Source organism: Martes martes (assembly GCF_963455335.1).
Source record: "Martes martes genome assembly, chromosome: 7".
NCBI lineage: Eukaryota > Metazoa > Chordata > Mammalia > Carnivora > Mustelidae > Martes > Martes martes.
Genome location: NC_137894.1, coordinates 10,834,016 through 10,904,581, shown reverse-complemented (window position 1 = coordinate 10,904,581; position 70,566 = coordinate 10,834,016). Strand labels below are relative to the sequence as shown.

The following is a 70,566-nucleotide window of genomic DNA, read 5'->3' as shown; positions in this document are numbered from 1 at the left end:
AGTCTGTGCGTATTTGCTCATTCAGTTGAGTGACATTTACTGAGCCCTCACTCTGTGCCAGGCATACTTCTGGCTGGTGAGATATAGCTATAAACAAAACAGACACGATTCCTGATTTGATGGATATTGCACTCATGTGTGTGTGCACGCGCGTGTTAAGGAGGCAGGTAAACAGACGACTGAATGGCTTTGGACGTCATTTTGAAGGAGAAGAGAAAGGGCTTGGCCATGTGGCAGTGACGAGGGGGAAGAGCCTGGGAGACCCCCAGGTTTCTGGCTCCAGGGAATCTGCAGAGACAGGGAGCTCAGGGACAGGTTTGGGGGGAAGATGAGAGCCCAGGTTTGGACATGTTTGAGCTCTATGGATTCAGAAGTTCTCAAGAGCCATCATAGGGCAAATTGAGAGTCGTTTAATCCTGGGGCCATGGTTGAGGACTCAAGGAGAGGGTGCAGAGTGGGAGGAGGTCTGGGGTGGACGCCTTGCAGACTGGACTACAGTCGGGGTGCCGGCTCCAGAGAGGGAGAGGAAGGTCACAGGGAAGATGGGAGAACTGGAGAGAAAGAGAAAGAGGTCTCGGGGGCGGGGGTCGGGGGTGGGGGGACGGATTTCCAAGACAAGAAGCCCCGGTATCTTCATGTGCCACCTAGCAGTTCAGGGAAGGAGCAGAAAGAGATATTGAGGAGCAAGGAGGGAGATGTCCAGAATTCAGGGATTTATTTTATTTTATTTTTATTTTTGGAAGGAGGAGTCTCTAGCAGGGGACTGACGATCCTGGAGAAAGTGGAGGCAGTTGGGGGAACAAAGCTTTTGAGGACATGGGGGAGACTGGATCCAGAGTTAAGGAGGAGGGGTCTTGAATGGGAGGGCACAGCCCTGAGACCCAGGGGGAGCCAGGAAAGGTGGGTAGGGATGCAGAGTAGCGTTTGCTGGGAAGCAGGTGGCAGGGTGGTTTTGGAGATAGACGGGTCCAGGGTGGGGCTAGGAGGCATCCACCGAGGGCTGAAGGTTTGGCATTCGCAGTGTGGGGGATGGGGCCATCTCAAAACTTACCATTTCCCTCTCCCAGTCCTTCAAAGAACTCTGCCTGGGAATTAAAACACAAACTTTTGCGAACATGAAACCTAATTCAGGTTTTCACTGTGAGGTCGCTGATGCCAGTTGTGGGAATCACAGTGGGACAGGCATGGAGGGGCGTCTCTGGGGAGATGGGGGGTGACCCCCCATTTGCAGGCCCTGAAGCACACAGAGACAATGGCTGGTTTGTTTCATCAAGCACGCCGGAGCCTGCCCCACAGTCGCTGTTTATTTTACAAACAGCCCCCCGGAGGGTGAGCTGCCCTTCTCCTCACTCTCTGCTTTGCTGCAGAAAGAAATCTGTAGCTGGTTTTGTTCTGCCCAGCTGGTCTTCGCCTCTCAAAATCTTCATTTTGAGAAGAAAATGCACGAATGTGACCTTGACGTGTATGAGACAAATACTGTACTACGAGAGGAGCTGGGGACAGATGGTCCAGCCCCGGCTTGGAGGTTGGGGCCCTCCCCACATCATGTACCTCAAGACTCTGTCCTACTGAAGTCCCATATAAAGTTTCTCGGTGGGTGGCACTTCCTGGGGCCGTGCGATTGGCCGGGAAGTCTCCCTCAGCCAATATTCTGTCATCACTGGTGTTGGCGGGCTCTCCTAGGGGACACTCGAGAAACTTCGACAGAACTATTTCTCTCTGGCAACGGCCCACTGTTTCCATGGTTTGGCAATACTAACCAGATGTCGGCCGGCAAAGGACAGGCCTGCCCCAGGGAGAGAAGGCCCGCACACACTTGTGTCCAACCTGGGCAAGTTAGATGGCTTCGCTAGGCTTCTGTTCTCTAATCTTTGAAAAGGAATAACCCCGTGAGCCCACTTACCTTCCGGTGTTGTGAGAATGCATATTTACAGAACTTCATAAAATTTTGAGGTTTTTTTTTTTTTTTTTAAGATTTTATTTATTTATCTGAGAGAGAGAGAGAGCGCAGAGAGGAGAGGGAGAGGCAGGCTCTCTGCCGAGCAGGGAGCCCAATGCGGGGCTTGATCATGAGGCCTGAGGAACCCGAATCATGACCTAAGCTGAAGGCAGATGCCTAACCAACTGAGCCACCCAGGTGCCCCTAAAATTTGAGTTCTTAAGGTGAATAATAGTAAAGTCCTTTGGCCTATATATTTTAGGAACTGATGAAATCATAAGCAAAGCAGAGCTTAAAACGTAATGATGTTAATTTTGCCTGAGTCTCATACACTCTCGTTTGCCATTCTTGGAGATCTGCTCGTTTAAGTAAACAGCCCTTGCACCTGATTATTAACAGAACATTTAAAAAAATACTACTAAAACATTTTTTAAAAAAATCACATGTCATGATAGCTCAGACTGCTGTGTGGGAAAATTGGATACAACATAACCATTGGTTCATTAATTTATTTCCATAATATTTATTTCTTTTTATTTTTTTAAAGATTTTATTTATTTATTTGACAGAGAGAGAGAGAGAAATCACAAGCAGGCAGAGCAGCAGGCAGAGAGAGAGAGGAAGGGAAGCAGCCTCCCTGCTGAGCAGAGAGCCCGATGCGGGACTCGATCCCAGGACCCTGAGATCATGACCTGAGCCGAAGGCAGAGGCTTTAACCCACTGGGCCACCCAGGTGCCCCTCCATAATATTTAATATATCCAGGTTCTCTTCTGTTTTCTTAACAAAAGTGGGGTCAAAACATACATGTTTTATAATCTGCTTTTAGCATATTTATTATTTAATGTGTCATTTAATGTATCAGGAACATATTTCAGGATAAAAGATTCTTCTATAGCATCACCTCAGGCTCCCGGCTGGCCCAGTCAGTCGAGCATGCGACTCTTGATCTCAGGGTTGTGAGTTCGAGCCCCACATTGGGGGTAGAGATTACTGAAAACATAAAAATCTTTAAAATTGTTACATTTTAGGGGTGCCTGGCTGGCTCAGTTGCTTAAGTGTTAGACTCTTGATTTCGGCTCAGGTCATGATCTTGGGGTTGTGAGATCGAGCCCCACGTCTGGTTCCACACTGGGAGCAGAGCCTGCTTAAGATTCTCTCTCTCCCTTGCACTCTGTCCTCCTCCCCTCCCGCTCATGCACCAGGCTTTCTCTTGCTCTTAAAAAAAAACAAAAACAATTGTTACATAGTATTCTACTGTCCGGGTAGCAACCTGCTGCTGTCAGATATTTATGTCGTTTCTGTCTGTTTACAATCACTAACAACATTGCGGTGGATGTTTGGGTTGCTAAATGTCTGTGCTTGTTTTTATTTCCTTATCACAAATTCCAAGAGGTGAAATGATGTAACATGTGAATGTTTCACCTGGGGTCAGATTAGAAATGATGGCTTTGGTAGGTGTCTCCCAGCTCAGCTGTTTTTTGTGGTATTGGGTTTTAGTCCTACCTAGTTGTGTAGATTAAACTTGATCAAAGGGGCATGTACCATGGGCTGGAGCTCAGTGGTTTCCACTCCTGTGGCCAGGTGAGGTATCATCTTGACCTTGCCGTACAACACAACACAGCATGGTGGATTAGTTCTCGACAGAGAGCTTAACTTACCTTTTTTGAACAGGTAATAAACTCACAAGGGTTGGTATTCCAAACACGTGGAAGGGTATAGTCACCATTTTCTCCCCCACCCCTGTCCCAGTAATCCAGAGTCCCTTGGTGTAGGTAGGGTGACAAGGTGGTTCTGCTTTGCCTGGGACTTTCTGGTTTAGGACTGAGAGTCCCTAGCAAACTGGTTGGTCATCCTATGTCATGGGCAACCAGCATCATGAGTCTTTGTGTGTTCTTCTGGAGATAATAGGGCAAGAGTGATCTTAGTATTTTATTCTATTTAAAAAAATTTATTCATTTGAGGGAGAGAGAGAGTGAGAGAGAGGGCGGAGGGAGAGGGAGAAAGAATCTGAAGCAGACTCCGCACCGAGCAAAGAGCCTGATGTGGGGCTCGATCCCACAACCTCAGGATCATGACCTGAGCCGAAACCAAGAGTCAGACACTTAACCGACTGAGCCACACAGGCGCCCTGCATTTGTATTTTGAAGATCATCACAGGTGACAAAAGAAAGACCTTGTTAAAAACGATTGCATGACTTCCAGGGGAAGGGAGAACCCATTATAACCTAGAGGCCCAAGTCTTACTGTCTAGCAGTTGTTTCTAAGCGGTTTTCCAGCTCTGGAATTGCGATCCCTCTGCAAAAGAAATCTCCCTGTGTGCCTTGGGAAAAAGACTCACGTAAACATAATCGTCTGTGGCCCCATTTTCCATAGCTGTGGTTGACCTAGACTCCATTATCCTTTTGTTTGTAAATTTTTTTGTGTGTGTGGAGTTAAGAAAGCATGTGTGTACTAGGGGTTTGGATTTTATAAATATGCTATTTGCCAAGTTATCTTTTAGATTTCCCTCTGTGAATGTAACTGATTCGGGAAAGCCCACATTCAGAGAAAGCATAACACTGTCCTTATCAAGTGTGAACTGAGAAAGACATCGGAAGGCCTTTTCCAGGCTAAAAATAGACCCAGAACTTGGTGTATTTTAGCTTCGGGACTTTTCACAAACTGTCTGGCAAACCAGCACATGATTATTTTATGAATAAGGCACCAACGTTCCTTTTAAATGTTCTAGCTTCAGGCTGTTTTACTTTTCATGCAAAAAAAAAAAAGATGAATTATTTATCAAAATAGGCATGAATATCATGCAATAATACTCTCATTTCTAGCGGGGAGTGAAACGAGCTGCAGCTGGTGCTGTGTCAGCTCCCCAGGAGAGGGGGTGGGGAGCAAGAGGAGGACGGGGCTGCAGCCTTCGGGAGGGACGTCCCACGTTCTGTGGGACAATGGTCAGGTCTCCCTCATCATGCATGTTCTCTCTCTTCCTTCCTTCCCTCCCTCTCTTCTTCCTTCCCTTCCTTCTGTCCTAACTTCCTTCCTTCCTCTTTGACCTCCTCCCGCCCTCCCTCCGTCACTCTGGCAAACTTCAGAAAGCGGAGTGTGGAGCCCCTTTCTGAACTTGAACGTGGCCAGAAGCTGTTTTATGGAGCTATTTGTATACACCTCATCTACCTGACTAAGCCTCAGTTTCTCCATCGGGGACAGGAGGCGATCCTTGTAGCTCCTCCCAAGGCCCGTGGCCGGGATGAGATGAGACAACTGGTAAGTGCCTGACCCCGAGGAAGCAGTGATGACAGCGTTAGCTGTTACCAAAGCCCGCCCACTGGGGACCACGCGGAGTGAGGCAGGCACGTGGCTGGGGAGGACAGGAGCAGCAGGGGAGTTGAGCGTGGGGAGGTCGGGTCAGGTGACCAACTTTCCTTGGTTTGTCTGGGACTAACCGGACTTTATTTTTTTAGATTTTTTTTTTCTTTCTTTATTTGACAGATGGAGATCACAAGCAGGCAGAGAAGCAGGCAGAGAGAGAGGGGGAAGCAGGCTCCCTGCTGAGCAGAGAGCCCGATGCGGGGCTCGATCCCAGGACCCTGGGATCATGACCGGAGCCGAAGGCAGAGGCTTTAACCCACTGAGCCACCCAGGCGCCCCTGGACTTTATTTTTTAAAATTTTAATTCCTTCCTTCCCTTCCTCCCTCTGTCGCTTCCTTCCTTCCTTCCTTCCTTTCCTCCCCCTCTCCCTCCCCTCCTTCCTTCCTTCACTCTTTCTTTCTTTCTCCTTCCTTCCATGAGAGAGAGAGAGAGAAGCAGGGGAAGGGCAGAGGGAGAGGAAGGGAGAGAATCGAGCAGGCTCCATGCCCAGCGCAGAGCCCAATGAGGGGCTCGATCTCATAGCCCTGAGACCATGACCTGAGCCAAAATCAAGAGTCGAATACTCAATGGACTGAGCCACCCAGGCACCCCTAGATTGACTTTGAAATGCAAAGTCGTGCGTGCTGGGAACCCTTTCACAGGCAGGCGCATGGGAGAGCTGCTTGCCCTCCTGAGTTAGGTTGGGTGCCCACTTTTATTCTCCTGTCTTCTCGCCTGGGGACTGTGACCAGGCTGGAGCTGCAGCACGCATGCGTTATCTGTTCTCCTGGTGTCCTGCCCTCCCAGTTTCGAGGACAGTAACTGACTTGCCCTACAGCAGGGAAGGGGAGTGCCGCCTTATGGCCACTGGGTGGTGGGGTACTGTGACACCGTGGCTGTGAAGCCAGTCCCCTCCCCCCCGGCCCCTAGCAGGGTTACTGCAAGCTTCCAGCCCACCCAGGAGAAGGGGGAGAAACCTAGGCAAGGGTGTCACAGCGAGAGAAGTATGATTCCTTTGACTACATGGGTGACAGAAACGTGTATACAAGAGCCCATTGTCAAATATGATTTGAACATGACATCTACATGACATCTGTGTCTACATGACATCTAGCATTCCAGGAGCATGTTTGATACCAGTGACTGAGGCCTGTGCAGAAGGCATTTCGAACAGGGTTCCAGAAGCTTCTCCCACTAAGCCGGCATTGCTCTCTTCAGGCACTCAGATATTCACGGCGCCAGGGAGGCTCACGGGACATTTCTAAACGAGTAGCCCACAACCTGGAGAGAGTGTCAGCCGTGATTAGGAGTGAAGATCATCACAGGTGACAAAAGAGGGTGGGAGTCGGGCTCTGCCCCTTGGTGCCAGCTGGTGTCACTTCAGTCACCGGACCTCTCAGGGCTTCGTGCCCCAGGGAGACCGCAGACCACAGAGGGGGAGGACGGAAAGAGACCGTGTGTGAGACGAGTCTGGAACACAGTGGGCGCTCAATAAATATTAGTTTCCTGTCCAAACTTCTCTAGTCACGATTGTCTAGCATGCTTGAAGCCTATTATCCTCTCTCCCTGACCCCTTTCTCTTAGGTCTGGAAACTTTATTCACTAGTGATTAGATTAGTGGCCAATAGGTCTTGTCTGCAAATCAGAAAGGCTTTCATTGAGGCCAAAGGCCACGAGTCACAGGCTTCCTCCCTCCCTGCTGTGCCCAGCTCCTCGCAGGAGTGCGCACATGGAATCCGCGGCTGTGGAAAGAAGCCTGCCAGATGACATGAGCCCTGCCGACAGAATGGGGAGAAATGGAAGACTGGCCGGGCCGGCGTGAGTGGCTCCCCTGGGTTTCCGGCGAGTTGCCTTGGGCCTCCTGCAGTGCACACCCTTCGGGAAGATGGCTGGCCAGCTGCTTCTCCAAATGGGAGCAGACCTCTCTCCCCAAGGCCTGCAGGGGACCCCTCCCCAGGCCAGACCTTTCTCCCCCTGCCCAGGCACACGGGTTCCTCTCAAGTCCCTAAATTGAGAAACTGAGCGGAACCCCAGCTTCACCATCTGCAAAACAGGACAACAGATGCTTATTTACCCCAGGGGTTGGAAAGCGAGGGGTGGTCATGCGTGTAAAGCTCAATGAACAGTGGCCATCGTCTTGAACCTCTTTCCCCTCGTTAAGTCTTTCCTTAAAAATTATTTTCACTAAAGAGCCTTGGCGGAAAAAAAAAAAAAAAAAAAAAAAAAAAAAAGAGCCTTGGCGGGCGGGGTGGGAGGGAGAGCTGGAAGGGGTTCAGCCGTGAGGTTCCGGAGCCCGCTTTTCACATTTTCCTTACCCACGCTCTGAGGTTCGATCTCTGGTCACCTGTGTAAGCAGCTTCCCAAAGTGACATGGAAAAGAAGGATTGTCGTCATCAGTTTAGGCAACAAATGAGTTAAAATATATACTATGTATTTTATATGTGATAAGTAATCTACGTCTACATATATATACATATATACACACATATTCATAATGATATCTTATTACACGTAAAAGGACAAAATTAATACATATTTTTTTTAGAGACCAGAAAATTCTCGTTAGGAGAAGAAGAAGACAGAAATGCCCCATGAGCGCATGCATAGGGGTCGTTACTGTTAATATGTTGGGATATTTTTCTTCCAGTCTATTTTCTCTCCTGCTCCTAGAAGAAGAAGTTAGCTGTTCTCAGCTAGAGAACGGAGACTGTCTTCTGAAGGGTTAGGTGACTTGCCTGAGACCCACTTGCTGTGGGCTGATGGGTAAATAGGGGAGACATGTTCAAAAGTTGTTTCTGCTCTGAATTCGAAGGTGGTATACATGTTTATTAACTAAGGTAACTAGTTGTTACTTCTCAGCTCCTGCCCCTGGAGGTGTCCCCAGGAGGGAATCAGAAACTCTCCCCCTTGACCATTGGTGTGCCTTGAAGGTTGGGAAAAAAATTGACAGTTAAATATTTTCTACCACGTCAATGTTCCTTCTTCAATGCTGTAATATTAATAATTAACATTTCTCAGATATTATGCTAAACACGAATACTTTAGTCCTTGCAATACGCTCATGAGGTAGGTTTTCTTATTATCCCTGTAGTACAGGTAGCAAACAGAGGCTTGGCAGTTTTAAGCAAGGTCACACAGCTAGTAAACGGTGTACTGGAATTAAATGACCTCTCTTGGGTTGCTATGAATAAATAAATAAGTATAGGCATGCATGTATATATAAATTATGTGTACATAAAAGTCTCTATCATCTATCTTGGATCTGAGTTTTTTTTTTTTTTTTAAGATTTTATTTATTTGAGAGAGAGAGAATGTGTGCACATGAGCAGGGAACCTGATGTGGGATTCGATCCCAGGACCCCGGGATCATGACCTGAGCCACAGATAGATGCTTAACCGACTGAGCCATCCAGGCACCCTTGATCTGAGTGGTTTCTGAAGAATTTCCACGTCCTAAGGGAGCATTTGTCGTTTTAGGCCACCCTGCATCCAGATGTCCTTATTTTGGAGGGAGGGCGCCCCCAGCGCTTGTGAGTCATGGTGGGAGAGGACCCCACCTCCCCCGTGGAAGCTGAAGGGGATGGGCTATGCCCTCTCCAGCTCTGGGCACAGCTAGGACAATGGCATGTGGCTCAGGTAAATCAGTCAGATGCTCCAGCCCATGGCTTGGAACGTCCAAGCAAGTGATACAACTCGAGGGCAGTTTTGAAGTCACTTTTGCAGCAGTGGTAATGGCAGTGGCATCTCCGGTCCAGGGACAAAGGAGACAGCAGTTGTGGCAGCCCTGGCAGAGCATCTGCTGCTGAGTAGTTTGCTACCTGGATCCTTCCTGGGGTCTGACTTTGACTTCCGCATTAGCAGCCCCGCCGGACTCAACTTCTCTCTTCCCTGCCCTGTTGGAATTAGAGTCGCAGCCTCTGCAGCATCCACTTCGTCCCTTCCTCCTTTCTTAAGAACCTTCCCTCTCCTTTAATTTTTCTTGGGGGGCTTGCCCCAACCTCAGCTCCAAGGGAGCTCTAGCCAGCCAGTGCACGGCATCCCCCGGTGGGTGCTAAGTCACGATGGACCAGTCAGACCGAGAGGACGGTTTGTACGGCATGGGTGGAAGAAGGTTTTCTTCTTTCTTCTCTGCTGTACGTGGACAAGTGAACATGCCACCTGGATCGCCACTGGAGCGATCTTGTGACCAGAAGACCCCCTTCCTGGGGTTGAAGCCGAAGCTGTGGGCAGCAGAGCAGGTGGGATGGAAAGGTCCAGGGTCCTTGAGGTCATGTAGCTGCTGAATCCGTGAACCCTGGAGCATCCCCTCCTGGGACTTCCTTTATGTGAGAGAAGAGACTTCCTTTTCATTTAAATCAGTTCAAACGGAGTTTTCTGTTTAGCCTAGCTGAAAGTATCCTAACCAGTTTGGTGCGGCTGCTTTTTTTTCCAGATGTGATTCTCTAAGCTCAGCCTTTCTCAGACAACTTCTTAATGTCAGAATGTTTTGGTTTCTTCTTGATTTCCAGTCTTAATAAAATTGAAGGACCTCAAAGAGCTTTTGTTATGTAGGTTATACTTATTGATATTTACTGGGTTAGAAATTAAAAAAATGTTTTAAATTTATTTGATGTTAAGTAATCTCTACCCCCCAAGGTGGGGCTCAAACTCATGGCTCTGAAATCAAGAGTCATCTGCTCTACTGACTGAGCCAGCTGGGTGCCGCATTAGAACTTTAAAATGGAGATAACTGGGGTGTCTGGGTGGCTTAGTCAGTTAAGCATCTGACTCTTGGCTTTGGCTCAGGTCGTGATCTCAGAGTCATGAGATCGAGCCCGGCACCGGGCTGTGGGCTCGTCCACGAGCTGGCTTGATATTTACTCCCTCTCCTTCTGCCCCTCCCCCCCTAAAATAAATGAATCTTAAAAAAATTAAATGAAGAAGACTTAAAAATACTATTAATTCATTTAAAAACAAAATTACAAATACATTAACATGTTAATGTCAGTAACATTGTTATGAAAAATAACTTTTTTCATATGGCATTGTTTCACTTTTTACTTGCAAATCTCTTTAATGTCTGGCTTAATAGAAGATAGCTGGATTTTCATATTTGCTTTTGCTTTCAATCTGTTGCAATTTGTTGTTTTGGTTGAAGAATCTGAAGAAAATCCAGCCTCACTCAGATATGTGGTCAGAAAGGGGTGGAGAATTTTAACAGTCTTTTCATTCAATAGGGACATTCTTCTTTGATATAACAGTAAAACTTGCAACTAGTAGTTACTTTTTTGAGAGACAGAGAGAGAATAAGTGAGCAGGAGCAGGGGAAGGGGCAGAGGGAGAGGGAGAGAGAGACTCGTAAGCAGGCTCCATGCTGAGCGTGGAACCCAACATGGGGCTGATCTCATGACCTTGAGATCAGGACCTGAGCCCAAACTGAGTCAGATGCTTAACTGACTGAGTCACCCAGGCACCTGACAACTAGTAGCTTCTTCAGCTGCAACTGTGAAATCTAAAACCATGACAATGAACTTCACTTTGTTTCATCCAAATTCATTTGTTTACCTTGCACTTTGAATGGATTTGTTACCCCAACATGATTTTGTAACATTGCACATTGGCCATTTATTTATTTACTTATTTAATTTTTTAAAAAAGATTTTTAAATTTATTTGACACAGAGAGACACAACGAGAGAGGGAACATAAGCAGTGGGAGAGGGAGAGGGAGAAGCAGGCTTCCTGCTGAGCAGGGAGCCTGATGTGGGGCTCGATCCCAGGACCCTGGGATCATGACCTGAGCCGCAGGCAGACGCTTAACAGGACTGAGCCACCCAGGCGCCCCTTACACATTGGCCATTTAGAAAAATTGGTGTGTTGATTTATGCAGATCTTCTAAAGGCTGACATATTTCATTATATAATACCTAAATCAGAAAGCTAATCAGAAAAGTCTTGAAGGATTGGGAAGCAGTCTAGCTCGCTGCAGAAGGCACCCTAATTGACAAGTTTCCTTGGAATTCAAATTTTCACTGGAAGGTTTGAATTTTATCGTTGGCTATAATACTGTCGGTTGTTATCCTTGAAGTGACAGGTTCATCTTGTTCCTTTTTGAGAAAATGCCTGCCCGAGACCAGGTCTGAAGTTTGTCAAGCCCTCTGTTGATTGAAAATGGTATTCCGTGAAAAAAAAAAGTGACTTTTTCAGTTTGCAACTCTCAGAACTGCACGTGTGCTTTTCCTTAAGACAATCATCATGATTCGGTGTGAAGTGATTTATTCATACTTCCCATTTCCCCACATGGAATATTAAAATGTTCTGTCCTCAAGGGTCAAGATTTAATACTTTCACGGCTATATCAAGGATATTCTAAAGTGAAACTGACTCTCTCTCTCTCTTTTTTTAAGGGCTTGGGCAGGTTGTGAAGAATACAATTACGGTGAGTATAGTTTGTCATGGTACATGATGAGACACCATCAGTTTTCTCTTAAGCATTTATTTTGATTTTAGTTAGATGACACAGTGTTATAGGAATTTCAGGTGTACAATACAGTGTTTCAACACTTCCCTGCATCACCCGTGCTCATCACCACAAGTGCCCTCCTTCATCCCCATCATCTGTTCTACCCCTCCCCCCACTCCTCTCCCCTCTGGTCACCATCAGTTTGTTCTCTATGGTTAAGGGTCTGTTTCTTGACTTATTTCTCTCTCTTTCTCTTCCCTTTGTTTTGTTTCTTCAATTTCACACGAGTGAAATCACATAGTATTTGTATTTCTTGCCTGGCTTATTTTGGTTAGCACAATACACCCTAGCTCCATCCATGTCCCTGAAAATGGCAAGATTTCACTCTTCTTTATGGCCAAATAACATTCCATTATATATCTATATCTATATCTATATCTATCTATATATATATATATACCATATTTTCTTTATCCATTCATCAGTTGATGGACACTTGGATTGCTTCCGTGTCTTGGCTACTATAGATAATGCTGCTATAAGCATTGGGGTGCATGTGTCCCTTTGAATTAGTGTTTCTGTATTCTTTGGGTAACTACACAATGGTGTGACTGTTGGACTGTAAGGTGGTTCTATTGTTAACTTTCTGAGGGACTTCCACACTGTTTTCCATGGGCTGCACCTGTTTGCATTCCCACTAGCAGTGCCTAAGGGTTCCTTTTTCTCCACAGCCTCACCGACACCTGTCATTTCTTGTGTTGTTGATTTTAGCCATTCTGACAGGTGTGAGGTGATCTCTCTTATAGTTTTGATCTGCTTTTCCCTGGTAAGTGATGATGAGCATCTTTTCATGTGTCTGTTGGCCATCTGGATGTCCTCTTTGGAGAAATAAGACGCCATCAGTTTCCATCATCATTGCTTTGCACCATTAGTGCAAATGTTCACTCAGTGAAAAAGTCAGATAACATTTCAGTATTATAATGGCATTAGTTTTCATTTCAAAAATTCCTTGGAAGGTTCTCAGAGACGCTAGGAGTCCACACACCACACTTTTAGAATGTCTGCTGTAGCTTACAGTTGATTCGAGAAGCAACCCAACATGCTTCCAATAAACTCCCTTTATCTGAAATCAGCCAGAGTTGGTTTCTGTTGATGTCACAAGTGTTCCATGTTAAAAACGTCACTGTTTATGGATAGTTGAATCTAAATGTGTAAGGAACTCTTAGTTTAGAGCAATTTATAAATAAGTCCCTTGTTATGATGACTTGCACAGCAAATAATCAGGGAGAATGAAAGATTCTAAAGTTTTACTTTACTAAAAAAATCTAACATTTGTGCTTTTTGCATTCTTGGTGTTGAGTCAGTGTTGAATAATCCAGTCTACTTAGGTCCAGGAATTGTGGCAGAAGAAGTATAAGGGTATTAATACTCTCTCCTTTCATATGAGTGCTTCAAATGACCTTACTGAGCTAAGTATTATTGTTCTTATTTTAGACATTAAAAAGAACTGGGATTTAATGGTTAAGTACCTTGCCCAAGGCCACTCAGTGGTCAAACCTCTCATCCCGGCTGAGAGACTCCAAAGCCCAGAACCTCTTTGCTCTACCACACAGGAATTTCTGATAAGGATGCAAATATGAGCCTGTGACGTCTGAGCTTTATGCCTTTGAAGGCAGTGTTGCAAAGTCATGGGCGTCCGAGGTAGTTCTTTAGGGAACTTCTTTTATAAGTTCTATCATGGTGATATGATAATACTGGCTTTCTACCAAAGCAACATTTCTGACATACCATAAAGTGACATTTTAGAGTTGGAAGAGACTCTGTCCAAATTTATCACCACTGGGGCATGCTGGAATACTCAACACACATTTTTAAATAGCATTCCCTGGGTGATAACCTGATTATTGTTCATCCCATGGAATCAAAATGAATCACATACAGTGGCAGGCATCTTCTTGGATGGCCCGAATAATCTCTGCTTCCTCATATTCATACCCTTGTGTATGTAATCCCCCCCGCCCCTGAGTGTGGACAAGATCTATAACTTGCCTCTAACCAATAGAATATAGCAGAGGTGTTGGGATGTCACTTCTATGATAAGTTTCATAAGATAATGACTTCTGCCCCGCTAGCAGACTCTTTGTCAGTTTCCACGCTTGTACATTTTAATGACGTAAGCTGCCATATTGGAAGGGTCCCCGTGGTAGGGAACTGATGGCAGCCTCTGGCCATCAGTCAGTGTGGAACCGAGGCTGTCAGTCCAATGGCCTGTGAAGAGTTGAATCTGGCCAACAACCATGATTGAACTTGGAAGCAGGTCCTTCCCCGGTTGAACCTTCAGATAAGCCCCCAGCACCTGCTAACACCTGAGTATACACGTGTGAGAGATCCTAAAACAGCAGACTCAGCTAAGCTATGCCCGATTCCGGACCCACACAAACTGTGAGATAATATACGTGTGCGGTTTCGAGGTAATTTGTTAGGCAGCAACAGCGATCGGTTACACGGTAGTATCTTTATCTGTCTCTATCTCTAGCACGATCAGGAGAGAGCTGTTTAAGGTCAGTGAGTTCTTGTCATGTGTCTTTACCTGTTCAACCACCACTGGAGAGTTTCCTGCCAGGATAATCTTCAGAGTGAAAGGAGGAGGGTCCTCAGTGTAGTTCCTAATGCTCCAGGAAAGCCCTCTGTGCTCCCCATCAGTTCCCACCTTTGGGCCTCCCACTGGAACCCTCCACAATTGTGTTTCTCCACTTAAGCATCATTTAGCTTACACACCAGAGGCAGCAAGTCAATTACTTCTGGAGTCTGAAAGTTCAGCCTGGGAGGGAGTTTATTAATCCCTCCATTGACTCGTTCCACAGCAAAGAATGAATGCAGAAATGCACTTCCCAATCCAGTTCATAAGCAGAGGTGCAAAATGTCTGGAAATTGACCTCCTTTGAGAGAAAGAGGGGAATTGGGGGAGATGCTAAAATATAATGCAATGCATAGGCATGAGGCAGCCTCTTCACTCTGGAGGCTTGTTTCCTCATCTGTAAAATGGGTGTTGACCTCCAGGTCCCATAGACTTTGGTTCTTAGTCTGTCATAATCTGGGTTGCCGTGGGCTGGCTCTCTGGGTCCAAAAAAAAAAAAAAAAAAGATTCAGAGAGAATGAAGACATACCTGTCTCCTAAAGGGGTTTTAGATTAAACGAAATAAAGAAAACGTCAACCCCGAAGCACAGAGCTTGCACAATAGTGAGCCTGACCGTGATTGCTTCCACGCAGGGGTTCCAGCCCCCGGCAGGGGGAGGGAGGCTGGGGCAGCCGGGGAGCGGGGCACTGCCCGCACCCGGGCCCGGTGGCCTGCCCCGCCCACGTGGGGCCGCGGCCCGTCGAATGACTCGGTGTAACGTGTTGGTGGCAGCGGCGGCGGCTGCGGCTCTTCCGGGCGCCGCAGCTTCCTGCCGAGCACCGCGCAGCCGCCTCCGCCGCGGAAGCCCCGGGTGCAGGCCTCGGCGCCGGTGCGCGACCCGGGCTCAGCCGCGCGCGCCCCGCGGGGCCCCGGCCGTCCGACCGCACGATGCGCGCCGCGCCGCCGCCCGCGCCGCTCCTGCCGCTGCTGCTGCTGCTCGCGCTCCTGGCCGCGCCCGCCGCCCGCGCCCGCAGAGCCGAGTCCGCCCCGGCGCCGCCGCCCGAGCCCGAGCGCCGACCGCGGCCGTCGCCCGGCCCCGGGCCCGGGAACGCCACCCGGACGGGGTCCGGGGCGCCGGCGGGCGGCGGCGGCGGCTCCAACAGCAGCGGCGACGCCCTGGTGACCCGCATCTCCAGCCTGCTCCGCGACCTGCCCACCCTGAAGGCGGCCGTGGTAGTGGCGTGCGCCTTCACCGCGCTGCTCATCGCCTGCCTGCTGCTGCGCGTCTTCAGGTGGGTCCGGCCGCCCCCGTCCTTCCCCCGCGGGCCGACCCGCCCCGCCAGCCTGCGGTCGCCGCGCGCCCGCCACACCTGCGCGCACCGACGCTCCGGGCCCTGTCCTGCAGGAGCGCGCTCGGGCCGGTTTCTCCCCGGACGCGTTTCAGAAACGTTCGCCGCCTCCAACCGCAGCTGTCACGGATACTGGCTGCCTTTGAACTCTCGGCGAATGTTTAACGCTAACAGGAGCGCTGAGGATTCTGATAATGTCGCGTTTGTTTTTTACACGGAATTTATTTTTATACCCATTTCACAGATGGGGGGAAAGTCTCCAGAGAGGCAGGGTGGTTTATCCGAGCAGACTCAGTGGTGGCGGTAGAATGTGAGCCCAGGCCCCGTCTGCCTTTAACCGTACCCACCTTTATGTCCTTCCCTCCTTTGCTTCCCAGGCTCCTTAATGCCCCACCTGCCTTTCCCCCTTTCCTTCATTGTGCTACCCCAAAAAGCAGTGTCTAGGGCTCAGGGATGTGCCCAGGATATGTGCCGGAGGTGTGCTTTGCACCGGGGATCGGAGCTGGACTCTAGGGTGCATGGCGACCTTGGTGGTCTCAGGGACTTTCTGTTGGGGCATGTAAATGTCTCTCCTGTGCTCCTGCCGGACAGAGCTTGCCCCAGTGAAGACTCACAGGGCCATGAGGGGTCCTGAAGAGGCTTTTGTCAGCCGCTCAAGTTCAGGGAGAGAGTGTCTGGGAAATGGGGAAGGCAGACCTGGGTCCCTGGAGTAGAGATGGAAAAAGCTACCTGGAATACAAGGAGGTCATTTCCCCCAAATGCCTGGAAAATCCTGCTTTTGCAGGAAATGAACCAAATAAATGTGTCCTGTTGCTTTGGAGGGCGGCTGGGAAATCTGGGTGTGTGTGTCCGTTATTCACTGCCCACCGGCCAGTTCCAAGTGTACACAGTGTGCTTTACTGTTTGATCAGCTGTTGGAGGTTTGGGGCCAGGGTCTGGCTCTCCCCGGGGGAGCCTTTTCAGCACAGGAGCGGAAACCTGACCTGGAAAGGCAAGGTCGGGAGTGATCTGTTGAGGTTTGCTGTTGCCGTGTGACTCTGAGTCAAGGTGTTTCCTTGTGGGTCTGTAGGATTAAATGCCAGAGATCCTGAGAAAATGGAGAAGGGGGGGCATGTTTTCACATCCACCTCCCCCATCCTCTGCCCTGGCACAGCCCACGTTGTTCTTCACCATGCTGATGCCCTTGATGTACTGGGGCATTGACTTCCTCCCCCCCCCCACCCCCCCCCCCGCCCCATCCTTTCCACTGCCCTCACTTTCTCTGCTTTCAAATGTCACTGGTTCCCTGTGTAGCTGTTACCTGGGCGTGGCATTCAAGGCTCTTACAAACTAGCCCCAGCCCATTTGGTGGCCATCAGCCAGCCCTCCTGAGCCTCCTCTCTGTCACTTGCTTGTTTCCTTATGCTCCATGGTGTTGGTCTGTGCTTTCCCAGCCCTGGGCCAGTTTCTGCTGCACACCTGCCATGACGGCCCCAAGGCCCAGCTCCCAGGCTCCCTCCTCTGTGTGGTTTTCTGGACATCCGAGTGAGGCCCTCACTTCCTTTTCTGGCCCACCGCAGCCCTAGCCTTGCGCATCTTCCGTACGACCCTTCTCACGCCATGCTGGGTGGCTGGGTTTAGTGCCAAACTCCTATACTCAGTGCACAAGCCTGGCAGCAGGGATGTTCCGTCCCTCCTGGGGTCTCAGTGTCCCTCGCCGGCCTGGCATTCAGTGGGGGCACCTTAGTCCTTTACTGACTTCCCGATTGTTCAGCTGGAGTGAGCCTTGATGCCTAGAGCAGCTCTGAGCATGGAGGTTTGAAACATTTTGCTCAAAATAGGCCTCTAAGCCTACAAGGCAGTGTACTTTTTTTTTTTTTTTTTTTTTAAAGATTTTATTTATTTGACAGACAGATCACAAGTAGGCAGAGAGGCAGGCAGAGAGAAAGGAAGGCAAGCAGGCTCCCTGCTGAGCAGAGAGCCCGATGCGGGGCTCGATCCCAGGACCCTGGGATCATGACCCGAGCCGAAGGCAGAGGCTTTAACCCACTGAGCCACCCAGGCGCCCCAGGCAGTGTACTTTTTAAGAAGGCATTTGAACTATTTTGCTGGTCTGCTCCTTATTACCCAGGGGTGGGGAAGAAAAGCAAGCAGCATGGGGCCAGATGTGAGCTGCGTGTTGGGGCGGGAGGAGAGCGGATACTGAGGCCTCGTTGGAGGGTTTGCGCAGTGTCGGAAGAAGTTTCTGGTTTCATAGAAGCTGGTCGTGTGTGTGATCTGCTGCTTCTTCCAGGGCCGGTGTCCTCGCTGGGCTTTGCAGGTGGGCCGTGGCCACCCTGGTCTCTGAGGCAGACGGGAACTTACAGCATTTGACAGCTGGGAAGGGCTTGATGGTACGCAGTCCCCATGGCTCCTTTGCAGAGGAGAAAGTTACATTCCAGGGAGCAGAGTGAGTTATCCACCAGATTCTCGAACATGCTATAAATCCGTGGCTGAGGCAGGGCGGGTGGCCCATCTTGCTGGTGGTCTGTACCGTGGCCTTCCCCCTGCCCCCTCCCCGGCCCCAGTCCTCAGCAGGCTCAGCCCATCAGGCCCCCCAAACACCTGCTGCTGTGGCTGGGTGTCCCGCTTCCGTGTAGTCACTGAGTCCTGGCCATTCCACGCTGCGAGTGACGCTGAGGCTGTCCTGCCTGTGCCCACGTCCCTCCCCCATGGGAGCCCCCTCACCTGCCGGAGCTGCTGCTCGGCTGACTCCCTACTAAGTCTTAGCAACGTCCTTCATGTCCGCCGCCGTTCCTGCTGCCAGGCTCGTCCCTGCCCCTGTCCATCCTCCCTCTCTGGTCTTGTCCTTCCTCTGCCCACCTGTGTCCCCACGCACGAGCTCGTCGGTGTGCGGATGATGCTGGCTCTTCGTACAGGGCCCCCGCCTCCCTCTTGAACCCCTGTGTCGGCTTCTGCCTAGTGCTCCCTCCTCGCTGGGCTCCCAGAGGTTCTCCAGAGGGGTCCTGGGGCCTGGGACCTGCGTGCCCTGCCCCACTCTGACCCTCTGCCTGGAGTCCCCTCTGCCATCATGACTCCACGGCTGCCTCCTCACTCTTTGCTCTCCTCTGCTCCCTCTGAGAAGCCTCCCCAGCCGGGGTCCTCCAGGGCTCCCAGAGCACGCTGGGGTTTTCAAGTTCCCGCATGGCCTCGAGACAGGAGACAGTCACTGAACGTGTCCCTCTGCTTTCCAGCCTGGGGAGCTCCCAAGAGCAGAGCTGAATCTTGGTCATGTGTGTCTCTCTAGCACCGGGTAGCCTCCAAGCCCATGCTGGCATCTAATGAAGATATTTTTTTAGCAAAGGAGTATGGAATGCCTACGTATTTTATGCTACTGATACTCCTCAATAAGCCCTCTGTGACTCGATGCATGGCTGTTGCCGGAAGCCTGCGAAGTAGGAATTCATTTGGATGGTGACCCTCTGTGTCCTTAGCAACACAGACCAGGGAGAAAGAGCTTAGTCGGGTTACTGCTTATAAAGCAGCAACCCTAGCCCATTTGTCTATTTTCCCTAGAGCCACCTTGCAAGACAACAGAAAAAGTGTGGCTTCAAGGAAACTGTTAAAACTAAAAACATGGAGGGGTGCCCGGGTGGCTCAGTGGGGTAAGCCTCTGCTTTTGGCTCCGGTCATGGTCCTCAGGGTCCTGGGATCGAGCCCCGCATCGGGCTCTCTGCTCAGCAGGGAGCCTGCTTCCTCCTCTCTCTCTGCCTGCCTCTCTGCCTACTTGTGATCTCTGTCAAATAAATAAAATAAATAAATAAAAATAAATAAATAAAATAAATAAATAAATAAATAAAATAAATAAAATAAATAAATAAAAATCTTAAAAAAAAAAAACCTAAAAACATGGAAATTTTGCGCAGTGGCAGCATTGTAGCCAATGAGGGTTATCCAAGGGGCGATTAGTGCTCATTGAAAACTAAAAACACGGAATATATGCAGTCGTGAAAAATATGTATACCTTTGACGAAGCAATTCCATCCCCAAGGTACACACATTTTTCACTGTGATACATCTTCCTTCTTCCAATTTTATTAATTAGAAGAGGACGCAAAGGTGCATGGGCAGCAAAGTTCAGAGCAGTTCTGTTTGGTAGTGAAAATATTTAAATAACCTAAGTATCTAACATTTGGGTCTTGGTTAATAATTTATGGGAAGTATGGAATACTGTTGAACTGTTAAAATGATGATGCTGGGGGCGCCTGGGTGGCTCAGTCTGTTGGATGTCTGACTCTTGATCTCAGCTCAGGTCTTGATCTCAGGGTTGGGAATTCAAGCCCTGCACTGGGCTCCACGCTGGGCATGGTCTGCTTAAAAAAAAAATGACAACACTGATCTAATACTATATTTTATTGAGTGGAATGGGTTACACAGCAGCATGCTAGTATGATTTCATTTAAATAACAAATTACACATATAACGAATATGCAAAGAAGTCCATGCCTGTGTGCACGTTTGTGGGTGAGGGTGATTATTATTTTTCAGATGATGTTTTTACATGATCTGAATTTCTTGGCAGTGGACACTGCTGCTCTCCCTGTCTGTACAGTCAGCCCCTGGCTGTGTCTTTGGCTCTGTCTTCCTGAGGACCTGTATGAGTGTCTGGGGTATGCACCTACAAGTGGGAATTTTGGAACCCAGAGCGACCGATACTTGATTTTCTTGAGTCTGTACCAGTTCTCCCTCCCGCCTGTAGTGCCTGAGGGTCCCCCCTCAGAGATGGGGGATCCTGGGTACCACCTGACTTTCTCACTGTTCCGGGCAGATGGGTGTAATTTGGTCACTCATTGGTTTGTTTGGCATTTTCCCAGTTTCTGCTGAGATGGGAGCATCCCCCCCTTCCATATTTATCAATCAAGTAGATCTCTCCGTCTGCAGAATCATTGATACCTTTTTTATGAATCTGAATCATTAAGGAACACTGTTTTGGGACCGGAGACAAATTTGGAAGGAGGGAAAGGCGGTTTGTGCGCCAAGCACCCTCTGTGTGTGCATGCGCATTTGTGCGTGCTCACGTGTGCGTGTGCATGTGTACGTGCGTGTGCATGTGCACACGTTTCTGCACAGCTAACAGTGGGGCTGTTCCCCCGGGTCTGTTACCTGGTATGTTTCTGAAAGCTGGAAGGGAATCGACAAGGACGCTGTGTCTAGGAAGCAGAAAACTGTGGTTCCTCCAATTTTTTGATGTTTAGAGCTATCTGGTGGGTTGCGTGGCATCAGAGACTCTGAGGTCTCACCTTGCTCTTCGAGATCTGGGAGGAGTCTGACCTCACTCTCCAGGGTCCTCTGAACAGGGTGGAGACCAGGCAGGGAACCCATCACCTCCACCATGACACTCCTTCCCCCGTGGAGTCTCCACTGCCGAGGCCACATTTCTCCCAGGTCTCTGCTGGCGGCTTTCCCAGCCACTTCTTATTTCAAAAGCTTTGTACAGTCCTCTTATGTGGAGGGAGGGTTGTGGTGCTTCCTGGGGCATGGGGAGAAAATATGAGCTCTAGGTGGTCTGACACTGCCCAGCGGTCACACTTGCATCCATGGTAGAGGTGCGCACCCCTGTGACTTGAGGACGTTAGGACCCCAGCAGCTCAGTCACCTTCCTAAGCCAGCTCTTTGCAGAGGAACGAAGACTTTCCTGCTTACCCTGGATTCCCCAAATTTCCCATCATCTGTGTGTTTACATTTATAATAAGAACAAATGTTAATTTAAGAGAAAACATTGACACTTTCGGGATTTGGGGGAGACTTCCCATTCTGACATGGTTTTAGTTATTGCTCGTTAGTAGGGGAATATTTTTTGTAATAATCTGGAGCCTTAGGCAGAGCGAGGTTAGCAAGGGAAGTCCCTTTTTACTAGTTTGAGAGAGACTGGGGAGCTTGTTAGTATCAGGTCATTTTTTCATGGTTTGACCAAAGTTTTGAATTGGGTGAAAAGGTATAGAAGTGAAGCATATTTATCCTAATTTTTAATTTTTTAGTGGATTTTCTGTTTTCTTTCTTTTTCGGTTTCACTGAGACAAAGCAGGCGTACAGCACTGTGCATGTAGCGGGCGGACAGCTTCATGGTTCGACTTACATTTATTGTGAAATGATGAGCACGATAAGTTTAGTGAACTTGTCACCTTGCAGACATACCCAACAGAAAAAGGGAAAAAAACTTTTTTTCTTTATGATGAGAACTTTTGGGATCTACCGGTTTAAGCAGCTCCTGGGTATACCGTCCAGCAGCGTGTGCTGTGGTCGTCATGTTTCAACGCGCTCCCCATATGTATTTGTCTTACAATGGCCATTTTGTACCTTTTGGCCACTTTCATACGGTCAGCCCCCCGCCAACCTTTAATTTTATATATGACATTGAAGAAAGAGTGTTAGATAAATCTAAGACAGTAAAAATGCAGATTTTTTTTTTTTAAACGAGGGTAGAGTTTATGTTTGATTCCGTATTCCACGAAGTTAAAAAAACAGTCACAGCACATGGGAAACATAAGTTCCCTCAAGTTGTTCTCCTCCAGGGAGGATTTTTGCTCCCTTGGGGTCATTTGGCAAGTGTCTGGATATGTAATTTTTTTAAAAAAGATTTTATTCTTATTAGAGAGAGAGGGAGAGCGAGAACAAGTGGGAGTGGGGAGGGGCAGAGGGAGAGGGAGAAGCAGGCTCCCTCTGAGCAGGGAGCCCCATGTGGGGCTCGATCCCAGGGCCCTGGGATCATGGCCTGAGCCGAAGGCAGATGCCACCCAGGCACCCCCGGAGATATTTTTGATTGTCATGACTAGCGGAGAGGAATGCTGTTGGCATCCAGAATTTAGAACCCAAGGATGCTGCGGCCTGCCCAGCACACAGGACAGCCCCTTAACAAAGAACAGTGAGCCCGAGACGTCAGTAGTGCCGGTGCCTCCTGGGAGTCTGGGCTGCAAGGCTGTTGGTCGTCTGAAGTGAGCAGTTTACTGAGCCTTTCTGGGCCTTCAGTGCCCAGCACTAATTGCCGTATACGCCGCCTGTGGGAATGTTTAGGATGACGTGGAGTCAACCGAGCCCCTGGTTCCCCTTTAAATAGCTAAGTGTCTTATTGTATTTCAAAATATGGTTCTGAAAACAGGTGTAATTTGTACCCAATGTTTTGGCCTTGCTTCTGCCTGTAAATGAGCATACAGCCATATGGCCAAAATAGTAGGGCAGGTGCATCTGCCTCTGGGCTGCCCTCAAAGGTAATTGGTGACTTTTTAACCTGTGTGAGCCTCCCTGGACACGTAGGACCCCGAGTGGAGGAGGTGCCCCATGGCTGCACTTATTAACGTGCCTGGGAGGACCCAGCATCTGCCACTGGTTTCTTCTATCAGATTGGGAAGGCAGAAAAATCCCTCTTTAATTTAACCCTGAGCCCTCTGCCTTACATGGCTTTACCTGTAAACTCGCATGCCTGTGAATGCCTTGGTTTCGGGGGTTTTACAAACGCAGATCCTTCTTGGCACACAAGGGGTGGGGGTCCCCAGTGTTAGTGTCTACACAGCATGCTCCCAGATTTAAGCAGAGAAGGTTCAGGGGTTGTGCTGGTATTTTAGTCTTATGGCTGATGCTTTGGTTCTAACTCTTTGCAGAGGGAATTTCTGGGACGGTGAATTTAGAAGCATGTTGTCATGGTTTCACTTAAAAAAATGTGTGCTTAATCTAAGGGTGATCTGCCAGGAACCCGGACCTGGTATTTGTTTTCCCAGGGGGCGCAGGAGGGGAGGAAATCCATGCTCTTTCGCAAGTTCGGGGCAGAGGAGAGGCCATGGCACAGAGAGCTCCCCTGACCTCCCTCCCTCTACCCCATTGTACAGATGAAGAAACTGAGGCCCAGGAGAAGGGAGCGTTTATTAAGGTCATCCAGTGAGTTTGTAGGAAAAGCAGAACTTAAGCACAGTTGTCCTTTTTTTTTTTTTTTAAAGGATTTTTATTTATTTATTATTTGACAGAGAGACAGTGAGAGAGGGAACATAAGCAGGGGGATTGGGAGAGGGAGAAGCAGGCTCCCTGCCATCAGGGAGACCAATGTGGGGCTCGATCCCAGGACCCCGGAATCATGACCTGAGCCAAAGGCAGACACTGAGCCACCCAGGCTCCCCAAGCACAGGTGTTCTGATGCTCAGCTCGGTCCTTTCTGGGCCTCCAAGCGGCGGTGGGCTGGGTTTTGGTCTGTTCCAGCTGGGTCTCCCCAGCAATCAATCAAGGACCCTGGAGAAAACGTGGTTGACAGGCTCGAGCTTTCTTCCCAGTGTATTTCCTGAGACCCACTGTGAGCATAGGGGGGAACTGTGCTGTGGGGAACACACCAGAGCCTAAGGAGCTTTCCGTTCAATCTGGGAGACGGGATAGTGCCCTTGGGTGACTCTACTGGGTAGAGAAGAAAGACTCCAATTCAGCTGGGGAATGATGGATCAAAAGTAACACTTGCACACAAAAGCGTAAATTGCAAAAGCGTGGCCCGGGGGCTTTGGTGGGGGACAGAACAGTCTGGGAAGGAAAATGGGGAGGAGGAGGATTAGGGCTTGGTGTGGGGTGGGATGAAGAGGCCCTTCCAGGACCAAATGGCCGAGCAGGGTTTGCTGTGGGGAGAGTTGGAGCAAGGGAATCACTTGGAAATCGTGATGATGATAATAGCAGCCACTGATATTAATTAAACCCTAATGTGCACCATGCTCTGTACTAAACGTCTTCTATGTGTTTCCTCATTCCTATGATCGGTGTGCTGCCGGAGTCCCCACTTTACAGATGAGTAAATCAAGGCACGTGCAGCTGGGGAAAGGCCGGAATCTGACTTCGGAGCCAGCATTCCCCTCCCTTCCGTTGTTGCAGGTGGATTTTGGAAGACACGGGTTCTAGCTGGAGGGTATGGGGAATTGTGGTGGGTCAGAGGAGTGGAGGAGGGAATCACAGTGCTGCTTAGGACTGCCGGCCCTGCTAGGGGTTTAATAATAATTTGCTGAGTGAGTGGGTGAGTCGTGATGTGGCTATCGTGGGGACTCAGGATGGCTGAGGAGGCCTGTGGAAGGTGCTGGAAGGACAGGTAGGGAGGCCTGGAGGCCTGAGTGGATGAAGAGGAGGAGGGAGAGGAGAGTGTCAGGGGGCACCGAAGGGCCTGGAGAAGGGCGGCAGGGGGACGGGAGTGGTCAGGCATGGGGAGAGTGGGAGGAAGAAGGTGGTGTCCAGTGAAACTCGCTCACAGAAATTCCAGCCACACATCTGGACATCTGGGCTTGGGGTGGAGAGGTTGGGAGCCTCTGTGGGAAGGGACTGTCCCTGAGTTGGGGATGTTGGCAGTGAGGAGCGACATTCCCAGGCCTCCTCTACCATGTGGCAGGGGCAGGTGGATGCCGAAAAGGCTATTCATGACATGTGTCCCAAGGCACGGTGACCTCAGAGTTTCTGAGCTGTAGTTGGGTCCACTGGGTCCATCAGAAGTGTCCCTCTTGGTCGTCTTGCCACTGCCCTTGAACCAAGGGAGCTGCCCCTGGAGGCTGCCTTCCTTGCCTTAGGCTCCGCTTGCCTCCCCCCGGCACTTCGTAGGAAAACGAGGAGGGCCCAGCCCTTGGCAAACACAGCAGGGGAGCTGGAGGAACGGGTCTTGGTGTATTTGCCGTCGCCATACTGCGAGCGACTCCTCCGACAGGTTAAAGCTGGAGTGTGCTTATGCTGTCTCGGAAGAATGAAAGTCAGATCTGTCCCTCAGGGGTTGACGGAGCGGGAGAGAAACAAGTGTGGGGAGCACAGGCAGGCCAGAAGCTGCAGCGCGAGGAAGAGCCCTGAGCCTTGTAACTGAGCTCTCTGGGGTTATGCGTATTCAGGTGAACTGTGAGCACCCCCCAGGGTATGGTGTGCCTGTGTGCTGGATGCGGGCATTGGGCTCGGTCAGAAATGACGGCACTCTGTCAACCCCACGGGGAGAGTGCCCAAGAAGGGAGGGCGCAGCCGGGTTGTCTAAGCAGTGACTGGTACCCCTCCATCAAATGAGCTGCTGGCGAGCGGGTGTGAGGAAGTGTACCGGTTGAACATGCCCATCACTTCATCCGTCTGGGCTCCTGAGTTTTGGTTGGGTCGTTTGCTGCCCCTCAGGCTAAGCATCACATTCATGGCCACGGCCAGGAGACGGTTAGGGGGTTGCAAACTGGTCGTCCCTGGATGCGTGTTTTGTTTTGTGTTGCTCGGACGTGCACAGTGTTTTTAACAACGGAGAGGGTTGAGAACACTTAAAAATTGGAAGTCTCCGCATCAAAAATGTAGGTCTGCTTTTCTGGACGGATGGGACTACCTGGAGACCCAGGGCCCATGTTTGTGTGACAGGCACGGGCAGGCATCCGCCTCGGCTAGGGCGGCGAGCACCAGTCCTCGTGTGTCTGGCTCGAAGACAGAACATTGGTCACCATCTGCCATCCTGTTTGTTCTTATATTTCTATCATCCCAGACCTTCACTGGTTTCCTCTGCCTGGGCTGGGAACTCGGGGGCACTGGAGTTTAATACCTGGTGCCTTGAGTCACGGTGCGTGACCGGGAGCTGGGGGCTGGGACGATGGAGGAGCCCCGCATGGTGGGGAGGGTGTGGCACGAGGACAGGGGTGAGGTGTGGAGGGGCTTCCGGTGCCTCTGGAAGGCTCTCGCTGTGTTCAGGAGGGCTGGACGGGAGCTGTGTTGGAGCGGGGCCCCTGGAGGCCTTGAAGCTCGTGCTGCACGGGAGGAAAAGCTGTGTCTCCAGGAGCCTGTCGGGAGCAGCTCGAGGTCAGGTTCATACGGCTGTTTCCCTCTTTCGGGGGCTTGTTTGAACTGCTGTAAAAGGAAGGTGTTGGGTGGAGCCCGAGGCAGGGCCCAAGGCAGGGCAGGAAGGAAGGCTGTCCTGGGGAATTGTATCCTGGCTGCCTGCCTCGGTGGGAGGCAGTGGTGGCCTCGCTGCTCGAGCTCGGGGCTAAGTCCAAGTCGTTGCCCATTCTCCAGGGACCGCCCCGTTGTCCCTGCCTCTCCCGTTCCAGCTCCCCTGCAGGGACACCGGGAGGTGGGTTTTGGGATTGAGTTCCTTCTTTCTCCAAGTTTACTTAGTTTTCTAGGGAACGCTCACTTATTATGTCTTAGGCTCTGAGAATGCAGGTGCAGGTTCAAGGTCAGAGTGGGAAGGGCCTCTTGACCCCAGAGCAGAAGCCCCACCAGGCATTAAGGCCGTGAGGCATCTCAGCCACCTGCTGGCAGCTGCTTGATTTGGTCTCCTCCTCCTTTTGTTCTCATTTGCTTTATGAATTTTTCTAAATGTCAAAGGTGACACGTCATCTTTGTGACAAGTAGTGTGGTTTTGGGCGCCTGGGTGGCTCAGTTAAGCCGCTGCCTTTGGCTCGGGTCAGTTCGTGATCCCCAGGTCCCACATCGGGCTCCTTGCTCAGCAGGGAGCCGGCTTCTCCCTGTGCCTCTCTGTCTGCTTCTCTGCGTGCTTGTGTGCGCTCGCTCGCTCTTTCTCTGACAAATAAATAAATAAATAAAATGGAAAAAAACCCCAAAAAACAAAAAACCCCCCAAACCAAAAAAAGCCAAGTAGTATGGTTTCGGCAGCATGCTGGTCCTTGAGCTATGGAACCACTTTATTTTTTATTATTTTACTTTTTTACAAATAGACATATATTTTTCATTTTTATTTATTTTTTAAAGACCATTTGACAGAGACAGAGAGTGGGAGTGCACAAGCAGAGGGAGTGGGAGAAGCAGACTCCCCGCAGAGGAGGGAGCCGGATGCGGGGCTCGATCCTAGGACTCCAGGATCATGACCTGAGCGGAAGACAGATGCTTCACCGACTGAGCCACCCAGGTGCCCCCCAAGGAACTACTTTAAAGGGATTAAAAATGAAATCAGCTAGGCTGGGGGGGAAGTCCAGCTGCTGGATTTGGCTCCCAAAGTCACCGGATGCCTGCGGGGGCGACCGTGCTGGCTCTGGGCGGGGCAGAGGGGCCCCTGGGCCAGCTCCAGGAAAGAGCCGGCCTGACACGCGCCTGCTGCATTTAAAAATGTTATCTTAATTACTGCCTTCGAATCTTACTTCCTTGTTTGTTCGTTTTAAAAATAGGTTGTATATTCACATGGTTCGGAATTCCTGAGGAGCCAAAGGGTATGTTGAGAATAATATCGCCTCTCGTCCCCTCGGCCACCGCACCTCCTTTTCTGGGTGCTGTCGGCTTCCTGCGACTCTGTGCAGAGATTTTAACAGTGTAGAAATGAACGTGACGTAGGCACACGCACATATAAATATATACATAGCTTTCCTTATTTTTAATAACAACTTTGTAAGATAGAATTCCCACGTCATACAATTCACCCATTTAAAGTGTCCGATTCATGGTTTTTAGCGTTTGTGGAGTTGTGCACAATCACTTCCTTCCATTTTATTTTATTTTATTATTTTAAAAAAATTTTTAAAAAGATTTTTACTTATTTGACAGAGGGAGAGAGCAAATAAGCAGAGGGAGCCACACGCAAAGGGAGAAGCAGGCTCCCCATTGAGCAGGGAACCCAACATGGGACCCAATCCCAGGACCCCGGGATCATGACCTGAGCTGAAGGCAGCTGCTTAACCAACTGAGCCACACAGGCACCCCCTCCCCAGTCGATTTTAGAAGGTTTTCATCACCTCAGAAAGAAACTCTAAGCCCATCAGCAGAACCCCATTTCCCTCCCAACCCCCAGGCTTGGGTAAACACTCAGTTAGGATCCATTTCCTTTCATACTCCTCTTTTCCAGAATTTTCCTGGCTATTCTTGTTACCCTTTTAAAAAATTTTCCTTCTCTGAGCTTTGGAATCAACTCGTCTAGATTCCCCCACAAAAAATCTGCCAGTATTTTATTGGATTTAATTAAACTGGTAGATTCATTTGGGAGCGTTGACATCAGTATGGAGGTTGAACTTTTCTTGTCGGAAGCACGGCGTGCCTTCTTTTCGTTGACGCAGCCTTCCGTTGGTTGCTTTTTGTGGTGGCAGGAGACAGGTGACCACCAAGAGCCCTTGCAGCTGGACTTCTAGCTGCCTGAGAGTGCCCACTTTGAGGGTGTGGGGACACCGGGTGTTGTCCCAGCTGAGTCTCCTGCTCTCTTGTTGGAGGTTCTGGAATGTGCTAGACCTAGATTTGTAGGTCAGGTCACTCAGTGCTTCTGGCTTTCGTTTCTTTGACTCCATGATGCCTCGCTGGCTGGAGGCTCCAGTAAGACCATGGGTGTGATGCCTGGCACTGAGCGTGCCCATCATGGTGGCTGCCATCACTGTCACCCCAGTGGAGCGATGATGCAAGAGGGCCACATGGGTTTGAGAGTCGCATGTAGATGGCGCCCTGTGGTGGGGGCAGTGCCCATGAATGGAGACCACAGGAGAAGAAAGGGGGACACCTGACTTGGGTGTCCTGGGAAGGCTCATTGGGGAAATGGGAAAGCTGTGGCCCCATGGGGTGGTTGGGGGAGGGAGGCACCCTGGGGATCCGTCACCGGAACCCCAACTGAACCAGGCAAGTGGTAGAAATGGATATGCCTAGAGGCACATAAGGAAGGAATTGCAGAGCTGAGGTCCGAACCCCATGTCTGGACGTCTGGACGCCACCTCAGTTTGTGGATCTGAGCGCTGCACCCCCCAACCCTTAAGGGTTGGTTTGGTTGTGTTCCTCTTGGTGGGGGAGGGCTAGGGCGGAAGGCCCCCCCCATCCCCCCCACCCCCCCACAAAGCTGGCCTGCTTAGCTCCAAAGCTCTGCTCCTGTCCCTTGTGTTTGCACAGGCGGAGCTCATTGGGAAACCCGCTTCTGACCAGCTGCTGAAAGGGCCTTTGAGTAAACAAATCCTCTGGCTTTAGGATTACATTTCAGAGCACAGGAATCTTGAACGTCTCCTCTGTCCTGTTAGAAATGTGTGTTTTGGCTCCCGTGGAAGGATCCTTTGTCTTTCAGAACTTCTCTGGTCTTGCCTGTTCCCGTGAAGCACAATGCAAACTTTTACTTAAAACCACCATTTGCCGTCCCTTCGTTGAGGCCACTTGCTTTAAAGGGACCTTGTTTCGGGACGGAGAAACCGTGTCAGGGGCCATGCTGAGGGCCAGGCTTCTTTCATTCCTGAATCTCCTTCTTTAGACGGAAGCTCCATGCCCCACAGTTTTGGGGAGCTACTCTCCTGCCCAGTGCCCTCCCCCCCCCACTTCCAGCCCCGCATATGTCCGGGTTATGAACTCAGGTCTGACTCTACACCTGGGCTCTAGAACCAGAGATTTGCCTTCTCAACTACGGAGAAGCTGTGTGTCCTTTTTATAAATAGCTTAGTTGGCGCCAGCAAGAGCTCAACTGTTACGAACTAGTATTCATTTAAAAAGATGGGTTAGAGTGTCCACACTCAGAGAGGACAGATCAAGACTGGGCGAGGTGATTTAGACTAGAGAGATGTCCATTTTCTGTTCTCTGGGGCAGGGCGGCCCTGTTCCCCAGCCCTAGGACCGTTCTAGTCTGCGGGAAAGGCTCACAGGCTGTGCAGACTTTCCCCACTGCTGAGCTGTACGCGACTGCAGAAGGAGGGGTCGCCTTCTTCTCTGCTGAGGGCAGCGCGTTGTCCCATGTCCCACAGTGACCGCCCACCCACCTGCTCGCCTGTGAGGCCGCTCGTCCGGGGAGGCCTTTGCCAATGAGTCTGAGTCTCTTCACCTTCTCTCGGGTCCCCGTTTCCCTGTTAACACGTCCGACAGTGGACAGTGACATGGCTCCTGTTTGTGAAGAGTTTTTGTGTCTCAAGGGAGTTGATCATTTGAAATGTAATTTCTTCAGCTCATTAGGTCAAAACTGGCATTTAAAGCATGTATGAGGCCTTGCTAATGGCCTTTCACACTAGTCAGGGTTCTCGAGTGAAACAGGACCAAGAAGATAGAAAGATAGATGGAGACACACACACACACACACACACACACACACACACACACACATATACACGGAATGTATGTCGATATATAACCCGTGAATTATGTTATTACTACATTAATTAAATTAATCATTTGCATTAATCTAATCAATAGATTAATAAATGCTTTTTGAGGAATTGGCTCATGAGATGATGGAGGCTGACAGGTTCCAGGATCTGCCGGGTGAATGTGCAATCTAGAGGCCCAAGAACTTCTGATGGCGTAAGTTCCCATCCCAATGCTGGCAGGCCTGAGACCCAAGAACAGCTAATGTTTCGGTTTAAGTCTGAAGGTAGGGAAGAAACAAAAAGCAATGTCCCAGCTCAAAGGCAGTCAGGCAGGAGGAAGTCTCTTACTCGTGGGACGATCAGTCTTTATTTTCTGGGCAGGACTTCAGCTGATTGGACGAGGCCCACCACACTGAGGAGGGCAGTCTGCTTTACTTAGTCCGCCAATTTGAATGTTAGTCTCATCCAGAATTACCCTCACAGACACACCCAGAAATAACGCTGATGAAATGTCTAGACACCCCATGGCCTAGTCAAGTTGACATATTATTACATATATGCAATTAACCGTCATACCTCTGATGTAATCTTGGGGTATAAAATTCTTTTCTGAGATCATGTGGTTGGAATGGTTGGCATTAAAGCAAGTAGACACGACGTTCTAGAGGCTGGCGGTGTTTCCCAGCCTCTCCCTTGGGTAACTGTTTAAGGGACCTATTTTAAATTAAGCAGGTTAATTTTCTCATGACAAGACTCTATAAACAATCAGGAAGAAGGGAGGTGATTTTATGGGTGATAACGATCCACTCCCATGAAGGAGAGCTAAAATCAGAGCTTCTGGAACCTTCTTCCAGGGCTCTGCTCTAGGGCCAATGACTAACCTGGGTTTTAAGTTCCAAGGGCACGACGAGGTTTTCAAATCAGATTTTGCATTTCTAGGCTTCGCGATACCTGAGAAACAGTTACCAACAACCCTGCGACTCCTTAGCCTGAAACCATCTCGGGGTGTCTTTTTGGGCATCCACATGGGGCTTCCTCAAGCCCTCAGGTTCATGGGACGCCTCCTTTTCTACCAGAGAACACTGAGGAGCAGGTATTATGGATTACCGAAGGTGCTTTGTGCCAAAGATACAGATACACACGCAGATAAATATATGTATTTTATCATGTAAAGGACACTTTTCATGCTTTTGGTAAAACATACTAGGTAAGACAATGACAATTTGCTGTAGTGGAGAAATTACGAGAAACCTGAAATGAGCCTCTCATTTCATCATTGTACAAACTGACCGAAGATTTTCTGTGCGCTGGGGACCGAGAGATCGTGTGTGTGTCTTGGACGTGGTCCCCACCTGGGAGCAGCTTACCGTCTGCAGGAACATAGGATTCTTCAGGGCCCCATTGATGATTTTTTGGGGGGGATAGGAGGGGCTTGGTTTCTCATAGTATCAGCTATACTCAAAAAGGAGGAGGGACAGCATAGATTACGAGGCATTTGGGAAAACGTTCAAGATCGTGGAGAAATAAATGCAAAGAGCGTCGGTAGTCATGATAATGGTATTATTCCCAGCGGCGTCATAAACTTTCAGCCAGGCCCAGATGAATATTGTTTCCTTCGTGCAGTGTGACTAATGCTGGAGACTGAAGGCCTTGTCTTAGCACTTTCCCTGTGGCCCACAGTGACCCTTTACCATCCCCGAGGTAAACGCTTAGTGTTATAACTCACTATCCTCATAAATCCTCATGGTGGAAACAGTATCGACTTGTTTTTACAAGTTCTTGTCATCCGAGAGAGGCTGTGGCACTTCTCTTTATTATTATTACTAACAATAATTTTTGCCGAGAGCCTCCTGTGTATAGGTTCCTTACACACACCGTCTCATTTAATCCTCTCTTGCCTGGGAGGGACAAATACAGTCCTTATCCTGTTGTATTTAGGAGGACATGGAGGCTTTGGGATCGCTGGCTTGCCTGTGATCACACAGGTTGACGGTGCCCGAGCCCCACCCCGATCCCACCTGGGTGGCCCATGGGTGCTGCTCTCAATGCCACCTGTGCTGGGAGCAGTGATGCATGGATACAGCAGGGCCAGGTTAGGGGTGAGGGAGCAAGGGGGCGAGGGGACAGGTGTGTCACGCCCATGCAGACGCTGCGCTGGATCCTGTCTTCCGTGAGCGTTTTGATCTTCTGCTCATCACAGATGTTCTTTGCATTAGTTTTGCCCTTTTAAAAAATACTGCACTGGGGTCTTATTTATCTCGATGACTGGGCTTTGCAGTGCTCAGGGCAGGCATGATCCTCTCCAGTTTGTGGCTGAGGACCGGGAGGGCTAGCGTTGTCAGCAGTCTGTAGAGGTCCCATGGCCGAAAGGGACGGGGCGGGGATGTTCGCCGGGGCTTCTGGGAGCCGGGCTGGAGGTGGCAGCGTGACTTACCTGTCGGGGTCCTAGCCTTCTCAGGAACGTGCCTGTCTTCTTCCAGGTCAGGAAAGAGGTTGAAGAAGACCCGCAAGTATGACATCATCACTACTCCCGCCGAGCGCGTGGAGATGGCCCCGCTGAACGAGGAGGACGACGAGGATGAGGACTCCACAGTATTTGACATCAAATACAGGTATGGGGTGGGGACAGCAGCTCCCTCCCGGGCTCTCGGGGGTTGGGGTGGCAGGGCGGTTCACCTTGGAAAACAACGCGAGGCCAGGTGTGGTGTCCACGTGTCCTTGTTCTTTGGTGGCGTGTCTGACTTTGGGACGTTCTGCTTACGGAGGGAACTGCTTGGATCCCTTCCGAGAATGCACAACCCCCAGAAAGCCAGCAGAGAGAGGACTGCAGAGCAGCGGTTACTCCCACATTCCCCCGATGCAGACGCAGGAGAAGTGTGGTCTGCGTGAAGGGCTGAATGTCAGACAGCGGGGTTGTCCCTCGCTGCCGGGGCGGGGGGCCGGGTCCGAGCAGCCGCAGACGCCACACGGGGTGCACACAAAAGGACACTTCTCTTTCAGCCTCACTAACACTCCTGGCTGAGAGCATGAGGTGGGGTGGGGGTTACTCCTTGGGTGGAATTTGCCCATGAGCTCCAGAGGCGGGGGTGTGACCTGAAGGCGGCCCGTTGGAAAGTCAGAAGGCCTTTGTGACTTCAGGGCTTTAGTTTGGTTTTTGGATCCTTTTGGAGGGTCCTTTGGATCACTGTAAGGCTGGGGGGAGCGTAGTTTAGAGATGAGCGCTCAAAGCCTCAGGGAAGAGGAAGCTGTTTGCCCAATGTTCCTGTTATTACCAGCAAAGGGGAACCACAGATCTGGGCTGGGCCCCACCCTGAGCCCTCCCTGCCAGAGTTCTTCAGAGAAACAGAACCAACAGAAAGATTGATTTTCAAGGTCTAAGTCTGACGGTCTAAGAACCAGGAGAGTCAGTGGTGTACATCCCAGTCCAGGTGTAGGAGAAGACCAGCGTCCCAGCTTGAAAACGGTCAGCGAGGAGAGTGAATTCCCTCCTACCCCACCCCCATCAGAGAGGGCAATCTGCTTCACTCCGCCTACTGCTAAAATTGTCACTCACCCCCAGAAACGCCTTCACAGACACACCCAGAACAGCGTTTGACCAAATATCTGGGCACGCTGTGACTCGGTCAAGGTGACACGTTTAAGCTTCTCCATCCTTGAGAAGGCAAGTCTCCCCCACGTCTCCTGACTAGTTCTTTACCAGCACAGCCTTGGCCATTCTTAGCCCTTCTGTATAAATCAGTTGTCAGAATCAACAAAACCAAGTTTGGGATTTTGACTCCATGTATCAGCTTAAGGGGAATCAACCCCTTTATGAGAACCCTTCCAATCTATGAATGTGGGTTGACTTTCCATTTATTTAGCTATTTAAAAAAATGTCTTTCACTACTTTCAAAAATTTCTCCATAGGTGTTCTATAAGTTTTTGTTAGTTATATTCCCAGATATATTAGATATATCCCCAAATATATATATTTATTATATATCTGCAAGTGTAAATTTATATGTGTATATTTTTAACCTAAAAATACCGTTTTAGCATCATGTCTGAAAAAATGGCTGCATGATCACGTTTATATACATTCTACTATTAGAGTTTGTTAATGAATCACACCTCGATCTTATTAAGAACACGTAAACGTTAAAACATGGATTGCTTATTGTAGATAGCTGAGCAAACCATTAGCTATAATTTGCATGTTAGGTAAGTAGCCCCCTTGGAATAGAATCAGAACAATCGATGATATTCATCCATACGATGACATAACACACACATGAGAAAGTTAGTGATTGTGCTGGTTTTATTGCTTAGCCATTTTATGTGTCTCACATCGAATGCACAGAAATAAAACATAATGTGAAGAAAACTATGTCCTCATTATGAGTCACCATGAAAAGTGTCTGCTGCGTCCTGCAGGCTGGGGAGTGTTTTACCATGGGGAGCCCTCGAGAATCTTACGTGGGTCAATGTACTGTTTTGATTCCAAGACACTAAATAAAATCCCATCCGTATTTAGTGACTGAACCCACGGTGGAAGCCATAGACCTCATGAGACAGGAAAAGACCGTAACAGAGAAATACAACAGTCAGCCTGTCCAGATGTCCTATCTTTAGACTCGTACTTTGGCGGGAGGTGGAGAAGGGGGCCCTTTCGGGGTACGCGGATACACGTGTTATTGTGGTCCGAAGACCGCTGGGTTGACATTGTGTCTGGTATCATTGGAAAGAAGGTACATATTGAAACCACTGTCAGATTAAGAAAATTCCACAGCTCGTCTTCGTTCTTCGGACACTGGAGCGGGCACCCTCCCTGGGCTGACAGTTTGTGCTATACGGACGCTGGTACTCTGGTAGAAATTTTCACATACGCTGTGTAAGGCGGCATAAGCTGTCACACCATCATTCGGTCTCCGGTACTCATTCATTTCTTAACTGGAAGTTTGTAACTTTGGGCTGTCTTCACCCAAGTCCCCCACCACCAACCCTCTGCCTCGGGTATCTACCAATCTGACCTTTTTCTGTGAGTTTGGTTGTTTTTTTTTTTTTTGAGATTCTACATATGAGTCAAGTCTTTCACTGTCTGGCTTATTTCACTTAGTGTAATGGCGTCAAGGTCCATCCCTAATATTGCAGATGGCAGGATTGCCTTCTGTTTTATGCCCAGTAATATTCCATTGTGTGTGTTTACCACATTTTCTTGCTCTGTTCATCTGCCGACGGACACTTTGGTGGTTTCCATGTCTTGGCCATTGTTGAGCCATAATGCCGTGGTGAAGGCAGGGAGGCGGTGATCTCTTCAACCTAGTGATTTTGTTTCTAGAAGCCAGTGATTACATTGAACCACCTGTCGGTGTTCCGCAGGTGAGTGGGCGCTCCTCCTCTGTCTCGCACCGCGGTAGCGCGGAGCCCCTCAACGCACGGTAATTTTTATTTTTATTTTTATTTATTTGTTTATTTATTTTAAAGATTTTATTTATCCATTTGAGAGAGGGAGGGAGCATGAGCAGGGGCAGAGGCAGAGGGAGAAGCAGACGGCCCGCCGAGCAGGGAGCCCAACGCGGGGCTCCATCTCGGGACCCCGGGATCATGACCCGAGCGGAAGACAGATGCTTAACCGACTGAGCCACCCAGGGACCCCGCGTGGTGGTTTTTCATACAGGCATTACCTTAAGCCCCCCAGGCACGCTGATGTCTCCAGAGGTTTTAGCAGCAGTGCAAACAGCGATGGGCTGTTGCTGAGAGCTGAGAGCGGAGCAGCTGAGAGCTGTTCGAGACCAGGAAGGGCGGGGGGAGACGAACTTGGCGACATGTCCCTTTCCAGGGCTAAGGGATGGCAGGAGAGCTGCTCCCCGTGCGGAGAAGCAGAGGGGTCTGGGGGCTCTGCCTCCCGTCCTTAAGCTTCCTTTGGGTGTGTTTCCAATGTCTTCCATCGAGGATTTTAGAAAATCGAGTATTTAGCTCTTATTTTCAGCATACCTTTCTGGTGTCAGCCTTTCGGCTGCCCACCACAGGCTTTCCTTACCGCTGGGCGCCCCCGGCCTCCCTGTCTGTTCAACTTCAAGTAGCTCCTGGCGGACTTTTCCGTTGTTTGTGGGTTGAAATGCTCTCAGGATGCGAGTGAACTTGGAGTCGGGTCACGAGATACAAGACTGCTCCAGTCCTCAGGCCCAAAGGCGACTGACTATTTAGGAAGACGGAACAACAGCTCTCTCGAGTACAAGTGTAATGTATGCTGTGGACAGTACAGCTAAGAGAAACGAAAAATAAAATTGCCTGTAATCTCACTGCTTAACGGTAACCACTAGAGTGTGTGTGAGTACGTTCTGTGAATATTCTTATCTTTTCTTTCTTGCTTTTTTTTTTTTTTCCTCAATAGAAGTAGGACTGTGTAACACATGCTGTTTTGGAATCGTTTTCCACCTAAACGACGCAGTACGAACAACTTTATAGGTCAATAAGTTTGAAAGAATGAGAATTTTAAGACCCGTTTTATGTTCAGTTTAGTGTTTTTGGGAACTTCCTTGTCCGCACCTGATAATCCGCTCCCGGGCACTTGTCTTTCCTCTTTAGATGTCGCTCAGCTAAATATCGGGGTTCCCTCTGGGGAACGATGCGGCTGAATTGGGACCTTGGGTCGCGCTATGAGTGGATGCAGAGAGGAAAGCTCTGTTCTGGGCGCCGGGGCAGCGAGGCAGTAACTCGCTCGGTTCATACCGTCGCGAGGGCATTTCTTTGGTAACACTTTGTGACTTAGAGCCTGGACGCATCAGCCAGGCAGGAAACGGGGGGAAGGTGGGCAGGGCAAGGTTTCTGTGCAGAGTCCCCTTTTTAGGGCTCTGATGCAGCTGGGGTGCTCTAATCCGTGAGGTAAGACCTCCGCGCTTTAGGGCCTGATGCGGTAGGGGCTGGGGGGCGGGCAACAGAGTCTGTAGAAATGAATTTCTAGCTCTGTCCTTAAAAAGGCTAATTAGAGGAAAACAATGGTGACTTCGCAGATTACAGGGAACCCTGGGGTTTTGGAACGATTCTGTATTTCACAAAGCTTTTTGAGTTCCGGGTGTTTGTGCTTTGAGCTCAGCTGGCCCAGCGTGCGGCTGTGGTTGGTGTTTGGGTCTCTGTGCACACCCACTTTATTACAGGAGACTTCTGTGCATTTCCCCCCACATGAGGCCCGTGTCCGTCCGTGGGCAGTACCGGGGGCTGTCACACCTGCAGCCCGAAGATAGGCTGCTGGGAGCCCGGGAGCCACGATGCTCCTCCCTACTGTGCGTCCGGGCCCTGTCCCTCTGCCTCTCAGGTTTGGACAGGGTGCGGCCTGTGGGAATATACAGTCATGCATTCTAGAAATGCCTGCCTCCCACCCTCTCCGGGGTAGAGCTTCCTGTGGGACTCTCATGAGAGCTGCCTGGCCTCTTGTCTTTGGAACAAGGGCGTTGGATGGCTGTTTGCAGCAGGAGGTGAGAAAACAGATTGACTCGCTTGTCCTAGATGCGGCCCGGGGCTCAGAGTCCCCAGGGACACCCTGTGGCGGCTGCTGAGTGCACTGGGCGCAGCGACTTCTGAAAGGCTGGGCTCAGAAGGCCCTTCTGTCTGTCCCGTGCTTCCTCGTCTTCTGGAACAAAGGTTCTAGAGTGAGGAACGAAGCTGTTAGGAGCACCAACCTGTGGACAGCCACGGAGGTATTATGAGCTTCTGAGGTCCGGAAGGAATCATTGACCCACAGGCCCCCCCTCCCCGGAGATGCCCGAGTAGCCCACGTGCCCCTGAAACAGCAGCAGGGTCCTCCCCGGAGCCCTGGAACTGAAGCCCTGCCCACCGCCCTCCTCCTTACAGGGTGCCGAGCTTGTGTGTGTGAAATGGGCGTGTCGTGAGACCTTTTTATTTCCCTGAGAAGCAGTATCGGCCATGCTGGGTCCATTCTTGGCAAGGGATTGTGCACCTTAAAACTCTCTGAGTTTCGTGTCCATGAGGGGAAAACCTACACAGACGGGAATTTGCGTGGGAATGAAAATTTACCACTGAGTGAATGCGACTTACTCAGTTTCCCGCCTACACACACACACACACACACACACACACACACACACACACAGTTTATAGAGCTACAGAATAATCAGGCAAAAAGGAAAGAAAACCCAAAAAACAAAACCCAGCACAAATAATCATAGCAACGCTTTTGTAAAAGCTAGCCATGTCACCCCGCGCTTGCTTTGTGTTCCGTGTCCTGGGATGAAGGCCACAGGAGTGCTGACAGGTGGTGGCAATGTCTCACACGCACTCCCAGACAGGGCCTCGCTTCCTCTCTCCCTCCCTCGGCTTCTGTGTTCTTTATTCCTGGGGCCCGCGTGCCCTTTTCCCGAGGCGTCCTTCACCACTGCACGGAGAGGTCAGCTGCCAGGCCGCGGGACAGGTGCGGGGACAGGTGCTTCTGTGGCTTTGTGCTGACAGACAAAGCATGGGGCAGGGACGGGTTGGGACACGTCCCTCTCCTTCTCTGCGATGGTTATGACCCAACATTGCTGGATAGGACACTTGGAAATTTGAAAGGAATAAGCATGGAGTGTGGCACCTAAATGTGTCTTCTCTTCTCAGGGAACTTCCAAGGGGGGAGACGGGGAAGGCTCAGTATGGAGACAATTTCAGGTTTATCTTCATGACAACAGGAGTGTCATTAGCAGTTTGGCTATTTTGTTGGGGTTGGGGGGGGGGAGAACGAGGCTCGAGAGTCCTTTCAGAAATCTCTGCCCATGCCCCGCTCTGTGGCCAGCTGTCACCGAGTGCGAGTGTGGAGGGCTGAGCCTGGCCCGCCTCCCGGAGCTCGTGTGGAGACGGGGAGACGGCCAGGAGCACGGACACTTACCAGGCAGCCTGAGAACCGCAGGGGAGGAAAGTGGGGTGCTGTGGACAGCCAGGGGGGGTGCCCTTCCTGGGCAGGAAGCTCTTTCCAAAGGAGGGGAAGCCCATGGCTGGTTTGAAAGGAAGCGCCCCAAAGCCGGTGAAGGGGCAGGGAGGAGTGAGGGCGTTGTCGGGGGAGTGGATGGCTTGTGCGAGTTTGAGTGATTGGAGGGAGAACCAGGTGGGCTGTGGCTGGGAGCCTCTGCCCACCCCCCAGAGCCCTTCTGAGGAGAACCCCAAAGCTGCGTGAGCTTGGGGAGGCGGCAAGAGGAAATGAGGAGACCTAGGGTCCGTGTCCATGGTCCCCTGAAACTTCCTGAGTCATAGTGTCACCGGAGGGTCTGAAGCCAGCCCTACTGCTCAGACTTGCCATGGGGCTCCCCCTCCTCTAGAGAGGCGGAAGGAGCTGGTGACCCCCGGGGGTGATTGCACGAGCCCAGAGCCCAGATTGTTTGCCCCCCCCGCCACCCCGTTGAGCAGTGCAGAAGCTTGGTTTTCCCTGTTCTGGCCGCTGCCCTGCAGGATTAGCTCCGCTCTGGAGGAACTGAGGAATTGTGCCGAGCATGGTGATTCATGGGGGTCCCCCGTGTCTGCCCTGTTCCACGCCACCCTTCGTGTGTGTGTATTCTGTAGAAGCACAGGGGTGTGCACAGCTGCCTGGGGGGGATGGGCGCCGTAGGGGTCCCGGCGGAGGACCCTGGGACATGTTCCTGTAGCATCACCAAGTGGTGCTGCCACTAGATCAGCAATGTCCCCAGGCCCCCCGCCCACCGTCCTCAACAGGGAGCCTGCCGTGGATGCAGCCGGACTGGTGGGGGTGGGGGGTGGGCAGGCCAGGTCTGAAACACTTGAGGTCTGGCAGTCTGCATCTGTAGAGTGGGGGGGAGTGCCTGGGCTCCGTGGAGGTCAGTCGGCGGGGGTGAGCCCCCCACTCCCCAGCCCGGGGGAAGGGGCACATGGGAAAGCCACCCCACACAGGACACGGCTGCGGTGGTTGTCTTTCTCGTCCTCTAGTCTTTTGAGGAGGACACCGTAGCGGCCAATAGGAGGATGCCCCTATGTATTTGGGTTTTTTCCTTGAAAGGAGTTTTTATTTGGATGTCATTTCAAACTTAAAAGAAGTTACAAAAACAAAAATAGCACACTCTTCACCCAGATTTTCCTGGTTTAACATTTTGCCTCATTTGCGTGATGGCCCTGTGTTTGTGCCTACGGATTGTTTTTGTTTTCTGAACTCTTTGAGGGTAAGCTACATATATCATGTCCCTTTCCAGCAAATACTTTGGTGTATATTTCCTAAAAATAGAATGTTCGTGTCTTTTAGAAAGTAGTTGCCCGATGATAATATTTGTATTTGGGGGTCATGTAACATTTTGAAAAGAAGTTCATTATTTTATAACTCTGTTAAATCCTGTTTTTACATGTGTGATTTTGTGATGCCCGTGATCAAAGATGAAGAGAGGACAGTGATGGCTCTGACCTCGCAGATTTTCTCTCCTTTCCTGAATCTCTTTGGATGATGTCTTGAATGGATTTAGTTTTCAAACTTTCTTGCACTCACTGCACAAATGTTCCTTGTACCCCCTACGTAACCTGGTACCATGTGCTTGGTGCTGGGGATTCAAAGATGGGTGAGCTCAGACAAGGGTTTTGCCTTCAAGGAGCTCCCAGCCTAAGCAAGAGCCAGACATGAACCAGATAATGACATAAACCCGGGACCTGCAAACTCTGGTCCGTGGGTCAAATCTGGCTGTTGGCCTGTTTTTGTATGGCCAAGAGTGATTTTCACATTTTTAGTGGTTGCCCTGGTGTAGGAAGCAGGGATACAAAGCCAATAGAAGCTGTGTACTAGGGAGTCTGCATGGGGACCTGGGATCCTGAGATCCTGGATCCTGAGATCCTGGGACCTGAAAGGAAAGGAGGAGTTACTTTCCAGACAGTATGTTCAAAGGTCCTGTGGTTGGCGAATGTGGCCTGCAGGATGGATCAGAATCGATGCAGGGTTCTGCCGAGGGCACTGACTGGCTCTCCCTTTTCTTTCAGGTAAAATCTGTTTGCAGCATGTTGGCATCCCGTGGAACAGTCAGCTGCGGCCTGGGGTGTGAAGGATCCGGAAACTGTCTCTTCTGAGGTGTTGAGACCAAAACAAACATTGTTGATGAAACTCTGGCACCGCTGCGTGTGTCCAGCGTCAGTTCAGAATGTCACCGCAGGAGAGTCGCCTCCACTGCCCTCTGGACGCCCCTTTAAAATGTCATCCTTTCCTCCTCAAGAGGGCTTTTGCCTTGCTAAGGGGCAGGCGTAGAAACATTTTGACTTAAAAAAATAATTTTAAGGTAACTGTTGACAAAAGTAAAGAGTAAAGATCAGAAATTAACAGGAACCCGAAAACACAAAAGCCTGAAGGATATTCAGCTTATAATCTCTGACATTCTGCTCTCCTGGATCTACAACATTCTAGACGTCTGCCCTTTTGGTGGTCTTTTGGGCTTGGTCAGATCCTGGCCTGCTTTTGGTGATGGCTGTGCAAAAATTCAGAGTTGAAATGTTGAGAGCTAGGCAGCCCTAGCAGAAGTACAACTGGTGTTTCTGGCTCCTTTTCTTCCGCCTTTTTTTTTTTTTTTTTAAAGGGGTTTAGTGGAATCAGGCATACCTAATTCGCAAAGAATTTTGAATATTAGGAAAAACCTGCACATATGCACGAATACGGGTGTGTGTGTGGGCGTGTGTGTGCGTGTGTGTGTGTGTGCACGGAGAACCATTTCTCCTTTTCGGGCGGTGGTGGGGGGGAGACGCAGTACAAGGCAGCCTTTGGTTAGGAACGTCCTCTGTGTGTTTCTCTGCCCTGTTCTACACTGTTGCTCTTGGAAATGGAATTTTAAAAAATCACTGTGGTGATTCAGATGAACGGGGATTGGGTTGGCTTGAAAAGGCACAGGGTCCGGGATGGATTTGGGGTCCGGGCCAGATGGAGTGGGAAGCCTGCGGAACCTAGCAGGTTGCCTCAGCAGGGGCCCTCCCGAAGGTGTGGGTTGGGGGTTGTGCGGGGCGGGGGCGGGAGGCTGGGGTGGGGGGGAGGCTTGTTTCTGAGCTTGCGTGCCCAGATGTCTGCTGGCTTCCAGAAGCGGGGCTGACTTCTCGGGCTGAGGGGGACGTCACCTTTTGCTCTTTCCTGGAGGTCGAGATGATCTGCTACAACCAGGCAGCTTCTGCTAAACCTCTGTTGGCAGTGACCTTCAAGACCTGGGGCTCTGTTCTTTCTGGAGACGGGTTTTTCTTTTCTTTCTTTTTTAATCCCCTCTTTTCTGACTTTCTGCAAGGTTTCTGCATTTGCCTGCAGATGCGTGCACCGTGGGCTTTGGAGGGAAACTCCACAGCCTTTTCTGACTCACCTGTTCTCCGATTCGTCAGTTTCCTAGAAGGGCAGTCAGTGGTGCAGAGTCCGCGGGGTCCCCAGGTGCCCAAGGCCCTGCCTGTTGGGAAGACACGCTGGCCTCTGCAGGAAAGCGGGGTGTTCCCCTGGGAGACGGCTCTGAGAGGGATGCGGTGCAGAGCTGGCCTGTATGAGCACCTGTCCCTCTGCTCCCTCCCGGCTCGGCTCACGGGTTGGGTCGTTTTCCCTTCTGCCCCCCTCCACCCTGTTTGCCCGAGGGGCGGGCCTGCTTTACCTCTCCCCTCTACCGGGTGCTCGTGGGCCAGAACAGTGACTCAGCGGGACCGGCCGCCTAGGGGCTGGGTGCCCTCTGAACCTTGGAACAGGAACTCTGTGTGGAAAAGCCCGGTGCTTCCTCCTTACACAGCAGCATCCGACGCACCTGCCATGTGCTTTCCTCTGGGCCTGGCAGATGTGGCTGCCGCCAAGAGTGACCTTCCAAATCCCGGGGATTCAGCCCGAGGGCTCTTAAACCCTTTGGGTGTGACCCGTGTGTGCCTGGGTTGGGTTGTCCTGAGGAGGCACCAGCAAGGCGCCGTTCCGTGGTCAGGGGTGCGGGCGCACGGCGGGGAGGAGAGCAGGCGTGGGGGCCCGGGGACGGGGCTTGGCCCTGGTGGTTCAGAGGACAGTTTAGGAATGCGGTGGGGCTGGCAGAGAGGAGGGCGAGGGGTGGCCGTTTCCCTAGGCTCGTGTGGGTGCACCTGGCTGTTTCCTGGAGGCTGCCACGTGGGCCAGGAAGTACTGAGCCTTCATCGTGCTTGGAGCATCTTGGGGTGTCTCCAGGGGAGAGAGAACCAGTGGTGTCCTAAAGCTGCCTTCTGGTTGCCTCCTACCTCCCCGGGTTGGCGTCAGCTTGTGAGGAGCAGGGACAGGTGGAGTAGGGAGCTGGGCTGGCTCGCCAGCTGGGGCGGGAATGCCAGGAAGGAAAGCTCGTTCGCTTCCGTTCTAACGTGCTGTCCTTGGAAGTTATGGAGGAGGCATGCTCTGCTTTCCTCTTCCCAGAGCAGCAGCTCCGGCTGCTGGGGTTGTCTCGCATCTGGGATTGTCAGGGCTGGGGTGGCGGAGGGGGGAAGCCAGCCCCCAGGGGAAGGTCCCGTCAGCTAGGGTCTCCTGTGGGGCAGGGTCCTTCGGACACCCAGGGAGGAGTCCGCCTGGTGGGGGAGAGGAAGCATGTTCCGGAGTCAGCGGGGGTCCTCAGGGGTTGGCCCATACTGCACCTTGCCTTTTATTTGGGGGGATGCCTTTGGGGATCAACCCCCACCCTGCCCCCCGCAACACAGAGAAAACCTGTCTTTCCTGGTGTAGGACCAGGTAGGACCTAGGAGAGCTTGAAGGGAAGGGCGATTCCTAGCATCAAAGCCCTTCCCGCTGCTGCGACCCACACAAAAGGGATTTTCATAAGGCATTGGCCACAGTCCCGGAAAGTATTGTCTTCCCTCTGTGCCCCCTTCCGTGGGAGTCCTGTGTCTGGATACCATTTAAGTGGAGGCAGAGGGAGATGACCCAGAGGAGCACGGTCCGAGAGATGGGATGTAGCAGTGGCCCAGGCCTGCCAGCGAGACGGCGGCAACCACTCCAGCTGATTCGAGAGGCGCCTTTCCTGGAGAGGGAAGAGAAGGGAGGGAAGGAGAGGGGAGGGGAAGGGTGGGGTAGGGGAGGGTTCAGAGGGGAGAAGGGGAGGGAAGAAAATCAGCACAGGAGGATGCTAGTATGGGGCGGTGTGAGGACTCCTTGCTGCCTCCCTACAGGGTCCCCTGCCCCCCTCTTCCCAGAGCAGAGTCTTGAATTTGCAGGACCTGGTATTGCTTGCATTTCTCACTGTTAATGGTCTCCTGGGTCTTCTGAGGGTATTGGGGTTAGGTCTTGTCTTCGACAATTAAGTGGTTCCATGCTTTTGAGGGCGAGGGGTGAGTGGGCTCCGGGGTCGGGGAGGGGTCTGCTGCAACCTGCCAGTGTAGAGAAAGGGTCTGCCCCAGCAAGTCTCCCGGATGGCCCCCGCGGAGACAGGTAGGCGCCAGGGCTGGCCTTGGGCCTGGCAGTGCTGGCGACTTGAAACGTTCTCGTGGTTTGTATTTATGAATGGAACCCAGAACGTGTGGAGTCGAGTGCACACAGCACACAGCTTGCGAAAACGGTTGATTTTGTGTTCTTTATTTTTTTTTTGTTTTTGTTTTTTTTAGGGGGTAGAGGGGTAGAGAGAGAGAGAGAGAGAGAGAGAGAATCTTAAGCCCAGTGCGGAGCCTGATGCAAGTCCTGATCTCACGACCCTGAGATCATGACTGAGCCGAAATCAAGAGTCAGACATTTAACCGACTGAGCCACACAGGCACGCCTATTTGCGTTGTTTTTGGGAACCAGACAGAACGTTCCTGAGGTGGTCGTGAGCCACACCCTGGATCACTGCCTGACTCTTCGGTCCCCCAAGCACCTGGGCGTGCGTCTGCTTGGAAAGTGCACTCAGAAGGTGCTGAGGCCAGAGAGACTGTGTGTGGGGTTGGTTGGCTTATCAACGAGCTCAGTTCTCCCGGGGATGGGTTTTCCAGGAGCTATATGGGCATGATGGGAATGCAGGGAGCTCTAGTGTGTTGGCAAAGCAGGGGGCCCGGATCCTGGGCTGGAACATCTGACCGTGAACCTGTGCTGTCCTGGGAGCTGCGGGCAGGTAGGAGTGTGGGGACTTGGCCTCCGCGTCTGTGGGAAAACCAGCCGGGGTGCCAAGCCCCGCGGGAAGGAGAATCTGGGGGCAGCCGGATGCACGTGGGGTTCCTGGCCTGGCTGCCGACAAGCTGTGTGAGGCTGGCCCCACACCTCCCACGGCCGGATGGGAGCAAGCAGACATCTTCCATTATCATGATCCTTAAAAGGGATAATCCAGCAAAGCACACGCTGCGTGGGCCTGGCACAGAGGCACTTGGGAAATTGTCACCGCTGCACCCCCATGACTGGGGAGGCTTCAGTCCCTCCTGTGGGCCGAGAGTGTTTGCCTCCAGGCTCTGGTTCGGCCCCTTGGGAGAGCCCTTTCTGTGGACGGCAGTCCTGGAGCCGCCTCGGGGTTCGGCTGTCATTTCCACGGGCCCTGGGCTGTCCGCATCCAGAGCCGCACCTCCTCCCTGACTCCCCGTAGGAAGACTGTGGGCCCAGCCCTTTCACAGCTGCGAGTCCCACCAACCATGTGGGGAGGCTGGGGATGGTCTTCTTGCTCTCCTTGGAGGCACGGGACCGGGATGGTTTTGTCGCTGTGCAGGGTCAGCTGGTTGAAAGGGGCAAGTCTTGGGCCTCGAGTCTCCTGCCCTCTCCAGCACTTCCCCCTAAAGGAAGGAGGCAGGGGGCGTCTCTTCGGACACCATAGCAGCTTACTCGAGGGATGGCATAAGACATCTGAGCTCTGGGTCAAGGACAGTGAAGGTCATGTGTCCCCCCTGGCACCCCACCCGCTAGGGGACCCCATTCTGACTGTGGCCTCCTCAAGGGATCCGTGCCCTTCCCTCTCCAGATCTCACGCTAGAATTCTCTGCCTCAATGTCCCTGGCTTCTGGGACATCCTGCCAAGGGCCACTTGCATGCCCACACCATGGTCAAAGAGTGGCCAGGGGTGCCTGGGATGGGGGTGTGCGGGCTGGGGTGTCCACAGGCAGGTGTGGGGCCCCTCGCAGTGCAGACCGGGTGGGGGCAGCAGGAGCAGGGGGACAGGCTGCCCGGCAGGGGCCTCGGCTGGAATCCTGACCTGGGCTCAGCTCAAGCCGCAGTCGAGGAATTTTGGCTGTGTGTTGGGGAAAATAGTGCGTTTGGCTCCCATTCTCCGTCTGATCTCCTCAGCACCACTCCAGGGAGCTTCTGTTACCATTTCTGCTCTACGAGCTACGAAAACAGGCTATGGTAATGGACTTGCCCAGGTCCGAAGCCCTGGGTGCTGTGCCCAGTGCTGCATCGCTGCCCGGTGCTGGGTCTCAGTCCGAGTTCAGGAAGCCGGGTCCTGCCCGGCGTCCCCCCTGCCCCCCCCGCCCCCCACAGCCTGGAGGCCCTGCTGGGAGCTATGTGGTGTCAGAGGCACAGAGAGGGTGCTCTCCGGGGGCTGCTCTCCTTCCCGGGGTAAGGTGTCTGGGCAACAGGTGCTTGGTGCATAGGAGAGCGGGGTCCACAGATGTAGCCCCTGGGCAGAGAGGAGGAGGGAGGGCGGGCTGGGGACAGGAGGCTGCCGAAGGGCCTTTCTTTACCTTTCTTTATCCAGCTCCTCCTCTGGGATGACAAGATTTATTTCCTAAAAGCAGGAGGAGCGTTGGGGAAGCCAAGTCAGGTTGGAAAGAAGCTCAGACCTGTGTAGGGTGTGTTTCTCCTTTATGTCTCCTTCTTCCCATCCTTGCTTGGGTCTTCCAAAGGGGCTAACCTCAGGGTGAACCGGGCCCGCTGTCCCAAGGGATCCCACACCCTCAACATTCCTGCCTCTTCCTTAGATGGGGGGGTCCTGCCCAGATTGGCCGGGCACCCTGATTGCAGCTACTCAGGTCCTTGTCTTTTATGAGCATTTGGGAACTTGTGGGGTCCCGTGTCCCAGTACTGGCTCTGGAAGATATGACCACCACTGAGACATCACCTAGTTCAGTCTCTTCTAGAGTCACCTAAAACAGGCCTTGGAAGCTACGAGAAAACATTTCAGACTGATCTAAATAGAATTTTGGGTAAAAAGCGGATTATAAAAGGGATTTTTTTTTAATTGGTGAAATTTTGGAAGACCAATAACTAGAAAGAAGATAAAATGAGTTACCCAGAGAATAACAACCCTCCACATTTTGGTGTGTTTCCTTCTGAACTCACCCCTCCCTCCTCTTCCTCCCTCCCTCCCTCCCTCCCTCCCTCCTTCCTTCCTTCCTTCCTTCCATCAATTATCCACTCATTATTTGCAGACATTTACTGAATGCCCACTTAGGCCAGGCCCTGTGTTAGTTGAGAGCTTCGAAAAAGACCGGACAGGGATGACAGAGGAGAAAGGGCCGTGACAGGCGCTGTGGGTTAGGGTGGGGGTTCAGAAGCCCTGACCGGGGAGGGACCAGCCCTGCTTGGATGATGAGTGATTTCTGGCTTTCTATGGGGGTGACTTTTACAGTCTTCTTTACAAAACTGGGTCACAGTGCTGATTTTTTCGCTTAATACTATGAGCATTTCCAGTGTTACTATTATGAGCATTTCTGACATCCATAAGTATTTGAAGCAATTCTTTGAATGAGGGGCTTAGAATTGTATTTTGTAGGATCGCCGCCGAGTGACCTGGTCTCTAACCTATATTGGCAGAAGCTACGGAGGCCAGGGGCCCCGTGGCCAAGGGCAAGGAGTGAGGTCTCGGGGTGTGACGTGGCCCCCGAGGAGAGCTCAGATAACGGTTAGGTTCCTTTCCTCCCCTCTTCCCTCCCCTTTGTGCCCCTTTCATTGTTTCAGTGTGGCGCCTGGAGGAGGGTGAAGCCTGGGTGAGTGCAGAGCTGGGCCCACCACGGTCCATCACTACCTCTGCGCGACCAGCGCTGGGCCGTGTGCTGTCCTGACCCTCTGCTGTCCTTCCGCTGGCACAGAGCCGCTTAGTGACCCCCTGTGCAACACGGACCTGAGCTCGTAAAGGGCCGCGGCTGCCCAGGGAGGGCTCAGTGGGCAGAATGAGCTCCTGGAGCTCCACCCCCCTCTGTCCCATCCCCAGAGGGATGGCCCCGCTGAGAGCCCCCAGTGCTTCTGATGTGCAGACGGGGTTCGGAACTGCTGAGGCCTCTGCTTGGCCCGGAAACAGCCGTCGTGTGAGGTTTGGACTCAGTCTTATTGGCTCTTCTGTTGTCCCTACACCATGGACTCGAGACGCCCCCTCTGTGCTATGCTGAGCTCTGTAGCCAAGTTTCCTGTTTAAAGCTCTTGCATCTCAGCTCTGCGTCCGTGGGACTAGGTTCCTAGGGCCTGGAAAGGTCCAACCCGAAGTCTGTACCAGAGGCTTGAGCACTGCCCCGCAGGACGACACGGGGGATTGGTCGCGTGGGTATTCAGGCCGGAGGGACTCTGGGGGTGTTACTGTGTCCAGTGTCCTCGTGCTACACTTCAGGAAATGGGGGCTCACAGAATTTATGGGAATTCCAACTGTTTCCTCCACAGGAGGGTAAGCTCCCTGTGGGCCCCAGCCTCCTGCACGCAGAGCCCGAAGCAAGACTCAGCAGGTGGCCACTGGCCTCCTCTTTCTCCAGGTCTTCTTTGTACACCTGTGGCTCGTGGTTTTCCCACCCTGTCTAGGGGAGGGTGCTGGCAGGGGAGCCGGCCAGGTGGGCACAGTCCAGTCCGGGAAGGGTGGGGTGACAGTGCTTGGGGCAGAGAGTGGATTTGGACCCATCTATAAAAAACCCCAGATTCACAACGTGGAGCTCCCAAAGGAAGGTACCAGAAGGTGTTTCCTAAAAGCAGCTCAGCGACCAAGGGACCCAAGAGTCTGAAAGCCTGGAACTTCACCCCGAGGGGGGCCAGGAAGTACTGTGGAGAGCAGTGCCCCCGCCTCACGGGCTGCAGCAATGCCCGGGGGCCGCTGCTGGGGCTCGGGGGCCCATTTCCCTGCCTGGAGGCCCCGCCAGCACAGGAAACGGTGCTGGGGTGGGGTGTTCTGTGTGGGGGTGCCGGAGCCCCTGGAGCTGGGAGGTGATGGCCGGGCCCTGGACGGACAACGGCCGGCCTCGCAGGCTGCACAGGACGCCCACTTGGAGACCCACAGTGGGGTCTGTTGAGGCCAAGGCCACACGGCATTGAAGATGCAGGAGCCCAGGTCGGCTCGGCAAGCCTGGGGCCCGAGGCTCTGCATTTCCAACAAGCTCCCCCGAGAGGCCAGTGATGCCGGCGCAGGGAGACAGGTCCTGAGCAGCCATGGTTTCAGTTGCTTTCTTCCTGTACCCTGCCTCATGGTCACTCCAAGGTCACCCCTTTCTAAGGTCACCAAGGTCACCCGTGACCCACCCCCCCCGCCAAGAGTCCCCAGATACCGTGAAGCCTGCTATATTAGAATCACACGAGGTCCTGGCCAGATGGTCCCACGTGCCAACCCCACAGACCATCCCCGAGACCCCAGGCCAGAAGGCCAGGAGTGGGCTGTCCCCGGTGCCCTGGAGGAGAGCGGTGAGCGGGCACTGAGTGGGGTGACAGTTTCCTTCCCGTGCCCAGGAGGGCCACCTTGTCCGGAGGAACAGATTTTCCGGGATGGCCGGTGAAAAGAAAAGAAAAGGCTTAAAAAAAAAAAATACTCGTTTCCTTTTTTTCTCAGCAACCCATGAGTGAAAAAAAGCCTCTCCCATTCGGGAGCCTGCAGCCCCTGATCGTCAAAGAGGCGATCTCGCCTTGGCGTCTCAACACGGGCCTAGTGCCTTCCGAGCGTGACGCGGGCGGGTCTCAGGCAAAATGGGCCATGGCTGGGACCGGCAGTCGTCGCCCTGGCAAGGACAGATCAGCTCTTCAAAAAAGGTGCGAGAGTTCACTTTGCAGGGGGAGAGGTGGGATGCAGCGTCCCTTCCCACCGTCCAGGGAAGTGGTGAGCACGGAGAGGAAGGATAGAGCAAAGTATCCGGGCGCTGGCTGAGCAGCGGCGCAGAGTGGCACGAGGAAGACATAGATGCAGAGGAGAGAAAGAGAAAGGGCCCCGGAAACTTCAGCCGCGATCCATAAAAAGCTACGACCTCAAACTTCGCAAGTAGAGGTAAAGGATCATGCAACTGGCACCAGAGGGTGGCAACCTTGTAGTTGGGGAGATTTTCAACATTTTCAGCTTGGCAGGGAATTTCAGACATCTGCATTGACCCGCTCCGCCGCCGCCAGGCCGCCCCGGATACATGCAGGGCTTCCCTTGCTCATGGGCAAAAGAGAAGAGGCAAATGGGCAGCTGGGGAGTGAGTGGGGTAGGGAGGACAGCAGGGTGCTGGGCCCCTGGCCTGACCCCCAGCAGAAGGGAGCGACTGGACGGGCCAGGGGAGGCTGCCTCGCCCACCCGTTAGTGCTGTAGGCTGGGGTGTGTGCATGGCGCCCAGTGGGCATTTTGGGGTGCCGCGCATCTCCATCCAGTGAGACGTGGATGCCTTTCCTGGGGCAAGGCCAGACGGCACGAAGCCTCTGTGCACTTGAGAAGACAGAGGGTCAGAATGAGAGGGGTTCGCATTTGAGAAAAGCAGTGCGAGTCAAGGTGTCCCTACCTCCCACCCTCCCAGCGTGCTCACCCAGCGCAGGTCCCTCCTGGCGCTCCCTGAGCCCCACGTGCCTCTCCCCAGGGTCCCCTGAGCTTCCAGACCTCTCCCAGGCTTCAAGGTCAAGGTCGTCCACACCATCTTGGATTCAATGTCTACCCTCCTCCCCCATCTCCCCTCCCTGCCTCCAACCAGCTGCTCACTGTGGGTTCTTGTCACTTCCTTGCCTGCCCTGCTGTCGTCAGCCTTGTTCCCCACCCTCTTCCCCTCCAGACCCTTCTTCTCCCAGTCTGAGCTCCTGCAGAGTCTCCTAACTGCTCTCTGGGCTGCAGCGCCCCCTAGCTCTGCCTCCAGGCTCTCTCCAACACCGCCCTTGGGGGTGGTCTCAAGCACTCTCTGACCCAGGTGCTTCTGCGGTCAATAAACCTTCACTGGCTCCCCATTGCCAACAGATTAAAAGTCCAAACTCTTTAACTTAGCTCAGGAGGCGATCTGCGGCCCGCTCTGCCTTCTACCTTCCACCCCCCAAGCCTCCAAGTCTTCACACAGCCCTTGTCCTCAACGGTTCCTGGACACCCACGTGCCCCCTTCTGGTCAAGATCCAGTGCCAGCCACGCTTTTATGTGGTGCTGTGGCCCACCGACGCGTGGCCCTATCTCCTGAGAGCTTTGTTCTCCAAGGTGGCCGGGCCCCGGTGAGATTTGAGATCTAGGGAGCTCAGACACAGCGCTACCGCTGTGGGCTTGCTTTGGTGGCCCTGGGGGGCTTGTGACCGTGGGGTCATCTTTGCCTCCTGCTTTCTGCCTTCTGTACATCTGCGCTCTCTTTACCAGATCATCCTGGGTGTCAGGTGCCGTCAAAACTCAATCACATAGAAGACTTAGGGACACTGTTTCGATGTTGTGGAGGACCTGCAGACGTTCCCGAGGGGCCCGACTTTGTGCACCGCAAACACATGCACACACTTTTACAAGGGTGCCTTGGACAGTCCTGCCCATACGCATTCTTTCTGCCTCCCTGCCACTGGGAAGCCGTGGGCTCACCCTCCTCCCTGTGCTGTCTAGCTCTGGGACCTCCCCTGCGGCCACAAGCACTGACCAAGCCCTCCTCCATCCCCACCCCGTGCAAATAGCCTGCCTTCTCTAGGAGGGGCCCTTGTCGAGGCACCTGCAACATCATCAGAGCAGCAGCTGGCCCCGCCTTCCCCGGCTTCCGCGGCTTCCGCTCGGACCCTGGACGGTCAGTTCTCTTTGTGCGCAGTCTGGGGTCTGGCACGCGGACAGCGAGGCCGTGGCTGTTTTTGATAGTGACAATGACGGTAGTATGAGAACACTGCTGGTAAATGGATTTGGGAGTGTTTTTGAAATGGAAACGAGCCGACCAGCACTTTAAGAGTTCTCTAAAAGCCCCCCTGTGAGCCAGGCACCTGAGACCCCCAGTGTTCCTGGAGGAGGAGGAAGTCCGTCCCTGGAGCAAAGGCAGGGTAGCTCGCTGCCCGGAGTCCCTGGGCTTCATAGGAAATGCTGTGATTCATTCATTCACTCGGAAAAAAAAAAGAGCCGCTGAGCCCTACTCTGTGCCAGGCACTGTTCTAGGAACTGGGAACACCCTCAGGGACAAAACAGAGTTGGCTCGGGTGTCTTTGGGATTTGGACTAAGCAAAAGACAGGCATCAAGCGAATAAAAGTCCCTCGTGGGGGTGAGAGCTCTAAGGGATGAAGGCGGTGGTCTGCCCTGAATGGGATTGGCAGGGAAGGGACCAGGGAGACCCCCCAGGAGTGAGGCTCAGGAGAAACGGCCCAGAGGTGACATGTGTCCTGAGCCCATCGGAGGGATAACTTTCTTATCAAAGAGCCTGGAGCCCATTTCCGGGAATCAGACACCCTCCCCAGGCAGGGACCCCCGATTCCTAAGCTATCCTTATGACTCCTTGCAAAGACAACTACCGGAGAAGACAGTCATGGGTTTTCATTTTTTAAGTTTTTAAATTCCTCTCATCGAGAAGAGGCCTCCAGCGTGGACACAGCTGATTTCACAGAGAACGTGCATCTGGGTCCAGCTTCATCCCAGAAAAGGGGGAGGGGAGGGGTCAGGTTTGTTTCCGCCCCATGGGACAGACGCTCCAGGGTCCTGATGAGGTGACCTCCATGTCCTTTTAGGAAGCTGGCCTGCCGGAGTGCCTGGTGAGGGGGCACTTCCAGCATGGCTCTTTCTTTATAGGAACAATTTGAGGCCTAGGATGATGTTACTTTCTTCCAGAGAAGACTTTCCTCTGCTGCTGCCTAACACCCGCCCGGTCAGCCAGAGGACGGGAGCCGTGCTGCTACGCCATGGAGGTCTGGCAAGGCTCCGGGTTTCCTTTGCTCTGGAGGTGTAACCCTTTGGGGATCAGTGTAAAGGAGGTGGCGGTCCCCATCCGGGCCCCAGGCTGCGTGGTGGGTGCCAGGCTGTGACTTTTGTCCCTGAGCCTATTGGAAGCCCCGCTCCGTTTCTAAGCATCACCCTCAAGGCAAAAGCAGCTTCGAGAGCTGGGTTTACTGTTCTGGGTTCTCTTCTCTTCGGCTCTGCGCGATCATTCACTATTTTGTCATCTCTTTGATGCCTTTAAAAAGAGTCTTCCTTTTATAATACCTGCCTCTTTTTGTTTTGTTTTTAAATAATTGTTTTTCTGGGGCTAGTTTCGGTGGCCAAGGGGGCCATTTCCAGAAACCGAGGTCTTAGTTACTTCCCTAGGTTCCTCCTGGCCATGGGCTTCTTCTCTTCAGTTCCAGAGATGACTCCCCACCCCCTGCTGGGGACAACGGAGCCCTGCAGAGCTCGGGGAGGGATGGGGAAGGGCAGAGGAGGGCTGGCTGGGCCCTGGGGCGGGGGCCCAGCCTGGGGCATCTGGGCCTTCCGTGCAGGGAGAGCTCAGAGGAACAGCCTCCAGTCCAAACCCCCCAGAAGGGCTTGGAGGGTCTGGTATCTGGGCCACCCAAGAGAGCCCCCAGAACCGGCCTCCTCGCTCACCAGCTGGCGAGTCCGTATTTCTCCAAGGGGGTTTGGGGACAGAGACAGCCCACACGGAGGGAGGAGTCAAGAGCACTGGAGGCGCCTGCGGACCTTAGAGGATCAGGGAGGAGGGATCAAATATAAAGATGTAAAGATGTGCAGATACGAAGAGCCGGCTTATTTCTAGGGGACTTCTACCTAGGCCTGGAGGTAGGGTATTCTGGGTTTTTCTCAACTTAGGCATTGGTATAGAAAAAGAGGCCCAAGTGGAAATCAAATTACGTTTACATTTCTTCAAATTCACCTCTCAATTCTTTTCTCATGTATTTATGTATTTTTCATATACAAAAGGATATATACGTGTGTTGTGCCTTCGGACTGTGGCCTCTGCCGTATTTTGTGGGTGCCTGTACCAGTGACCCCTCCCCCCAAATTTGGCACGGGACGCATCGTATGTAGACTTCTCTTTTCCTAAATATCCAATAAGGAAGAAGAGAGTCCGTCCGTAGGGGATGCTGAGGCCAGAGGGTCTCGCCCACAGCCGGGGGCCTGGGAGGCTGGGGGTGAACCTAGGGAGCCATGAGGACAAAAACTGAGTACAGAAATTTTTTTTTTTTTTTTCCTGTTTGGAGGGAAATCAATGCTCTCCAAGCTGCTAGGTAAGTCATCTCTGCAAACCCCTTCACCTCCTGCAAACTGAGAAAATCCTTTGCAGGCACGGCCGCGTTACATCCAGAGGTCCCTGCCATCCCTTGGGCACGGGTGGGTTTCCTGAGGACCATACTCTGATTTACCCCTTCTCTCCCGGACCTTCGTGTAGCTTCAAGCTTCTCATCATTATAATTAATGCTGTGGGAAACATCCTTCGGCAGGTGTGTCACGACTGCCTTCGCTCATCACTTCTAACCAAAGTTTCCTAGAAGTGGGACGACGGAGGGCAAAGATTCTTGGCACATAGCATCATGGCTTTTGCTTTTTCTAGAGAGTTCCTACCAGTTTGCATCCAAGAAGCCACATACGATGATATAATTCCTGCCCAAGCGCTCCCCCGTTAGTGTGCCTTGTCGCAATTCCGCACTTAGCAGCCCTAAGGTAAATTCTAGACGTGTCCTGGAGACGGCCCAGGAGGGGAGGAGAAGTCCGAGGTGATGGAGGGACCTACAGACTCAGAGGATCAGAGAGGAGGGGGCAGATACTAGGGAGGTGTGCCTGCAGGACGTGCTCATATCCCCTGGGACAGAAGCTTTTCTCTCTTTTTTTTCTAATGATTACCCTTGGCCTTGGAGTTTATCAGGTTTGGGTACCCAGGAAGCCAGGCGTCTGAGCTTGCAGAGGCTGGGTGGAGGTCCTCTGTCCTCCTCTCATCTTCCCAGGGCCTCTAGGGGGAAGCACGCCCTTTGGTGGTGAGCCAGCTGGCCTTTTTGGTATCCACCTTGGGGAGCCTAACTGGCATGGACGCTTTTCAACATCATAATTCCGCACGTCTACTTTGAGTTGGTAAGGGACCCATCTTGATCGATTCATTCATTCATTCATTTCACAAATATTTACTGAGCACCTACTATGTGCCAAGTCCAATGTTGGGCACTGGGGGACACACGGGCTTGTGTCGATTTCCTCTTCTCAGGAAGGGTCCTGCGCGAGGACGCGTTTAGGAATCCTTCAGTCTCCTAAATCATCAAGAGTAGGATTTCCCTCTCCTTGTGCTGGAACCTCCTTCCTCCAGATACCCCCAGCCCCACCCCAGGTCCCCAGGTTTACTTGTTCCCCGGGCGAGCGCTGTTCCCTCTGGAACTCACGTGCGCCAGGCCAGAGGCACGAATTCCTTTAGCTTCTATCACTAGCCTTTCGGGGCCAGGCAGTGCCCTCTGTGGGGTAGGGCAGAGCTCCGTGTTGGCACCAGCAGGCTTTTGTCAGGGGAGGCTGTCGGGCTGGGGAGTGGGCTGCGAGCACTGGTCAGTTGCCTCGTGGGCCGCATTGACTGAGGCTCGGACGTCAGCTGAGAGAGCTACGGCAGCATTTAGCTGGGCTGCCAGGACCCGAGGTCGCGGCAGGGCTGGGGTTTAGAGGGCTGTCGTCAGAAGCCTGGCCATCGGAAGAAGACTGGAGCCCGTCTCGCTGCATCTTCTGGAGACTTTCATTTGCATTTCCTTTCCATTACGTGGACTAAGAAATGGGACGTAGGACATATTTGCATGATTGCAATTTAGCACTTCTCCAAATGGGTAAGTGACTGAGCGCCCTGAAGACATGCCTGTCACCGGGCCCAAGGCTGCCTTGCAGGATGGAGGAGGGCTGGGGGTGGGGGAGGGGCCGTCTGGCCCAGCCTGGGAGGGACCCGGCCTGCAGCTTGTGGACCACATTACCAGCCCTGCTCCAGGCCACAGTTCTACAGAAGGCTGAAGCACAGCCTCGTAGTGTTCCTGCCAGTTTCTGGAAAGGGCCTTCTCCCTGTCCCCTGGCCTCAGACTTCTGCTCGAATTCCTGCTGTCCGTGTCAACAAGTGTGAGACACAGCCCTGTCCCCATTTTCCCCAGAGAAGCCAAGCCCCCGCCCCACCCCCACGTATTTCCTGGTCTCCTCTGTAGATATGGCTGCTTCAATGAGGGGGTCGCCCTGAGCCACATAACAGTCTCCAGGAATGTCGCCAGAGCCCCCTCCCCCACACCATCAGGTCTTCCCCTAGCCCACTCCTGTAGTGGGGGAGGGGACAGTCCTCCCATCTAGGTATCAGCTGGCATGTCCCAGCCCTTAACGGTGCTCAGGAAAGTAAAGGGCTTCCCAGTCACCAAGCCAGCTCCCCTGAGGAGGTAATAAAAGTGATGATTAGAACTTTGGGGTGGGGGAGGGAAACGGTGGCCAGGGAGGCTCTGCTAGAATGCCTTTCCCAGGACGCAATACACCTGTTCCTCGTCACCTGCTAAAGCTGGCCGTGAGCCAAGGCCATCAGCAGCCATTCTCTCTGAACTAATATGGAGAGGTCGGTCTGATGATGGCAGGGCTGGGCACTGTCCTCTCCCCCACAGAAGACAGTCCCCAGGGTAGGGAGGAGTCCCCTCAGGGCTGGGGAAGGTCCTGTGCCCCAGAGTTAGGGGTGGATGGGCGAGGCAAGGGAGGTTTCCTGCCTTCTTTCAGACAGGATGTGCTGCTCTTCTAGGGAAGAGGGCCTTCGGCGCATCTCCGGGGACACGCTTCTCCATCTGCCACCATGAATAAAGCGGTTAGTGAGGGTCTCCCCCAGGGCAAGCCCATTTTGGGACATTTTAACTGGGAACCGGGGAGAAGGCATATATCGGGTTCTACTGTACAACATGCCAACACACACTTCACATGTGCTTTAAAATGTAAGCTCTCAACGCATCCTGGAGAACCAGGAAGACATCTTAGCAGCTGACTGAGCCCAGTCTCTGTCCCTAGCCCAGGAAAATTCTAGGGGTGGAGGAAAAGCATGTTCCCTCCAGAATCCCTTGGATTTTTCTCTTTTTTTACAGCACACTTGCATGATGTCAGTCTCCTCCAGGGCCTGGAGAAAGAGCCTGGCAGGGGGGAACCGGTTGGGTCGCTGTATTTGATTGCCTTTTTTGGGAGCCCAGTAAAGGGTACCATTGTTTCTAGGCAGTCACCTGAAACATACATACGGTACTCTGGCAATCCCAATGTCAAGGACTTGTGGGAGGCTGGTCTCCTGAAGCCCTGCTCGGGCCCCAGCGCCCCAAGCTCAGCAGACTTCTGTAAATGGCTTTAGTCAGAATCAAGCAAGGTGTGCCCAGAGCCAAGCAGCAGCTGGTTCAAACTGAAAGAAAGGGCAGAGCCCAACAATAAACTGTTGCTACTTATCTATTATATGGCGGGGTCACCAGGGTAAGAACTGGCCGCTTCCTCCATTTTGCATCCAGCTCCCTTTCTAGGCATTGCCTTTACCTGGGAGACTCTCCGAGGAGATGTTTGTTGAATTGAAAAACAATCCTCAGTTCGACACCTCCTCACACCCGACCTCCAAATCTGCCTTCAAATTCAAGTGGAGATGTACAAAGCTACGGTTGACACCTCCAATATATTTTAGAGCGAGTTTATGAATGTGTAACCCTTCATTTTAAATCACCACCAAAAAAGGATAAACAAAAAAAAATAAATTATTACCTCATTTTCTCTTTCCTTAGGTTATCAATACCCAGAATTGTAAGTAATTGAGTTTTATTAACTATTCCTGAGTCACTTGTTTGACTGATAAAGGAAAACTCAGGTCTTTGAGATTATGTTAGGGTAGGCCAGACGGCTGTAACAAACAGACCCAAAATGCAATGGCTCAAGGGCAAGAGACGTTTCTTTCTTTCTCCCATGAGAGTCCTGGGCACATGTCCTGGAGAGCTGGAGAGGCTATAAGTGGCTTCCAAGGTTGCTCTTCTGATCATCGTTCCAGCTCATGGGATGTGGGAAAGCACAGAGCTTTTTGGGGCTACCTGCAAGTTACGCACCCCTTCTGCTCACATTGGAAAGAGCTTGGCCACACGACTGTGCCTAACTGGGCATGCTGGGAAGCAAGGCGGCAGCCGGTCAACCAGACCCCTAGCAACCTTGGAAACAGGAAGAATTTGGGAGGGAGTGGAGAGACTTCTCAATTTTGGATCTGGAAGAGCTAACTTAGGTATCTTCTTGTCTGATGGCCAACCCAGTACAAGCACTGACACCCCCCCCCCCCCCCCCCCACCGCTCACAGGGCCTCCATGCCCCCGTTGTGCACGGAAGCTGACTTTCTGATCTAGGTCCGGGAGGAACGCTATGCCTCAGTCTGTAGGACGGAAACAGGAAGGGTTTCTTCTTCCAGACACATTCTTTGTTATTTGACAAAAAGGCTGACACAGAGGAGGGAGAAGCTCCTTGCATGGGGAGCCCACCCTTTGTGGCCCCGGGGGACTGGGATAGTGCCATCCCCACGCGTGCGTCACCCTAGGGCTCACAGATGTGTGCTGCGTCGCTGAGGATGTGTCAGGATCCCTGACCACTGCAGTGATTTGACTTGTGACTGCTGCTTCCAGCTGGCTACGGTCACCTTTCTGGGAGAGCTGCTTTTTGTAATTCTGAAGAAAAGCCTGCATCAACCCACAGGTGTCTTTGGAAGAGTTCCCCGCATCCCAACAGCCTCCCTCACCAACAGTCTTTCCCTTTGGCCCGGCCGCCCTCTCTTCTCCTCGCCCCACCCTTCTCGCCCCTCACCCCCTATACCTTCCCGTGAACTACTCTCGGGCCAACCCTCAGTTCTGGCCTTGTGGGGTCTCTCCTCGTTCTTGGGACTTGCATATTCCTGCCTTACCGTGCTTCTGCTCAGAACTGATCCCCCCCACTCCGATGCCCCGTGCAGGGCTCCCCAGTTCCCCTGCCCAGCTCCCACCTCCTAGACGCCTCTCTTGGCCTCTTGCAGGCCCTCGGTATGTGGCTGGATTGCTGTCTTCCCAGGGGCCCTGTAAGCTCCGTGAGTGTTTGCGATCTGTCCTGTCTCGTCTCTTTGGGCTTGCATGCGGTATAGCGTGTATTCCTTAGATGTTTGTAGACGATGGAGTTTGTAAGAATTTGGGGGACTCTACACTGACTCGAGCTGCAGCCACAGATGAAAGTGACTCTTGGAGGTCAGGGACTGACGACAGCCTTCCTGTGGGCGGGCTCCTGGTGGCTAAGAGCAGAAGAGGAGAGCATGACAGAGGAAAGGCTTCTGACTGGGCTCCGTGGCAGTGAGCCCAGCTCTGCAGGGTCAGAGGCTGGTGTGCTGCGCCCTGGGGCCTGGGGCTGGCAGTAGGAGGGATGTTGCTGGAGACTGGCCACCACGTTACCGGAAACACTCAGCTCCGTGGGTAGGACCACAGCTTCCCAAAGAGACGGGCAGGCGACGCAAGGCAAGGATGGTGAGAACGGACCGCAGCCCTTGGTGGGAGGGCTTTGGGCCGCTTTGCCCACCTTCTCGGCTTCGTTCCCCCGGGGAGCCTTTCAGATGATGCTTCTGTGCCCTTGGGAGTGGAGAGGAGTGCAGGGAGAGGGAGTCCCTTAGCTCGTGTCCCTAGTGCAAGGGCTTCCACTGAGCTCACTCTTGCCCTCCTCCAGCTAAACTCCGCTCATTTAGGCACAGGGGACAAGCGTGGCCCAATTTGAGACTTAGGGCCTGGGAGCCCAGGATTCCCTGAGAGACATCCCGTGGGGTAAATAGTCTTTCCTCAGCAGGGAGGAGGAGGGGTGCCTGGCATTGGGAATGGGAACGGTCTGGAAAACACAGGTGCCCGTGCCATGCAGATTGACCCCTGACCTGCATATGGGACAGGTCCACAGCAGTTGCCCTGAGAGAGTCCCTTCTCCTCCCAGAGGCATCTTTCCCCACCCAGGCCCCCCGCCCTGGCCCCCCGCCCCCCAAAATGACAAGAAAGGTCTGCAGGGGCGAATGCCGGCGAAACATGGGATTTTGGAATGTCATCCACAGAAAGTGTGCTGCTGAGACAGCCCGTTTCGTGCCTTTCCCCTGGTCCAGATTCCATCATCAAAATTTCTAGCGTCTGAACCCCTTCAGCCGACAGCTCTGCTGGGGGATCCCGGGTGCTTACTATGACCTAGCACAGAGGAACAGAGATGTATGGGAGGCCCGTCACCAATCCCAGTGCTGACGCTTCCTCCCCAACACCTAAGGGGAGGCTGTCAGGGCGCCCGTGGGTCCGTCTCCTAGGACAGTGCTCCTCCCACTGCCGGCTGCCCCCCAACAGCGAGTCAGGAAACAGTTCTGGGGGTCTTGAACAACACCAAAGTGGTAGTAGCAAGTATCAGGGTATACGGCACAAAGTAGGGTAAGTATTGTTTTGTGAAACTTAGGGTTTGTCTTGGATTACACCAACGGATGTAATCGGTACCCAGGTAATGGGAGCTTCTTACGGTGGTCCTGGTTCGCGAAATATCGGAACCGCCTCCTAGAGTGCCCCAGCGGACCCCGACTAGCCCTGGAGTCTTGCAGAGTGAGTGCGAAGCCCGGAATGGGGTGTGGGGAAGGTCCCAGAGAAAGGGGCAAGCCTTTCCCCAGCGTCCTGGGCCAGGTGTAGCGTCTCCTCAGCCCTGGAGCATCTGACCCAGGCTTTCTGGACCCAAGGGACTGCCCTGAGCCCTGTGCCCTCTCCCATCCTGGAGCAGGTCCTGTCACACATACCTGGGTAAGAGGGGCTGCCCTTTGGGAATTTGATTAAAAGGGATTCAGTGGTTAGCTATGAAAGCGTCAATGAGAGGTCCAGGCCTTTACTTCATTTCTGGAATCCCTGTGGAGTTTTGAGACCCACAGCCTGGGAGAAGAGGGGCCTACTGTAGCTCGGAAGGAAGAGGGAGAGGGGGTGGCCTGCCTGCCTCCTGCCTCCCCTGCCTCACGCCTCTTTCCTTCCTCCCTCTGCAGGGGGAGGCAGATTGGAACGGGCAGCCTTTGGGGAGCCGGGGGCCTCCTCCTGGTTGATCAGACCCACAGGCGCCCAGGTAGACCCTATGGGGGCCGGAGGAGTCTATATCTAAGAGCCACAGGGGTGGCTTGCCCTAAGATACGGGAGTAAAAAAGTGAAAAGCAAAGTGGTTCGAGGGGGGCTCTGTGGGATTTCGAACAGGTCAAGAAAGAGTCAGGAGGGACACCTCCCCAGCCAGGAATGCTTCTGGGCAGAGACATTTTAGCGGGAATCAAGGCTCTGTTGTTATTTTAACAAACTGAAGCATCTTTAAAAGATCAATAGTCCTTAAAAAATATAAATAAATAAAAGATCAGTAGTCCTCATGTGCCCAAACTACAGCTACTTTTTCTTCTTTTTCCTGGTTTGCTCACTTTTAGCGAGAAGAGGTCTCCACAGGCCTGGTGTCGCTGAGGAGACAGAGAGTGGGGAACTGTCCTAGGCCGCCTTCCTCTCAGATTTCCTCCCTGGTCTTCAGCAAGGAGGCCTGAGAAGCCCGGGTCCCTGCCTCGCTGGTCCGTGTGAGGGAGAGGGAGGTGTGCTTGAGCCGGAGAGAGCTCCCCAAAGGGCCAGCCCTACAGGTGTGCGTCTATATGGACTCTGTATTATGCCTTCGAGATGGCCCTTCTTAGGGCTTCTCCGCAGTCCGGGGTGTGACGACAGGACCACGTCCCGAACCGACTACTCAGAGTCCCGTCCTGGGGAATGTGTGACCATCGCAGAAACTACGCTGACAGCAAGAATCTTTCCCAAACATCCCCTTTTAAAAACTGAAACGCAGATGAAGCAAAAGAGAAGAAATAGCTTCTTCAAGGGAAGGCTTCCCCTTCGGTTGGAAGGTGGGGACGGTGCGACAGTCCCGTTTCTGCTTCTCCAGACTGGCAGGTGGCGGGGGGGGGGGGGGGGCGGTGCCCGTGGCTGCCGAGCCTCCCCGGGCTCAGACCGTGGTGGCCGAGCCCCCAACTACTCCCAGCTGCTTATGGCGCTGGGTGCTTTCTCTAGGTTTAATCTGGGGATTCCGAGGAACAGGAGGGACGAGGGAGGGAGCTTTAGTCTGTGGCAAGGCCGGAGAACTTTCCAAAGCTTTCTCTCGACTGCCTTAGCCGCTGAAGAATCTTTGTTCAGACTTTAACTTCTCAGGATTTTCTGTTGCTTTTCTCATAGACCTTCGTTTCCGTTGCAGGTTCAGATCACGCCTGGGGCACGACCAAACCCTCCCTCTGGCTCATGGCCCCTCCAGTCCTCTGGACGTCAGCCTTTCCATCAAGCTGAGCCAGGGGCCCTCCTGGCCTGCCCTGTCCCTCACAGTGGTTTCTGGACACGAGGACGCTGGGCTCCGGGTCTCTCGCCACCTCCTGTTCTGGCCTACGTTTCAGTCTTGTTTTTTAAAGCAACAACTTCTGATTATGAAGTAATCTCTGTTTTCTGGAGAAAATGCAAACCGCACAGAAAAGATTGAGGAAAAAAAAAACCGTTCAAAATTCCATCCTGGGGCGCCTGGGTGGCTCAGTGGGTTAATTAAGCCTCTGCCTTCAGCCCAGGTCATGATCTCAGGGTCCTGGGATTGAGCCCCACATCGGGCTCTCGGCTCGGCGGGGAGCCTGCTTCTGCCTCTCTCTCTCTGCCTGCCTCTCTGCCTGCTTGTGATCTCACTGTCTCTGTGTCAAATAAATAAATAAAATCTTAAAAAAAAAATTCCATCCTGGGACACGAGCATCCTGTTACAACTTACAGGCTTTGCTGTCTGTGTTTTTTCTGGGTGTCCTATTATATGTGATAGTTCATTACACTGACGTCATGCTGTCCATGTCGTCTCTTACTTCAGCCAGTTAAGGTGATAACACAAGGATTCTCCCATCAGGGCTCTTCCCAAACCTGACATTTATTGACCATACCATATCCTATTGAAAGAGGGAGCACCTTAATTCCATTGTTTATAGTCTCCAAAAAGGTTATGCTCATTTACACATTGGCAGCATAGAAGAGTGCCCACATCACTTTCTGTGTCACTCTGGTGTCTGAGAAGCAGGCACCCCGATGGATTTGGATGGGGGGAATGCTAGTGTGAATGGGAGAGTGGGGAGACGGTAGGGCCCGCAGAAGACCGTCAGATGGACATTTGAGAAGGCAAGAGAGAAAAGGACTGGGTAGGAAGGTCTCAGACTCATGGTAGGATTCTAGGATTCTTTGAGCAGAGATAGGGAACCTCCAAACCAAAGTTTCTTGCAGGAATGAGCTGGTAGGAGGACCCTCGTCACTCTCAAGCTTTGGTTGGGGCCCTCCATGGTCACGAGGGGGCGGGCAGCTGGAACTGTCAATCAATTTTCTGCTTCCCAGGCACGCTCCCCTCTCCCCCACCCCTAGCCACCCCCCCTTCACCCGCTCAACTGTGAATGTAATTAAAATACATCATTATTAACAGCAAAAGTGTTCTCATTTTACTAATGTGCCTTTTTCTGATTAACCTTGAAATCAAACCATTCATCATGAACCTAGTTACACACTTCCATTTCTCCTAAACACTGTATTTTGCCCGTGATGGTTTTCCTTATTGATGTATCAAAGCATTTGCTATATGAAGCTTTTTAGCTCTTTGTTCATTTCCTTCAAACATTTTTAACCAATTTATTATTTTCCTTCATGTTTTGTGCAGGTTGTTTCTGGTGTGTATTTAAACAACTCATTCTTCTCTTGGTGGTCATTCCTTTCACTTCGTGATCAGAAAGCTTTTGCTCACCGAGGCTTTAGTTAAATATACACCATTATTTCCTTCTAGATATTTTTGGATTCATTTTTTTAAACATTTGACACACTGGGATTTTTGGGGGTGTATGTTATGAGGTGGGGATCAAATTTGATTCCTTCTCCTTCCCAAAGAGCCATATTTTCCAATTTTCCTTTTAGATAATTCAACAGTTAGCCATTACTTTCTGGCATTTCCTTTCTTAGGTTTAAGTTTTTAAAAAACATATACTAGGTTTCAGGACTGTGTGCTTCTACTTCTTCAACTGGTCTGCAGAGTCTTGGATCAGCAACACACTATTTTAATTACTGTATCAACAATAATATAGTTAGCGATCTCTTAGGGAAAGTACCTCCTTGAGATTCTTTAAACAACTGTTAGCTGTTCTCATTTTTTTTTTTCCCTTCCCAATCAGCTTTAGAATCTTTCATCAAGTTAAAAAAAAAAAAAAACCCACTGAGATTTAGTTAGGCTTGCATTTCACCTAACAATTACTTTGGCGAGGATTAATAGCATTAATATACTGAATGTTGCAATCCAAGGTTATGTTTTCCCATTAACTTTTCTCTCTTATCAATCCCTATTAAAAGGTTTGTGTTTTTAAAATAGGTCTTTGACATTTCTCATTAGTGTTGTTTCTCCATTTTTTTCAATCCTCTCATGAATGCAATCCCACTCCCATCCCCCACGCCCTGACCTAGGTCCTCTGGTTTTTGTTGAAATATAGGAAAGCTATCGACTGGGGAGATTTTGGTATGTTTTATTTTGTATTTTACCACACTTCCTTGACGTCTTATTGACACCAAGAATGTTCCCATTGATGCTCTTACAGTTTCTTGATGCATAATTATATTCCAGTCTACAGATAACACTGTTTCCTCCGTTCTCACAGGTATGTGGCTGTTGCGGAGTGTGAAAACAAGTTGATGTGTGGTCCTGTTGCTTTGAGGGTTGGATTTCAAAGTTATGGGATTGAATTTATTTTGAAATGTCAAATAACTTGAAAAGATAGCATGTGATTTTGGGGAGGGGGTTAACAAAATGCTTGAACAGTGTTCTGGAGTGCCCTATGGACAGCGTGGGCCGTATTTCAGGATAGTCCCCCTACCGTGCCCAACTGATGCTCCTGCTGAACACTACGAGTATGGTTACTACAGGACGCTCATCAGGTGCTTTGACAGGCAGTGGGTATTGAGATCTTCTAGGAAAGCTGAGAATCCCAACAAGGCCATTGGGTTGTGAAAGCACACACAGGCCAGCAGGACCAGTGTCCCCCGTCGCCATACCACCCCCCCCCCAACAAGCCAACCAGCCAAAAGCAACTCCCAAACAAACCCTTCTGAAATTTTTCAAAGTCCTAATTGCTGTGCCTTTCCACTAGCTGTTGTAGAAGATATTTTCCAACTGTTGGTCCGTGAACTCCGTGAGGCACAGGGACAGAATTAAAGGAAACAAATTGCCAATTTAAAAAACCTCAACGCCCCTTTAAGGCAAAGTGTGGGTGCTCTGTACGTGTCTTGGTTGCACCTGTGGGGCAGCTCAGGGAGACTCTCTGAGCGTGTTCAGGCCTAACGTTCTTGGGTGGCCTGGCTTTCTCTGCCACCTGCCACGACGCTTTCTGGCCACCAGTCGGTCTCAGCTCTTCCCTTTCGTCCTTTGCTATTTGCTTTAGACCCACGATGGACTTGTCAGTTAAAAATAGAAGCCAAGGGTATCCTGATGCTGAGTTGTAAGTCACTGCAGAACACAAACTTGGAGATAATTCTACAGGTGACCTGCAGGATAACCCTTTCCCCGTCCCCAAGGGGCATTCAGCTCCTCACAATCCCTCCAACTGAACTGCATTTTTGAGGCACTCTTTCTTGCACCAAGAGGTCTCTGATACCTCAAAAACCATTGCTCAAAAGGAAAATGAGCATGCATTTCAGGGAGGCAGGAAGAAAAGCCTTCCTTTGCCGCAGTGTGCTGAATGTGGAAATGTGGACTATGCCTGATTGTTCTTTATCATTTAGAAACAAAGCAAAAATTATGAGAGTAAACTCACACAATTAAAAAAAAATTACATCCTTCTGCAGCTTTGATCTATTTTTCCAGTCTGCAACATGTAGTTAAATTTCAATTTACGTCTTCATTTTTGATTCCTCCAAACCAAACGCAATATATAGTTAAATATATTTGTTGACGGTGCTTTCTCTTCTAGCCAGAATCATCCTGAGAACAGGTGTAACCAGATGCCCCCTTAGCCTATAAACAAACACATTTCTGAAATTACTCTAAGATGCTCAATTAACTTGGAGCTAAGTGGTTTCCCGTATCTTCAAGAAATAGGTTTTCCAAAACATAAACAAAACAAAAAGAAATACACGTTTTCGAAATGTCACCCCAGTAAATAAAAGTGTTGCCGTGAGGAATGGGGGTGTTAGTCAAGGTGTGGGGGGCAGAATCTGTGACAGCTGGTGGAAGGCGGGGCCAGGCCCAGTTGCCTATCAAGGTATTTCTAATCATGGCAATGAAGCTATGTTAATCTGTGTAGAGAAGAGCCCCGTGAGCTTTTCTACAATGGGGGAGGGGAGCTTGTATCCGGTTCACCTCAAAGTGGGCACTAGTCACTCACAAATATGGGCCATCGGACTATATCCTATGTACACACACGGGAAATTCTTATCTGATCAAAGACAGTTTCTTTATGCCTTGTTGTGATAGGAAGGACAGATTTCCTGCATGCCTCAATACAGGGCTCTGAATTGGTCTCCTTCAGCATAGTCTCAAAGCATTTCTTTTTTTCTTTTTTTTTTTTTTTAAAGATTTTATTTATTTATTTGACAGACAGAGATCACAAGTAGGCAGAGAGGCAGGCAGAGAGAGAGGAGGAAGCAGGCTCCCTGCTGAGCAGAGAGCCCGATGCGGGGCTCGATCCCAGGACCCTGGGATCATGACCTGAGCTGAAAGCAGAGGCTTTAACCCACTGAGCCACCCAGGCGCCCCACTCTCAAAGCATTTCTTATCAGTGGAGCCAAAAGTCACCGTGGGCTGCAGCCTCACGCTGCTCCCAAGAGAGATCTCCTTGGGATGGTAATCAGCCAATTCATCGGCAGCCCATTGCACTTAAATCCTTGTTTCTTGCAAACGACAGGAGCCACAGAACTATATACTGGGGCTTAATCAAGAAAGAAATGATGTCGAAGCTTAAAAAAAAAAAATCCAAAAAATAAAGCACGAAGGGGATGGCGTACTGTAAAAACATTAAAATAATCCGACCCTGTATGCCATGCCTGAGCGCTGTGGTCCACTAGTCAGCCTGCTCCCATCCTCCCCCTCCCCCTCCACAACGCCCCTCCCCGGATCCCAGGGACGGATGCTGGTTCTCCATCAAGGACTGATATTATCTGAGATTTTTTTTTTCTTTTTTAGAGCAAGGAGAAGTTTATAATAATAATTTGATGAGATGTGGTTTCCGACCACGAAGATTTTTATTTTTTCCTTGGCTGCCGGCTGGTTCGCGACCATCCTGACGAAGCTGGCCCCAAAGAGTTTCCTTAGAGGGCCAGGGGCCATCGCCAGATGGGCAGCGAGGTCACAGACCCCTCCCTTACGGGCTTATTGGACAGAGCGGTGCATCTCTGCCACAAGACAGCTCGCGGCCAGCACCGTTCCCCATATTTCGGTGTCTAATTGTCCCAGTTAAATATCTCAAAGGTTTAACGAAGCGTGAGTTGAAATGCCAGCCCGAGGTGATGCGACTCTGGTGCCGGCCCCTGAGGAGAAACAAGGTTAGTTTTTGTTTTTCGGATGTGTCCTGTGTGCTGCATTGAACACCAGCTTTGCTCTTTATGAATAAGGGCGATTTTCTGCTTCGATTAATAATCTGTTTCCAGAAGAACGGCCCATGGGGAAGTATTCTCTTTGCCAACTCTATAAACGGGGAAGGCCATTGCCTATGCTTTAAAAAAAATGTCTTAAGATTTGGATATTGTGCTTAACTCTTTAGCGGAATCCACAGAGTCAATGATCCTTAGAGACCGTCCCCATGCCCCCAGCCCCCCGCCCCCAAGCACACAGAACGGATCGCAAGGAATGTAAACGTAGCTGGCTTCAGTTTTCTTTTTTAATCAAGAGAAGCTAATCCCTCCCCTTCTAAAAACCCACTTGAAAATCCCTCTTAGTTAGTAGAAGCAGTGAGAGCCAGCACTTGTTTTTTTTTTTTCTTCTTCATGGATTTATTAGACTGTTCACAGAACCTTCCTTGACTTGCCCTCAATCTCCCGAAGGCAAAGCTAACTAGGTGAGGAGGTGAATCTTCTTGCACAGGAGCTGGGGCCTTCTGGGAAAGATCCAACCCCTGAGTCCGGATAGTCCAAGCCTGAAGTCCTCTGGGATGGGTGCTGGTGGACCAAACTCAGGCATAAAAAACTACATCTTGAGCAAAGACTGCTGGCCCAGGCTCAGTATAAGTAGGGCTCAAGGAGGGGGTGAGTTGGAGGAAAGGATGGGATTCTAGCTCAGTGCGTGGGGTTGGAAGCAACTCTTGACCCCAACCACTCAGGCCCCCTGGACGTGCTTTGGAAATAGCAACTGAGTGTGCGTGTGGGTGCACGTGTCCATGCTCGAAGGTGGGGACACCCTCGATTGAATCTAACAACACAGGAGGCAGGGCCACCTTCTCTGGCTGAAGTCTGAAGCCTGCTCAGGGACTGACCAGGGCCATCGTCACTGCTGGGCCAGCTCAAGCCTGGGGACACTCCACGGGGTCATTGTTCCACGGTGACCCCATGTGGCGGTCAGCCCCAACAGTGAGAGAGAATTGGTCCCTTTCCCCTTTTCTGTCCGATGAGGTGCTTTTCCGGGGGGTTGAGCAGGGAGGGAAGACTAGGGAGGTAAGCCAGCTAGCGTCCAGGCAACCTTCGCAAGATTTCACTGAGGGTTATCTGGGGGCAAACGCCCATTTAGATCCGCCCCGGGGGAGCGTTGCCTTCCTGCTGGAAATTCACCTGTGATTAGGTGTGCAGCTGCAGGTAAGTGGGACAGGCTGTAAATTGGGACACCAGGGTGGAACTTAAGTCTTTGGAGGGATTTCTGAGCACCCTCTACTTGGAGACAAAAAAGACCCAGGCGTCTTGGAGGAAAAGACCCAAGCCAGCAGGAATCAGGCTCAAAACCATCCTAGCCTTTTTGGAAACAAATGGTAGAGACGTGGAACAGAGAAGGGCCACAAATAAGCTAGCACAACAGTCAAGCCGCTCAGCCTTCAATGTGCAAGGACATCAGTTGTTCTTTGTCACGTGATTGCCGAGTCTGTCTGTCCAGCCTGGGGCCCGTGGGCATAGGCCTCCGGAAGCCCCAGTAACCATTCAAACCCCAAGGGCTGCTTCCAGCCGGAGTCAACACGGGAGGTCTTTGGAGGAGAGGAGCCCTTTTGACTCACATTTTGGAAGGAAGTTGGGAGGAAACCATCAGCATCAGACTAGTAAAGTGTTGGGAAGTCCAGTTCAGCTGGGACAAGAGGGAACTAGAAGTTTCTAGAGGCCCGTTCTCCACTTGAACCTTTGCTATGCTCACAGCACCTGGGCATTTCCTCCCAGCTGTCGGCGTTGTAGGTACAAACTTGGGTCCTTATTTGATTAAGGTCTGTCTCTAGATTACTGCTTTCCTGCGGGCAGAGATCCTGCCTGTCTGCTGGTCACTTTTCATCTTTATGAAGACACAGGAGGTTGAAGTGTCCACATCAACTTTTGGGAGACGTAACCACCTGTCGGTATCCAAGTACCGGGTGGGGAGGTGGTGTCTGGGGCTGTTGGGGGTCAACTTCGTTTTGGGTTGGGGGGCTGCTTAGGCTGGGGCACTTGTGCTTCAAAGCTACCTGTGGAAGGGACCTCCCCACCCCAGTTTCAGACTTTCATACTTCTAGACCTTCCTAATCATGTTTGACTAGGGTACATAGATAGAAAGAAAGGTGGGGCTTCCCAGGCCCCAGGAGAAGTAAGGCCAGCGTGGGGAGTGGTTGTCATGCCTTAAAAACGTCACCCGAACAGACGTTTGGCGGGCTTGGCATCTGGTTGAGAGGAAAGCTGATTGAAGACAAGGGCAAAGAATAAAGGTGAAAATGGCGCTCCCTTGGGAGGTCCCGGCGTCGTCTGGTGACAGTTCCTGCCACCATCTCTCAGCCAACCCGCAGTTTCCCCAGTGCCAAGAGCCCCATTGCCCATACTCCAAGGTCCCCCGTCTCATCCACATGTGG

General features: G+C 51.7%; 1 protein-coding gene across 1 annotated transcript; it reads left to right on the top strand.

The window, feature by feature from the left end:
- Positions 1-15,189: 15,189 nt before the first annotated feature.
- On the top strand, positions 15,190-42,135 carry FAM174B (family with sequence similarity 174 member B). The gene is made up of 3 exons (XM_080809479.1): positions 15,190-15,630; positions 33,122-33,253; positions 41,577-42,135. Exons 1-3 carry the CDS (start codon positions 15,287-15,289, stop codon positions 41,578-41,580), a joined length of 480 nt encoding a protein of 159 aa, XP_080665605.1. The 5' UTR covers positions 15,190-15,286; the 3' UTR covers positions 41,581-42,135.
- The last annotated feature ends 28,431 nt before the right edge of the window (positions 42,136-70,566 follow it).

Coding starts and splice junctions, on each gene's coding strand:
- FAM174B (XM_080809479.1), top strand. CDS start 15,287: ATGCGCGCCGCGCCGCCGCCCGCGCCGCTCCTGCCGCTGCTGCTGCTG. Junction 15,631..33,121: donor CTGCTGCTGCGCGTCTTCAG/GTGGGTCCGGCC, acceptor GTCTTCTTCCAG/GTCAGGAAAGAGGTTGAAGA.